Raw genomic sequence first — 72089 nt, 5'->3', positions numbered from 1 at the left:
ACATGTTGCATACATGTCAACTGGATCACCTCAGTTGCCATTTGCAGGAGGCACCCAGAGGATTGGCTGATGCATGTCACTCTCACCCTGAGGGTCACAGCAGTGGTGTCTGTCGATAGATTGCCAGCTGGCATAATACCACTGTACACACATCCCCTACACAACACGTCTCTCCAGGACAATAGCCAGGTGCACACATATGACCACCTGCAGTGATGCACCCCAGTAATGACACGTGTACATGTGCATTACTGAGCATAGCAGTGTTTGTGTGTTAGTACACCTGTAGTTGGGAATACCATGAGGGCCTTCACAACCACCGCAACACCCATTGCCATAGTCAGATATGTGTGCTGCTTTATTGGACATTACATGTATCCTGTTATGCTCCTCTCCCTAATGGCTACATGAGCCTTGCAGTACCAGCACAACAGTGTTAGACAAATGGGTTGATAGGGATGGGATACCCTTTGAATTCTGACAAGTGTGTGTATGTGCATGTCTCTATATCTGTAGGGTACAGCATTCCAAGGCCGCATACTCCTATTACAATACGCATTGCCACACAGTAGTATGGATAGTGTTGTTGCTGCCCATAGGTGATGCATGACAATACAACACCCTACTATCCCTGTGGTATGTGCATTAGATGCATATCTCTGTAGTACCACTGTTGGGATATACAATGGGTTGTATCACAGTCATGGGCAATGTGTGATGGTGGGTATGTCAGAGTGTCATCCTGGGTTCCATTGAGTACAATATACACTGTGGGATGTGGGTGCTATGTACACTGTTGCTACACCATGGTACACCCGGTTTATGCCCCATGTACCACTTTATGGTGACCACTGTCATCATCAACCATACAGGTAACTGATACCACAATCCAGCCCAGTTATGCATGTGCTGTGTGCAGCCTACCTGTAACATATTGGTCACACGGACAAGTTAGGTACCACCAGTAGGCCCAGGTCTCTCAGATGTGTGTCTGCCTGTTATGTGTCTGTTAATGTGTATATGATGGTATGTCACACTATGTATTGTCCATATACAACCATTACATCCCCCATTATCATACTGTACATGTCTGGGGATGTTCTGCATGTAACATGTAACCTGAAACACACCTCACCCTTAGGGTTGCCACCTTTTCAGTGGGCCAAAATGGGACATGGGGGTGTGGCCAATATGACACTGGCCACACCCTCTACCATGATGTCACCACAGGAGCGGTGAAGGAGATGCTGTTATGGGTATGACGGATGGCTGCTGGAGTGGCGAACTAGCTGGCTAGCTGGCTGCTGGAGTGGCTGGTTGGCTGGCTGCTGGAGTGGCCAGCTGGCCAGCTGCTGAAGTGGCTAGCTGACTGGCTGGCTGGTTGCTGGAGTGGCTAGCTGGTTGGTGGGAGTAACAGCTGGATGGATGAATGACTGGATGGATGGCTGGCTGCATGAATGGATGGATGGCTGGCTGGATGAATGGATAGATGGCTGGATGGATGGATGGATGGATGGATGGATGGATGGATGGATGGATGGATGGATGGATGGATGGATGGATGGATGGATGGATGGATGGATGGATGGCTGCATGAATGGATGGCTGGCTGAATGGATGGATGGCTGGCTGGCTGAATAGATGGATGGCTGGCTGGCTGCATGAATGGATGGCTGGCTGGTTGAATGAATGGATGGCTGGCTGGCTTGAAGAATGGCTGGCTGGCTGCATGAAGGGATGCATGGCTGACTGGCTGGCTGGCTGCATGAATGGCTGGCTGGTTGAATGAATGGATGGCTGTCTGGTTAAATGAATGGATGGATGGCTGGCTGGATGAATGGATGGATGGCTGGTTGGAAGAATGGCTGGCTGGATGAATGGATGAATGGCTGACTGGCTGGCTGGCGAATGGCTGGGCTGTGATGAATGGATGATGGCTGTCTTAAAAAATGAATGGATGGATGGCTGGCTGGATGAATGGATGGATGGCTGACTGGTTGGCTCATTAGGAAAAAAATCTTTTTTTTTTTTTTAGCGGCTGTAGAAGCACTTAAAACAAAGCGCTCCTACAGCCACGATCTTTGCAGGGCTCTTCCTGCCCCAATCCCCACCCCTTTCATGAATTGCAGCCAATTGCTGCATGAATTACAGCACCCGGTCCTAACAGGTGGCAGCTTTGCCTGCAGGTCTGGGTTTGTGACGTAACTGAATTGCCGTGGAAAAGCCAGAAGTAATTGTGGCTTTTCCATGGCAATTCAATGCAATTGAAAAGTGGGACTTTTCAAGTCCCACTACTTTCCACAGCAGGCAATGGGATGAGGCAGCTCAACCCATGCGTGTCCCGCTGACAACGGGATGGGTGGCAACCTTACTCACCCTAAACACTGTGTGATGTGTGCAGTGAAAGCCACACAGTTCAGTAGCACTGCATAGCTAGGTAGGGGTCTAGTCCCAGTGTTTCCAAGTAAGAGTGGGCATGTATGTGGATGGGTCTACATCAGGTTGCTGATTATACATGTCCCAGTGGGTCACTTGTCCATGTGGCACAGGCAATAACTGTTATACAAACCTGTGACATGTGTTCAACTGTACCCAGGATATGTCACAGCCATGGTATCACCACAGTGCCATACCCCTTGTGGAATATAACTGCAGGCCATCCTCCTGCTGACACATGTACACCTACGACACAGATAGATAACATTATGGAGACCACAATCACCCAGTGTTGCTAACAGCTATAATGCATCATTGCTGGGCAGCTACACTACCTGACATGTATGCATTAAACATTACTCCAGACAACATGTTACACTGCAATACCTTGGTACACTGTAGTAACGTCACCGTGTGCATCAGAACCATATTAGCCTGTCTCTGCATCGATGTTATGGATGACAGGGATGTGGCACAGGTATCATTGTATGCACAAGGTTTGTTGTTGGTTTGCCAGAGACTGAGGGTGGGCCATACATTTGACAGCATGTGTGAGGGTGAGGGGTGGAATTAGTTGAACTTGGTGTGGTGATGTGGTGTGTGTAGGTATAGGGTTGCCCTAGGTGTGATTGTATAGTGGGTGGGTATGCATGCACACAGTTCTGCCATGTGGCGACACTATACAGGTGTTTTTTGGACACCTGCAGACCATACATGGCAGGGTGTGCCATTCACCCACTCCAGCCACAGACACATGGACTGTGCCTGCCAGGGGTTCCATGGGCATGTCCAGGTACAGGCCTCGATGTGCTACTCTCCCCTGATGATGACAGATGTTTGCTGGAACCAGGTCCCTCCTGGGACTGGCCAGGGCCATGTACACATGACCTGCTGCGGTGTGTTGTGGACAGCACCCCCCTGCAGTGCTGGGGCTGATACTGCCACTACAGGAGCATCTTGGTTTCCTAGCACGTCCACATTGACTGCCAGTTGATGGTGTTGCTGGCCTACGTCCATGCAGCCATCACCACACTCCCACCACATGTTTAAGCACAGACAAACCATGGTCGATGAGGCCCAACATCTCACCAAAACCATCTATCCATGACCTCGGTACAAGCACAGAGGGCACCTGACAGTTCATGGAAGTTGTCGCTTGCAGATGTGAAAGCAGCCATCTGCAGCATCAGGCTCTGTCTGGTGTACAATTCCATACATGCCTGCATCCCCATGGCAGTCTGAGACATACACCTGGTGGTACCAGTTGTGGCGCTTCTGCCTGGGACATGATGACCAGCGGGCCCACCACAAGCACTCTGGTACATCTGCCTATGTGAAGCCCTCCTGGACATCTGGCTATGCCTGCTGTGACCAGACACAGTAGACATGGATACCACACTCTCCTGTGCACTGCCACCAACCGCCAACTGTCCCTCTGCTTTGAACACTGGTGATGGGGTATGTATAGGCACTGAAACTGTGTGTGGGGTTGGGGTGGCTAAGAGGGGGATGTCAAATGATGGCACAGTTTTTGCCCCTGACAACCTCACCTGTGCCTCAACAGTACTATCATCATCTTCAGTGTCTGTATGGGCACCAACATCAGATTGCATGCAGGAAGAACCCTGACCCACCTCGCCACCTGTGGGGGGAAACAAGAAATGCACTTTAAGACCTGTACAGCATTGCATAAAGCACACACACACACACACACACACACACACACACACACACACACACACACACACACACACACACACACACACACACACATATACACACACACACTCCATCTTAATACCTACCTGTCCCTGATTTTACAGACATTCCCACATTTATTCACATCCAGCATCACACTTGGTACCATACACTCATTAATACCACTCATTAATGTATCATTCCTCTAAATGCCTAGACAAATGATCACAACACAACACCTGTTACTCCATTACCTTCTTGACCTGAGTGGAGTAGGTTTTACATGGCCTCACTGCTGTCATTCAGTGTTCAACCTGTGTATGTCTGGACATCATGAGCATGGTCCCTATATGTTAGGGGCTACTATGCTCACTCCATAATGTCATGCACTGCCATGTCAATCAACCTATCATGTGACAACTGTAATATATAGATATACTCCCTGGTGTTGTCTAGTAATTCCCCAATGCATCTGTAGTGCTGCATATGTAGGCTGTTGTTCACCTCTCTGCTGATTGCAATATTAAGGGTATATCTGGTGTCTACTTTCCCTCCTAATGCATGTTCTATGCTACAGACCTTATTGTACTATCAGCTGTCCTGTGATTACATATCAGACAAGTATTCCTGGTGTCTCATGTGTCAGTCCATGTCCATGTACTGCATGACCCCAAAGGGAAGTACTGCCATATGAACAACCCCACAATCACACATGTGCATACATGGACACCCACACAAACACACACATACACACACACACACACACACACACGCACACACACGCACACACACAAACACACACACACACACGCACACACACGCACACACATGCACACACACATGCACACACACATCCTACATGCATCAACCCCCTCCACTCCACCAGATTGCACACACACACACACACACACACACACACACACACACACACACACACACACACACACACACACACACTGCATGACCCCAAAGGGAAGTACTGCCGTATGAACAACCCCACAATCACACATGTGCATACATGGACACCCACACAAACACACACATGCACACACACACACACACACACACACACACACACACACACACACACACACACACACACACACACACACACACACACACACACACACACACACACACACACACACACACACACACACACACACACACACACACACACATATACAGGTAAGGTTGCACAAAGATAGTACACAGTCTTCCCATTACCCATCTGTCAACATGCATAACATATGGTACTCAACAGCATGCTGTGCAGCTATAGTCAATCCATGCTAGCAACAGTATACATGTGTGTAATGCATGGGCTGTGTTAGTAGGTGATGTCCTATCCCCTGGAAAGCACTGCACCCATGTACACAGTATTGATGTGCACTTGTTCTGCACCCTGCCATGTACTGTGCACCAAACCTCACAGGTGTACTACCCATTGCTGAATGTGTAATACTGTGTCAGTTATGTTTGCTCTAATGCTCACAACCCCTATGTTTTTCAGCAACACATACCTGGCATGATATGTGGACAGATATCATTTGTGAATGCCTGATGTCTGGTTTACCGATCTCAACATCAGCAGTGCATGTATGACCAATTCAATACTATTACACTGACAACTGACAGACCATACCATGGCTATGGGGAGTGTACACACCCTTACTGATATGACACACTCTTCCTTGACTTGTCATGGGACCACATCACTGCATATATTAACAGTACATGACCCTGATATGTGACAAATGTCCTGTACATCCACATACAGTGTTGAAGAAATGTGTTAGGTGTACAGATGCTGACCACAATGCAGTAGGTGCATATGTGTGCACACCCTTATCATGATGGTTTGTTGAATCTATTATGTGTACTATAGCAATCACTGTTCCTGGCAGGGGTCCACTAGCATGAGCTATCTGCATTTGCCAGTGTAAAGTCAGTCTGCCCTACACATGTCTCCCAACTCTGCATGATTGCAAGGTCTACTCATGTGCACATCCCTTGGTGCTCACACACTGCCATCACTATTGCTGTGGGGGTAGGGTACATCTGCCACAGTTCCTGAACCTGACTGTGTGCAGATATAGCCATTCTTAGCATCCTTAGGATCCCTGCTGCAATGCACTGATGTGTCATGCCGGCACACCCTCCCCACCTTCAGCCTTTTTGTAGATGCTTGACAAGTATGGCCTACACAAGTGTGTCAGTTTGCAGTGTCCCATACACTGAACACCACGTGTTGCAGCCTAGTCCCAGCTAATAATGTGGACCACAGTAATATGTTATGCCATAGTGTAGATCTGTAACAGTTGCCATTGTAGTACTGGTATATACACTGTTGTTGCACTGCATAAGGGTGATGTTTCACACATGTCCCTACTGTAGGCCATGTGTCCCACCATTATGTTCATCCCTGTGGACACATTTTGCAATGACAGGATGCTAGTTTTAGGTTCATAGGTTTATAGGTTCATAGGTTTGTACTAAGCTAACTGCTCTTGTGGGCCATTTTAAGCCTAGCCAATTACCCCATACAAGAATCAAACCCTGCAACTTGTGTTTGCAAGGTAAACACATTAACCATTATGTCAACCTCCCACCCTTTTTGCAGGTGTCTGACATACCTTTCCTATACCCCATCATGGTCACCACTATGATACAGTGCATTTAACAGCAACAATATGTGAACATGTGTGGCATGCATTATGGGTAGGTGTGTTAGATGTGTGCATGGAATATACCATAGCCATTACATGCCTGGTGTATTGGCAGGCATCAACATAAACCATACTCACAAGCTACAGGCTGCTGCCTTGGTGGTATACCATAGGGACCTACATAAGAGTGTGAGAGATGTAATGTCAGTGGCCACAGCTGTGGCATTGCTACAGGGTGGGTGCAGCATTACAGTACATCAACAGTACAAGTCCACAATACTACCACTTATGCACATCTGTTTACTGCTAATATGCAGCACCAAACTATATATATGACATGTCACATATGCATAATCTACCTGTACAGATGAGGATGCATATGCAAAAGTGGTCTACTGATGTGCCCTGTGGACTTACTTGTACACTTCTCAGCCGGTGTGTTGGTAGCACCCACCTCCACAATGGTCTCTGACAGTTGTTGAGTGTGTGGGTGGGCTGGTGACACAAGGCTGGACTGCAGCAGCACACCGATGGGCATTCTGAAGCAGGTCAGATCAATGATGCCGGACCTGCTCGTAACTGCAGATATGCAGACCGACATTATTGACCCTGTGGACTACATCGTTCCACAGGGAGGTCCATTCCTGCTACTTATGGGCTGCCCAGCTGAACAGAACATGATAGTGCTGTATTAGGTGGTTCAACACAACCTCATTTTCTACCGCTGAATGTGCAGGTAGATGTCCATGGGACATGCTTGCTATGTGATTGCTGCACATCTGTCATTCTGTGTTATTGGGGATATCTATGCATGCTGTTGGACATGTTCCAGGATTGTGTAGACAATTACTACCCACATATGCTCTATAACAGTGACACAATAGCATGTATAGGGAATAGTTGCCAGCAAAACTACCTCTCCAACCTCATCTGGCCATGTTACCAGGCCACATCACATGTGTTACTCACCCTGGGGCCTCCTCATCTACTGGTCCAGCACTACCTTTGGGGGAACCACCTCACGGGATGTTGTTCCCCCCTGGGGGCACACACAGACATAATCCTGCCACCTGAGGTCAGGTCCAGGGTCTGTTCCATCAGGGGCTCCACAGAAATTTGTGGGATGTGCTACAGCACCTTGAGGCACCCAGCACACATTCACAGGGTCCACATGCTCCTCCTGCTCAGCCTCCAGACAGGAACCTTTAGGGCCATGGACTGCTGTTGTGAGTAGCAATGGGTGGGAGCCTTATTCCCATTGTTTCCATATGGGAGCCAATGGGGCTTCCACATCGCAGACCACACACACCATCCAGGGTGCTTACCCACCACTTGTCATATACCACCCCTGTATGCTGTCCTCTATATCTACCAACCCAAACCACCTTCACAAATATACCTGCTATCCTTCCCCATATTCCCATTCCCTACTTCACAGACAAGGGCAATGTGGTCCCAACAAGGGGTTCATGTGTGACATACCCATCCATGTTGCACACACTTACAGCTGTATATATCTGTGTGTATTGCTATGTGTGCTGTTCCCTCACACATAGCATGCAGCACTGTGGTGGTAATATAGAGGACATGTATTTACATACATATATGTGTGTTTGTATATATGTAGACATACCATATCTTCCAACCATACTGAATTACTCGGTTTTTACTAAGTTTTGGGGTCCAAATGAAGGGGTGTCATGATTCCTGAGTGGCACCCCTTTATTTCTGATGTGTTTGAAAATGTCCCCATGTAATACACCTGGTGGCTAGAGGTATTCAGGCTCAAACCCTGTACCTTTGGTACAGCGTAAAAAGAGCCTAAAGTCCCTAGCCACCACTATTTCTGAGCTTTGTCCAGATTTTTTGTGCTAAGTTTTGATAGCTATGGTGAGTCTCCATATAAGATACAGCTTCTCTCTTTTACTAACCAATATTACATGTATTAATCTCAATACTTCTTGTTATGATAATACAATTTGTGTATACATTTAAAGGTCATGTTCAAAGTGGCAAAATGAAATATTGCATCTGTATTCTGTTTCTGCCTAATGGCAACAGTTGTTGATGTGCAGTATTTATTTGTGTCTTATTTTCACATAAAATAGTGATTTTATGTGAACATAAAACTTAAAAAAGTTTGGAGGCTAAAATGATGTTTCTACCCTCCCACACCTTCAACTGAGAAGGAAGGGCATTAAATAATGACATCAATCTGTGTGCAGTTCTCTAGTCTCAATGCATGATTTATGATAATGGAGTGTTAGTCACTCTGCCTTGCCATGCAATGCAAGTAAAAGCATAAATGGAAATGATAACATGGTCACAGAAAGAGCACTCTAACAACAATATTTGATGAATAATAACCCATCCATAACCCCTTTTTCCCATTTTTGCACATGTGGTCGGGGTGTTACTTCAACAGTGGATAGCACTGCTGCTAAGTGAACAGAATTTGTATTCCCCCATTATTGGCTTTGTTGTTTGTCCAGGTTTTTTGTGCTAAGAGTTGAGAGCTATGGTGAGTGAGAAGTGATAACTGAATTTGTATTCCCCCATTATTGGCTTCGTCCAGGTTTTATGTGCTAAGAGGTTGAGAGCTATGGTGAGAAGTGAGAACAGAATTCACTAAATGATAGCCATTAAGATTCAGTCTTCCTATGTTGTAGGGAACTGCTGACTTGGCATAGTGGTATGTTGCTTTGACCGTAGTGCATAGGGTCCTGAGTATCAAGACATGCCAGTGAAATGCATGGTGGTAACACAACATTTCATTCTAGCAACTTTCCAAAATTATACAAGCAATATTTAAAATGTGTCCCTGGTTTTTGACCTTTTGACACCCCCCAAAAAAAACTGAAGTTGAAAATAAGTGTGAGAAGCTGTGCAAGATGCCTATGGCTTACACTACTGTCATTCTATTTATAGTGTGGGTGTGGAAGTAGACTTTCATGATGGAAATGTTCTGAATTGGGCAGTTTTGTCATTATTGGTTCATGCATTTTGTTTCATTGCCTACAGTACAGCCTACTGGAAAAATGTTCAAACAATAAATTTAAAATGCACTCTGTCTAACAAGTGTGCTGTATTGTGCAAGGAATATAACTTAAAGTCAGGAAGGTGTATCAAAGAAAAGAACACATGCATGTTTCTTGTTTTGTGTGCAAGGGGCCAATGATTTGAAAACAGCCCAATGGTAATCTTTATCCACCACTGGCCAGATGCATTTTCATTAGATGTGGTGTGTGGGTTTCAATGCTGTTTTAATGAATGTGAGTTTCAAGGGCAGAGAAGTTTTAATGCCAAAGCTATTTTCATTGTGAGACAGTATTGTTTTATTTAGCAGATGTTTGTTAGTGTTTATGCATTGTTGTACTGCGAAATGTAAATAAAATCCAAATAATTATTGTAGAAGTAAAGCAGTATGCACACATTAGTGTTTATGGTAAAAGGGGTGAAATCGCCAGGTAATGGGACATTGGAATGACTGCAGAGGGACTCTGGTGCCATATTTTGGTTGTCTGCTCTTCAGTTTGTGTTTGAAAGTTAGTATCCCACAATTCTATTGGAGTGGGTAGGGTTACGTAATTATGCATGCAAATTAGATGTTAATCAGCATAAAGATTTGTACCTATTTTTCATGGGCCTTGTCCAGATTTTTGATGTTTCTAGGTTGAGAGGCATGAGACATACGCATGTATATATATATATACATATATATATATATATATATATATATATATATATATATATATATATATACATGTGTAGATATATATTATGTTGTATATATATATATATATATATATATATATATATATATGTGTCTACATATGGGTATCTGTATATCTGTAGACATACATGCTGATATATATATATATATATATATATATATATATATATATATATATATATATACATATACATGCCTGTATATATGTGTTTTTATATATATATATATATATATATATATATATATATATATATATATATATATATATATATATATATATATATATATATATATATATATATATATGTCTACATGTGGGTATCTGGATATCTGTAGACATCCATGCTGATATATATATATATATATATATATATATATATATATATATATATATATATATATAGATAGATAGATATACACATATACATACCTATATATAGGGTGCATTCAGACATCAGGTTCACAATCTCTAACTCTCCTTCCTGCACAGCTGCACTGTTCTGCCTTGCTACAACACAGACAGGTGCCACATATGGACACAGCCTAACATTAGGGGGGTATATATAGGGCCAGATTGCAGATAAGCCTATTACACACCTATGGCAATTCAGCATGCTACAATACATGTTAACCTGAGTGTCCTGCAAGTGGTGGGGTCTGGAACCCATGTGTCCATCATTATGGCATTACTTCCACCACCAGCTATTGGCCACAGTAATATACATCCTTTCCATTACACAACACACACTATATTGGCTTACATCTTGTCAGTCAGTGCTGCTCTGCACAGTTGACGGGTATGGCCCACTACCCACAGGGACAGACTCTAATTCCATAGCAGTTGTTCAGCTGAAGATCATTACAACAACAACACCTGATGGCACATATATATATATATATATATCATTCCACATCATCTACCCCAGTATTATGGACCAAGTACTACAGTCAATTACATGCATATATACTTCACATACCTGCTGTGGGAATGAGGTCTATTGTGGATGGTGTGCTTGAGAAGGTTTTTTTTCACTCCTCAGGTATGGCCTTAGCCTGCTTCCTTTGTTTCTGTTTTGGTTTGGTTGTGGTTCTGGTTTTGGTTCTGGATCTGTTTTCTGTTTTCTCTGTCTCTCTCTCTCTCTCTCTCTCTCTCTTTCCATCTCTCTCTCTCTGTCTCTGTCTCTCTCCAGTAAATGGATTGAGCTACTTGGAATAGATTGCAGCATGGCTTTTGTAGGTGATGCACATGATCAGGTGATGGCCTGTGCACCAGTCAGTGTCCTCCACTTGCTACCTGCATGCAGCATGCTGTGTAGTACCTCCAATCACCACCGTCATGGCAACCCACCACTATAAATCCCTACATCGTGTGGGCATGGTCCCTTTACCTTTCCTGTATGGTGGACATCCTTCCTGTGTGTGGGCAGCAGTTTTACAGGCAGCAGGTAGCAATACCTCTTACAAGAGAACTTGTACACTCAGGCCAGCTACATATTTGTATGAGGTTCCAGAACTACAATCAGAGTGTGAGTAGTGTTGTTGTATGCATTGTATAGCACCAGTGTTACAGGGTTTGTGTGTACATACTAGTTTAACACGGACTGCAGTCTGTCTGCATAGCTCTCAACTGTGTGTCTATCCCCTTGATGACCAGAGGTGTGCGTGTGATGTTTTGCCTGTCCACCACACAGTTCTTGTGTCAGATATAACACTGGCTGTGTGTGTGTTGAGTGCTATCAGTACATGGCTACATCCATTTGTGTTTCTGACTTCATATTCATGACGAAGGGTATGTTGCAGACTATCCTGTAACACCGGTGACTTGGTTAGTTTATGACAACACTATTTCACATATGGGCCTGTGTTCCAGTGTATGTCTTCCACCTACATACCAGTGGTTGCTATGTAGTGGCCTGTGAGTATGTCATGCTGCCATTCCTGACATCATTCCACTGCTGTTGTGGCCCCCACATATATTGTGGGGTTATGTCCATATATGTGTGAGCTTCATCTGCACAATACATGTGTTATCTTATGCAGTCCAGAGGTCAGTGTATGTAACAGTGGTATATGCCCCTGTATGTCAGTCTATGGGGGGATGCACCATTACTAACCTAGGCTGTTACAACATGGGAGGGGTATCAGGGGTAAGCTGTCTTTAGGTATCTGTATGTACATTACCAAACAATTCACCTTGGGTAAATGCAGGCCAACTGCCTCCTACCATACAGACTGTTTTGTTTGTCAGTGTGATTGTGATGGTTTCAGTTATGCCTTGTTATGTAACAGATGCATTCCACTGTGTCAACTGAAGTCTTTACCTCCTATGTATTGTGTACAGAGTGTAGATAGAGGCTGCTGGACTATATACCTGCATTACTTACTGTTGATTGTTATCCTGTGGTCTAGTCTGTCTTTACTGTTGTACTACTTGAAGGCCTTGGCCTGGACAGCAACATATGTTATGCTTTCCAGAATACTGTATTAATTGATCTGTTTGAGAGTCACATTAGTCTGTTTGTATGTATTTCAGAGTCTAAACAGCTATATGACATGGCATATACAACTGTAATAATGCACAAATAAAGCTTTCTCATGTATGCAAACCTGTGTGTGGTGTTATATCCTTTGACCTTTCTCTGGGTATATGTTTCAGGCAACAATTGTCTTTTGTACTGGTGATTCATACAGTGCCCAGTTAGTAAGGTGGCAACTGTAGGCATACTGGCTGTTCTGTATGGTGTGCACCCTCTAAATATGTATCTTCCTATACATATCTCTGTGTGTGTATGTGTAGTTACATATATAGCTCTATATATGTAGCTATATATATCTATATATATATATATATATATATATATATATATATATATATATATATATATATATATATATATATATATATACATATGTGTATCTGCATATATATGTGTGTGTGTGTATATGTATCTTAGGAATGTTTATTGCATCCACATTGTACATTCCCTATTGTAGCCAGACTGAACTGCATGATATGTTATTGATACCAGCCTGACATCATACAGGTGGGATGGGTTACTGTTAACATCTTGTGCCCATGTTGTGTTCGGTTCTGGTTATGGGACTTGCAACAGCTGGTATTGCATTGCAGGGCAGACCTGTTTGGCTGTGGGGGGAGAGGGCTAATATCAATATGTACAAGACATATGTAGCTTGGGCCCCCTCACCCCCATTAATGGTGCCTGTGGTCATATATGTATTTCTTATGTTCTTTTTTATATCTATAGATATCTATCTGTATACACACACACACACACACACACACACACACACACACACACACACACACACACACACACACACACACACACACAAACACACACACACATGTGCCCACTACACTATTGCTGTACTGTTTCATTTGCATATATCTTGCTTTTTATCCTCTTCTGCCATTTAAGCTCCATTAACCATAGCTAAGCGATGGGCAAACCCGCGCACCTACTGTTAGATGTCATCTGTTTTATATTAAAAAAAAAAATCTTTATGTTTAATGTTTTAACTATTGCTCTTGTAAACTTGGGGGGATGTTGCTGGGGTATGCAAACACCTATGAGGGTCTCACTCATTCATACACTGCTGTTCTTCATTGCAAGGCCGTGTATATTCTGAGAGCTGTGCTCTCAGACATGCCCCCTGCACTCGTACATGCTCCATGTCAGTTTACGAGCTCAGGCAGCACGCCTTGATTAATATGCATGGCGCACTGCCATCCTACTTCTAAACACCCACTTCTGTGCAGGACAAGCTAGTCCCGCATGGAAGGATAGTAAATCCGGGGGAATATGGAGGAGAAATTAAGAGACAGAGTACATGCAGGAAGAAAGTTCAAGTGAAGGGATTAATATATATATATATATATATATATATATATATATATATATATATATATATATATATATATACACTTTTTAATTCTAACCAGTGAAAAATTCAGAGGATCAATGATTATTTGTACATATAACCAAGAAAATATATTTAGTTGGGAAAAGAGTAAAACTAAGGAAAAAAATTAAAATATTTACCCCAAACTCAAAAAGAAGGAAAAAAACAAAATTTCTGAGTACTTTCAGTAAATGTGGACAGTATTATTAACACTTTAAGAAGAAAAGGGATAATGAAGTGGTGTGCTGAATGTGATGTGGATGTTATTGTGTTAGAGGATGTAATATTCCTAACAAGTAACAAAAGATTGCAAACAGAAAAATTGTAGGATGGAAATATAATATGGACTTAGGAAGTGAGCATTGTTCTAGAGTGGATATGTTGTGTAAAAAAGTGAAAATACTAAATGCAATGTTGATAAGAATGGGAAGGCTAACTATTGAGGATATGAGGTAGAGACATGTTTATAGAACTATAGCAGTATATGCACGTATATATATATATATATATATATATATATATATATATATATATGTATGTATATATATATATATATATATATATATATATATATATATATATAGATATATATATATATATATATATATATATATATATATATATATATATATATTAACCCATTCAACCCGATGGCCTCTAAATACAACTCTACTTACACATACCTCCTACTCCTACCCAGCATTCTAGCTGCCCTTACTCTAGCATTCTCACTAACCTTCTTTAAACACTATTCTCTACTAAAACACCACCACCACTACCAACAAACCATTACATTCTCACATATAAATTCCCTAAAACACATTAACATAACCTCTATATCTAGCTATACCATTCCAAAGTACCACAGATCTACCCATATCACTTACCTCCTTGACAAGAAACCCCCATACAACTACTTCAAATTCATAAAACTAACACAAAAAAACCCTACAACATCATCTCTTAGATGGTGATATCCATCCTAACCCTGGTCCACATACAACACTCCCCAGTGACCCTCATAACCAAAAACCCTACACCACCTTCACCCTAACAAGGCCATCTAACTCCCTTCAGATAGCTCACCTTAACATCCGTAGCATCAACAATAAAATATCCCATCTTCATGCACTTCTAGATGTCCACAACTTTGATATCCTCTGCATTACTGAAACTTGGCTTAGACCTTCAACCAAAGAGCAGGAAATTACCCCCCCCCCAGGATATAACATCCTGAGAAAAGACCGGACTACCAAAAAAGGTGGGGGAGTAGCCATTTTTTATAAATCAGAACTCCAACTATCAACCTTCAATGTGCCACTTCCCACAAACCCCACAGCAGAAACCCTTTCAGCCAAACTTCAAATCAATAACCATAAATCCATCTACATAATCTGTTCCTACCTTCCCCCAGGGAACAATATCAGTACTCTGAAAAATATACTTAGTAGCCTATCTATACACCTACCTTAGGAAACCATTGTCTTAGGTGACTTTAATATAGACTGGTCTACTTGTAGGTCCCCAAATCCCATTAACCACATAAATCTTTTTGGTTTCTCACAAATGATAACCACCCCTAAGAGAATCCACAAACAAAGTGGTAAGGAAACCTTACTTGACTGGATTCTCATAAACAATCATCCTATTACTTATAAGCCAGAAACCCTTCCTGGTGACATCGGTGACCATGCTCTTACCTATATAATTAAACAAAAACTTCATAGGCCCAATCCTACTATTTTTAAAACCTCCCGCTCAAATAAAAACTTTCACCCTGAGAACTTCCAAACAGAACTGAAGGCTTGTGACTGGTCACCACTGCTTCATCTTCCACTTGATGAAGCAGTTACCTACTTCAATATTAAATTCCTTCAAATCCTAGACTTCCATGCCCCCCATTGCTCATCCAGAATAAAGACCAAAACTGCCCCTTGGTTCACAAAACAAACAAGGCAAAAAATCCTCCTAAGAAATAAAATCTGGGCCAAGTGGAGAGCCTCTAAAAGCCCTTCTGACCACCTTTACTTTAAACAGTTAAGAAATGCTACAAAAAAGACATCCTACTAGATAAAAGAAACTTTTACATTCACCTCCAACAAGCCCACAAACAAAAACCACAAAATTTCTGGTCAGCTATGAACAAACTACTTCATCCAGGTCATACCAAGTCTCCCACCCCATCAGGGATCACCCAAAATAACCCTAAACTAATAGCTGATTCCTTTAATAACTACTTTATTGAAGCCATACAAACTCTAGCTAATTCTATATCACCCACCAGCTCCCTCCCACCTAATACCACATCAAACTCTATTCCTTCTTTTCACATACAACCAATTCCTACATCCCTCATTTGTAACCTCCTTCTAAAACTGAAGCCATATACCCCCTCTGCTGACTGTATACCAGCAGAATACCTGCAAATTGCAGCTAAAGTTATAGCCTACCCTATTTCTATCCTTATTAATAGAACTGTTTCAGAAAGTAAAATCCCCCTTATATGGAAGGTATCTCACATCATTCCTTTACACAAAGGTGGGATATCAACTGACATTTCCAACTTTAGACCTATTGCCTTACTCTCTCCTATAGCTAAAATAATGGAAAAATGTATCCAACAACTACTTGACCATCTTCTCCACAACAATTTGCTTGCCAACTGCCAACATGGTTTCAGACCATTCCATAGTACCTCAACTGCCCTGCTATCCTTTTCTGACTGTATAAACAAAAATCGTAACAATAACACTCTTTCCTCCGCTTTATTTATCGATCTTTCAAAAGCCTTCGATATGGTCAACCATAATCTGCTTTTAGAGGTATTAAAAGCCCATTCACTGGACGCACAGGCGTTACTCTGGTTTAAATCCTACTTAGACAACCGTCATCAAGCAGTCCTTTGGGATAATATGCTGTCAACTCCCATCCCCATAAACCTTGGAGTACCTCAAGGTTCCATCCTAGGCCCTCTTCTCTTTTCAATGTTTATTAATGACCTAAATACTAAAATTCCTCAAGCCACCTGCATTCAGTATGCCAACGATTCTACTTTAATCTGCTCTGCTAGGTCCCCAACCACACTCCAGACCCTCACCCAGTCTGTATTTCATACTGTTGAAAATTGGTTCATGCAACACTGCCTCCTCCTGAATGCAAAAAAAAAAACAAAATTATTACTCTTTACTCCCACTCTAAAATCACCACAATTTCACTTCACTATAACCTCTAACAATTGAACCACAATATCCCCTGATACCACAACCCGTGTCCTAGGCATAACCATTGACAACAAACTTAGCTATGACAATCATATCAACACTACCATAAAATCTGTCAACAAAAAACTGGGTTCCCTGTATAGAATCAAACCCTTCTTTACACCTACAGCCAGAACCACTATAGCCCAAACTCATCTGATCTCTACCCTGCTTTATGCTTTTGCCATTTATACTAATCTTTCCAAAAGCAACCTTAACAAACTTGCCACTAGCTATAATAACATAGCCAGATTTGCTACTGGCAACCCTTTTAGAACACAGCACTGTCCCAACCTCAAACAATTGGGATGGTTAGAACTGCAGCACCAACTGCTCTATCATCAACTTGCTATAACCCAAAAGATACTTTTCCACCCTAATAATATCCCAATCCTCAATAATCTGACTACCCCTTACAAAAACCTTACTACTCTTCGCTCAGCCAATAAGCTTCTAGTTTCCACTATTACATCTAAAAACATAGCTGGAGACTCTCTTTTTGCTAACACAGTTGGCAAGGCCTGGAACCAGCTTCCAAGTGAACTTTCTACTCTCTCTTCCACACATCTTTTTAAAAAACATCTCAAAGAACATTTTAAAACTCACTGGCTCTGCCCCTGCACTAACCCTGACTGATCTCTCCACCTTTACACATTCCTGCTATCCCTTTTATTTCTCTTCTCTAGGGACCTTTACTGCTAGTTATTCTATGGCCTTTTTGCTGAACTATGTTGTCCTACAAAAAAAAAAAAAAAAAAAAAAATCACACTTTTTCATTTATTGTAAATTTGTTCTTGATCATCCTCTTTTGTAAATATCACAAATAATGGTATTATCTGTATATGTTGATAGCTTTTCTATATTATTATTGTATAATAGTCTTTACCTGTCTGCTTGGAGCTTTTCTCCCCAGGCCTCTACTGAAAATGGACATGTATCCAGTTAGACTAGCCCGGTCAAGAAATGTAACTAACTAAATAAATATATATATATATATATATATATAAAACTAGCAATGAAAGAGCAAATCTCTTTCATCAAATATTAGACTGTGGTGATTCACATGAAACTTATAATTGCAAGGGACCTTAATACAGGAAGTGATAAAAAGTGGTTAATTAGGTAAACATTTCAAATGTCAACAAACAGATCGGACTTGTATGTGATGCTATTTCTCAGAATATTTCCTTTTCTCTGAAGTATGTCAGTGTCAGAGTCAATATATATATGTTTGAGGGTGTGATAGGCTTGCCACCTACATGCTCCCCCCTGCAAAAATAAGTTTTTAGGAGAATAGCAATTTTTGAGATTCAGTCTTTTCCTGTAGTATTGGTCTTTGTTCTGTTTTCAGCACTTGAAATGCCAAGATTTTAATAGGGAGTTGGTAAATTAGCTGTGTGGGACAAATGTAAATGGACTTTTAAAAGGGGGAGGGCATGTGGATCTGAAACTGATTATTTTATATTATCAGAAGGCTAGAGAGTAGCAGATGATGATACAATTGTGACAGGTTTTTCAAACCAATTAGCAATATGGATGGAAGTGATGGAAGAAGAGGAGCATATGAAAATAGGAAACTGAATATAAAGAATGAAAGAGAAATTATGGAATGAAATTAGAGCATGGGAAGTATTGCAGTTTCATATAGCCATGAAAGACTTGTATAAAACTGTTCTGAATGGTGGATTTAATTAAAAAATAAGTATGAAACGTGTTTTTTCAATGGCAGAATAATGCAAGAAAAGAAGAGAAAGGTAAGAATGGGAAACGTTTAGAAGTGTATTACAGTATTTAGAGAATAATACAAGAGAGTATTATGATATAGAAAAAGACGTAAAAGAAATCAAGAATAAATTAAGGCATTACTGTTTAGACAGAAATATTATTTACAAGGGAGAAGGAGGAGGTATGTGCATATTTGGGTAAAATAGTAAAGGAGGATATTAGTATAACAAAGGAAATGATCTAAAAGGATATGTAAAAAACACAAGAGGAAGTTGTGAGTATTGTAGTACAGCATATGGAAAATGTGTATAGGAGTAAAAAGAAGGAAAATTAGAGAGACAGAATAGAAAATAAAAAAAAATCAGGAAGGAGTTAAGGAAGAATCTTAAAAATAAATCATTATTAGTGAATTGGATAAGGTACTTAGTAAAGTAAATGTTGATTCACTGTCAAGTAATTGGCAAAGAGAGTATTTTGTAACTCTACTGAATGGATGGTTGAATCAAGGGTTTGTTTATGAAGAACTATGAAGTGACAAATTAAAATTTATATAAAAGAAACATGAGAAAAATGAAATAAAAAATGGAGACCCTTCATACTAAATAACACATATTACAACTGTTTTTATGAGAATAATGCAGAGGGGAATGAAAGGAATGATGAGGGATATTATGGAAGAAAGTATGTATGATACAGAAAGTAAGGAGGGTCAATAATTGTTATTGGTGGTGAGAGAAATGGTGGATGATGTTATAAGTAAAAACTAGGATGTGAAACTTATGGTAGGTGATATTAGCATGACATTTGATACTGTAGGACATGATGCTTTATAGAATGTTATGGAGAAGTATAGAATAGGTAACAGAATTATGAGAGTGTGATGTCAGCATATTAAAATAATAGAGTGAGAGAGTTAGTGAATGGCGGGGCCAAGTAAAGAAATATGTATGAAATGTTTTATGAGACAAGGATGTCCTATGAGTGGAATATTGCTTGTATTAATAATGAATGTGATGGTGACATAGTTTATAAAATGAAATATGCTACATATGTGATGTAAAAGGAGGTGCTGATTCCAGTAGTTTTGAATTATGCAGATATGTAGTTTTAGTTTCGAAGAACAAAATATGGATGAGGAAAATGCTGGTTTGTCTGAAATTATATTTAAAGGAAACGGGAATGACCTTGAATAAGGACAAAAGTATAGTTTTAGGTGATGTGGTAAAAACTGGGGATGTGTATTATTCAATGAATGAAGTGTCTTGCTAGGAATAACATTTGGGAAAAATGATGTAGTTATGATGCAATTGGAGGGTTTGGTAAAATAAATAAAATAAATATGTCTTCTGTTCCAGAGGTATAGATTAGCATTCAGAAAAAAGGTTTATCTGGTGAATTCGGTATTAATGGGAAAAACAGTATATATGTTAAATGTGTATGTGAGTCTAGGAAAACATTGCATGGAAATTGTGCAGTTGGTACTTTTCTTTCAAAAGAAGAAAAAAATTGTGTATATTAATGACATCAACAATATTGGTATGAATGTGATTATATATGCATATTAAATGAATAAGAAGAAAGAATATATGAGAAGGTGAGGGTAGATAAGAAATTATTGTATGTAATATGAGTTACTTGGAATTAAGAATTGAACTAAATTTTGCTTAATAGGAACTGGATATTAGTAAATATATTATGAAAGTCAGATTATGGTTGTGTAAGGAGTGGGCTGTCAGTTTTGGAAGAATGATAATAAGGATGTTATAAAAGTAATAAAGCACCAAAATAGCATTTCAGTGTCCAACTCAGAAAACCAAAAGTAACAAAAGCACCAAAAACACTGCTTCAAGCACAGAATGAACAATAAATCCCAAACAGGTGATCGGAAACTAAGAATCACACTCCTTTAATGAAACATTACATGTATTTAGCGCTTTCATCCACATTAAGTGGACTTCATTAGAATACATAAAATCAACTGCTGACAGTTTATATAACATTTTACTTTGGCGCCAGTGAATTACTGAACCAATAAAAATATAAGAACTCTTAAAGAAATATCACAGTTTAAGTTCTAAGAATCAAGGATCCTCATTACTTATATATCCACTTGTGAATGTTAACCTTTACTATATAACGTACATTATGAATAGTACATGCATAAACATATAAGTAAATTCTTATTTAATAATATAAACTTATTTAAAAAAAACATGAAGCTATGTTGATTGGACCATGAAAAATTTAACATTATTAAAAAAATTGTTATGAAAAGAATTATTTAGAAAAATAATCCATAACAATTGTATTTTTTACCATTAAAATACATATTAAAATGCATGTTTCTGGCCTACAAGTCATATGCATGCATGGAGAATAGGCTTGATGGGGATGTTATCATTCAACCCTGGGGGTGTGGAGGCATCCAATAATAGCTGCCACTTTATTACTTTCTCCCCCAGTATAGCTTTAATATTTCCTCCCCTGGGGTTCGTATACACCAATTTTAATATGCCAAATTTAAAGTCATGATTTTCCCCTTTTGCCTATATATGTCTGTACAAAGCGTTATTATGATCCTTTTTTCTGATGTTGTAAATGTGATCATAAATTCTATTTTTTTAAAAATCTGTCTGTTTTTCCTACATAAAACCCCGAACACTCCATGTACTTAACTAAATATATCACGTTTAGAATTACAGTTACCGTGCTTAAATATGACTGTAGACCTATTTACATTATCTAATATAATTTTATTCTCTTCGTATATGTAACTACATTGATTGCAGTGTCCATACTTGACAGTGTGTCCTGCTTTATTCTGTTTCCCCCTGATGTCATCGTACCTCTCAAAGTTACTATTTAAATTCTTATCCATTTTGTACACAAATGCAGGTGTGTCATCTGTAATTTGAATAATTTCCTCATCTGCTTTTATTATATTCCAATTATTACTAATTAAGTCTTTGACCTTATTAGCATAGGGGCCATATTTCACTATACATGCCCGGTTGTATTGGGAGCAATTACTATCCCCTTGTTTAGAATTTACTTGCACATTATCACTTCCTAATATGGGCTTGTATTTTTTGCCCTATTCACTGATGACATATGTAGTTATGTCATCAATTAAACCTTTAGGATATCCTCTCTCAGAAAATAAAGTACCAACATAATAAACGTTTTCAACCATATCTCTATAGCAAGATGTCATCCTGGCAGCCCTTATACATTGACCTTTCAATATGTTTCGCATCAATTTTCTGGGATGTTTACTATTAAATTCTAAATAGCTGTTACTAAATGTATCTTTTCTATAAATATGTGACTTAAATCCAAGCTGAGTATTTTCTATGTATGTGTCCAAATAAGCTATAGCTTCTTTGTTGATACTGTATGTAAATTTAAGAAAACAACTGCTTCCATTTAAATCATTTATAAAAGTTTCTATAATCTCTTCCAAGCCATCCCATACAATAAAATATCATCCAGAAAACTTGTATATAGTCTAATGTAGTCATAATATGTACTATTAAATACATGTTCTTCTTCCCAGTCCAACATAACAAGGTTGGCAAAAATGGGGACACATGCTGCCCCCATGGCCACCCCTTTAATCTGCCTATAATATTCACCTTCATAATAGATGAAATTGTTCTTCAAAACTAGTGGCATACAATCAACTATAAGGCATGTCCAGTCCCAGTCAAAACCTGTATACATTCTGATGCAGTTACTAAAACCTTCCAAACCCTCAAGCTTAGGTATACATTAAAATAGATCTATTACATCTACAGTAATAAAAATCAAATCCTTATTCCATACTTTGGTGTTCAATCTACTTAAGAAGTCCCTCAAATCCTTTAGAATATGAGGGGCTATTTTGTATATATGCTTTAGCAAATCTATTGCCACCTCTATGGGAAAAGTTTTTGATTGACTTCCTGATATAATAGGTCTGAAAGGGGGACTCTGCATGTCCTTATGTACTTTTGGTATACCTACAATGGTAGCAAGCTTTGGATATTCAACCTTCATGTAGTTATAAACATCAGATACATACAGGTAATGATGTTTCATTAAAGGAGCATGATTCTTAGTTTCCGCTCGCCTATTTGGGATTTATTGTTCATTCTGTGCTTGAAGCAGCATTTTTGGTGATGTTATAAAAGTGATAAATTGTAAAAATAGAATGTGTATATAAGTGCCTGTAAATGTATACATTTTGCAAATTTTTAAATACAGCTTTTATGTTGTGTTAAGTAAAAGGCTCCTACTCTTTTTGATAGGTGCTGAGGGATCCTTTGTATACACCTGAACTATACCCAACTCAGGGTTTTAACATCTCTTCTGAAGGAGGACGTACTCTGGAGTGTAGCAGCTCCCTCATGCAAAACTGCTGTATCACTAATCCATCTACCTGATATGTTAATAGAAACCACAGCCTTCTGCACCAAAGCCAAGTGTGTCACCTGTTGCACCACTGACATTACTGTTTTTTAGTGGTACAGGTGCACAAGAAGACAAGGACATTTATGTGGTAAACTAGCAATTGCATAATACATTGAAAACTATTTTTATGGCTTAATTTTGCAAGTAAAGCCTTTTTAATTCAATGCATAAGTTTTGGGTTATTTAATGGGAAGCAGAAAAATCCCAGAAGGACTTATAGATAAAGCTGGACAATAAACCTAAAAACTGTCAATAAGAAGCAAACGTAGTTAAGAACCAGTTCAAGGGAGCCTTACTACAAAAAATAGTCCCCTGGATTCACTATCCTTCCATGCAGGACTAGCTTACTCCTGCACGGAAGCAGCCATTTAGGAAGAGGATGGCAGCGCACCATGCATGGTAATGAAGGCGCGCTGCCTGAGCGCCTAAACAGACACGGAGTATGTATAAGTGCAGAGGGCGTGTCTCAGAGCAGAGCTCTCAGAATATAAATATCCCTGCGATCAAGAACAGTGGTGTAGGAGTAAGAATGAGCGAGACCTCTCATAGGTGTTCACATACCCCCAGCAACATTCCCCCAAGTATATGAGCACAATAATTACAACATTTAAATATAAAGAATTTTTTTTTATGAAACAGATCAAATTTAACCATAGGTGCGTGGGTTTGCCCATCGCTTAGCTACAGTTAATGCAGCTTAAATGGCACAAGAGGATAAAAAGCAAGATATATGCAAATGAAGCAGTCTAGCAATACTGAAGTGGGCAGAGCATTCGCTTTACGAGCAGTCATTCCCGCTTCGAATCCCCCTCCAGTACAATCCATTTTCCATGTCAAATCACTTTATGATCAATTTATTTTGCTGCATAGCCTACAACATAACATATATTTGTGAAGTGGAGTACTGCATTAAATGCAGATGTGAGGTGTCATTGTCATAACGTTGTAAAGTCCACAGATAATCACAAGTGCCCCATACAGTATATGTACACAGGAATCAGGGATACAAATGGAAGGTAAAATGGGTAATGAATGATAAATCAAGACAGTTGCCAAATCCACCACCTGACCAAGAACCATTAGATATCACTGCCTAAATTAGTGCAGTGGTAAGCGGGTGTATGCACTAGTAAGTAAGAGTAAGCATAATTACACAGTAGTAAATGGGAGTAAGCATATTTAAGCAGTAGTAAGTGGGTTTAAGCCTGTTTACATGGGGTAAGCAATGCACAAACAGGTTAAGCAATATTTAAGCTAACTCACTGTAAGCACACTTAACCAGGTGTTAGCGATGCTTACCTTCGTGCAAACCCACGCAAACCCGCTTACAATTGCTTAAAAGTGCCTTAATCTCTTTGTATGCATCAGCATTCTGGCCAGAAACATAATAAACAACCTTTGCAGGTCTTGGTCACAGTAGTTAACCACTAAGCCATCACAGCAGTACATAAGATTGTGATATCACCAAACAGATCCTCACCATAGGAAATACAAACTGAACATGTGAAAGGAATCTGTATACAGTATTATACTGTATAACCAACTACAAGACATAAATATGTGAACTGGAGTAGGTGTCATTGTAATAAAGTGTTGAAATCCCCTAATAAACACAAGGACCCCATACAGTGTACGTACACATGAATCATGGATACCAAACACATATATAACATGTAATTAATAAATCAATGCCACAGTACAAATATAATGCAACTTAAATATTAAGCAAAGCTAAACATTGCACAGCCCAGCTTAGAAGGTGTAAGCAATGTGTAGGTCAGCTAAGTCAGTCTGCCCACTGGTATATGCCTTTAAGCAATGCCAACCTTAGGTAAGCATGTTTGCCCATAGTGTAGCCTTTAAAAAAACATCCAATCATGGCAAAGTGTGGGAAATCAGCCCTATTTAACCCCAACAGGTAGGAATACATCTCATAACTGGTTGTAGCTTCCCCTAGTAGGCACTATGTCTGGAATGGGAGAGGGTGTGCACTTTCGGGTGCAGTGCTAGGGCATCCAGGAGTCCAGAGTCATGACAGGACTCCTTGTGAAAGACCATGACATAAGACTGCTGCAGGGCCAGTACCAGGGTTCCCAATACAAAGCAAAAGCCTGGGACTGACTCACCCATGACCTCACCAGTGCCACTGGCATACCCCAATCTGGTGAGCAGGTCAGGCATCACTATGCCGACCTGAAGCGGCGAAAGGGGGATCTCTTGGATCAGTGGATCCAAGAGGCTTGGAGGACAGGGGAAGTCCCAGCCATGTGTAAGTATCAGTACACTACCTGTTTAATAATTGCCAGCTCATGTACATGGACAGGTATGGTTAAATATTCCTCTTATGTCTTTCACAGCGGCAAGTGAGCAGGCTATGAACCAGGAGGCCCATGGCTGTAGATTGGAGAGGTTGTGAAGCTAGGCAGGGTAGTAATAGTCTTGCATGTATTGTCATAGAAAATAAAGCTAAAAGTAGTAGTAAGTTAATTGCTGTATAAAACCCAGGCATTTACTACACCAGAGAATAGGGTAGGAAGAGTCTCATATAGGTTGTATGTAAATAAAAGCATAATAGCCTGACAATTAAGATCTAACTGCTGGACTGCATGTGTTCACTCTGGCATCATATGGTAATGTAGAGTTGCAATCACTTAATAGTACTGTTGTATTAAGCACTGTTACCCACACTGTGCTACATAAGTAAATTGTGTAGGGATGTCTGTATATGACTGTTGTAATCCCAAGAGGTCAAATATTACAACTGAGAGAGACATAGATAGAAAACACTGGAAAGATAAACAACAAAATCCAAATAGCACACTCAACTGCGATGTGAACTGTTGTATTTTTCACACACACAGCCATGGTCCAAATTCTGAGAGTGGTAGTAGGCTGTATGCGGAATCATACCCCACAAGTGTACATCAATGTTCAGAATGCCCAGTAAATCAGCCGATAGCTGTTGCCTGTCACCCTGTTCCCCTGGCAAACCAGTGGGATGATCCAAAACATTTAGGCAGCAAACAAGACATACAACTGATTGTCAGACATCTATAACAATGAACCTTTCACTAGCAACCCCCCAAAATGTTATGAGAGTAAGTAGCCAAGTATGTCTCATCTCCACCCCCATGTTGTCAAGCTGTGACCAGAGTGTGTACAGTAACAGAGTGAGACATATGTGCATAATACTAATGTGGAAACTGGTAATTTGTGTGGCAACATGCAGGTAGTGCTAACAAACATTGCTCCCACAGGTATGTCAGATACGAACACTATGCCTATAAATAAAAGATTGATATCCTGTACTGGTACTGATTACTCTGGCATTGTATGGCATTGTTAGTGTTGCAGTTGTTCAGAATAATAAGGTATTACTCATCACTGTCACCCACCTGTACTACATAATACAACTGTCGAGGAAATCCTGTATAAGAGTGTTGTAATTACAAGGTAAGAATGTAAAACCACAGGATAATTATACACAGAAATCAGACAAGAGATACACAGCAATAACTATATAGCACATTCAACTGTGGTGGACAGTGTCTTAATTCTAGGAGAACTAGCCATTGTTCTAATCCTGGGAGTGGTAGTAAGCTGTAGGCAGAATCATACCCCACAAGTGTACAGAAATGTCCAGAATGTCCAGTTATTTGGTCCATATCTGCTGGCTGGTACCCTGCCCCCTGCCATATCAGTGTGTGAATTTCTGACATGTAGGCAGCATGTCATGTCATATAACTGACTGTCAAACCTGTACATATTTGGAAAATGTCAAATAAAACAAACCTGTCATTGTACAAGTCACTAAATGTTTAATAGGGGAATAGTAGAAATATGTCCTGGTTCACCTGCATGTGGTGAAGACATGCCCAGAGTGTGTGCAAAAAGAGATGGACAGGTATGTGGATAACATCAACCTGGAATCTGTGAGTATGAGTCGAAACAGTTAGGTAGTGTTAACAAACAATACCTTCACAGGTATACCAGGTAAGATGTGTATACTGTAGGTAAAAACAGTTCATGTGTATAGTTATCGACAGCCATACCACTGTCCAAACTAAGGCAATACGGTAGTGTACTAATACCTGTAAGGTATAGATGACAGCACTGACTAGGAAAGTAATGCGAACTACAGGAATATACTAGTTGTTAATTGACATCTCCCCCCCACCACCACCATATCTGCAACAATTAACTAAATACACATCTCAATTGGTATGTGCTGACTTAACTCTAATGTTGGGACATATTTCCTATTGTTTGATAATTATTTAAATCTGTTTCTATGCATGTGCTATGTTGAAATACTCCCACATTGGTGGCATGCTGCCATCAATGTACCTGCATGCTGTTGTAATGACCCCTGTCATCCCATATATGCATGTGTTCTGTTTGCTATGCAACTGTTCCATATCTGGTGTTTGGCTTAATGGGAATATCTATGCATGCTGTTATACCTAATCCTGGAATGTGTTGACTATTACTAACCCACATATGTTGATACAACTTAAACACCATAGCATGTATGGGAATGCGGGTCTCGGCGGACCCACCTGTCCCACCTCAGCTGGCCGTGGCACTGGGCACCAGCACATTTGGGGCCCAACCCAGGACCTCCTCATCCATTCTTCCTGCACCACTTTCGGGTGGAACTGCCTCAGGAGATGGGGCTCTCCCCACCCCTGGGAGAGAGTGCAGACAGGAACCTGTCACCCATCGCCAGGGTCATGGTGAGTAGCGAGCTCTGTATGGAGGTCGGAGATCTGCTACACCAGCTTGAGGGCCATGTGTCATGACTAGAGGGTCGGCCTGGCTCTCCTACTCAGCCCCCAGTACAGCCACCTTTGGGGCTGTGAAGGTGCAATGGTGACTGCCCATGGGTGGGAACCTCAGTCCCACTGTTTCAACTAGGAGGATCACGGGCTTCTGATTTCCCAACACCCCTCGCCATCAAGGTGTTTACTCCCCCACATGTGTCATATACCACCCCTGTATGCTTCTTGTTTGTCTTGTCTGTTAATCTACCCAACCTACCTCCCCAAATATACCTACTATCCCTCCCCAACATCCCACTCTCACCTGAAAAAAATAAAGACAATCTTTTCCCCAAAAAAAATCTCGCCCCATACATAGCTGTCCATTTCACACATGTGTCCACTGGACACATGTAATCTGGTCTAACTGGCTTAACAACATATTGCTGTTGTCCTCATCCATATCTCAGGGGTATGAGTGTCCAAATCTATCTCCAAATTCAGTGTATATGCGCAGTTGTTGCTGTAGAAGAAATATGCAGCTATGGACCTTCCCTACACCCTTACTGCACATCCCTAGCTATTTTCCCTACTGTCATTCCATCTTTGTGCCCCTTTTTCACCACTTTCCTATCGACCCTTTTTAATTTCTTTTAAAGAAATTAGCACAGGGGTAAGAAGGAATAATCACTTTTAAGCAGCAGTAAGTGAGTTTAAGCCTGTTTACACAGGGGTAAGCAAGGCCTACACAGGTTAAGCAATTTCAAAGCTAACTGAGTATAAAAAACTGTAACCAGAAGTTAGCACTGCTTACCTTCATGCAATCCCGCTCAAACCTGCTTGCAACTGCTTAAAAGTACCCTAATCACTCGGTATCCAATGGCACTTGCTCGGCCCAGCAATAAAATAAACAGCCTTGAAACCAGAACTCTGCACACCATAGCCAAAGCGATTTACCACTAAGCCATGACAGATACACAGAACACTGATGTTTGTACAAACATATCATCCAGCACAGGCATTCTACAGTTCAGAAAATGTATTTAAACATGTAGATGAATGTGTGTGTGTGTATATATATTTATATATATATATATATATATATATATATATATATATATATATATATATATATATATATATATATATATATATCTAAATAAAAAAAATATATATATATATATATATATATATATATATATATATATATATATGTACATAGCTATAATTTTGTTGTGTCTTTCAGCTTTTCCCGGTTAGGGGTTGTCACAGCGGAACTCCGGTCCGCTAATGATTGGCAGTTGATTTTTACGTGCCAAGTTGCCAGCCCTGATGCACAACCTTCAACGAAGGTACGCCCATTCACGCATGTCTCCACACAGAAGACGCTCTAACTGAGAATTGAACCTACTGTGAGGCGATAACACTACCACAGCAATATATATACATATATATATATATATATATATATATATATATATATATATATATATATATATATATATATGGGTTCACTTTAATTAATCGAATGTTCAGAACTTCGACGTTCTGATCACCGAGAACATCGAAGGCTTAAAGTGAAGGTGCCAGGTGAGTGAGATTGTGGAATGTTGGGTGTGTAAGCAGGGCAGCAAGATGCCCTGCATGTTGTGTGTGTGTGTGCCATCTGAGTGTTGGCATTGCAGGTAGGGTACAGGAAATCTCCCATTTAGTATAACGGTAAATGGAAGATTTCCCTTACCCCACTGCAGTGCGATCTCGGAGTTGGAATATTAAAGTAGGGGGGGTGTGGGGGGCACCGCTCCCCATGTGGGGGGTGCAGGGGGGGCGAAGCCCCTCTGCATAATGTAGTGTTTGTGATCTTTTTGTTTATTTTTCTGGTTCATTTTGAAACTTCAATGTTCTGAACATCAATGTTATGGTCTCGATGATCAGAACTTCGATGTTCTGCACATTCGATGATTCAAAGTGAATCTATATATATATATATATATATATATATATATATATATATTTATATATATATGCATATGTCTACATATATGCAAATACACACACACATACATGCATGTAAATACATGTCCCCTATATTACCACTACAGTGCTGCATGCTATGTGTGAGGGAACAGCACACATAGCAATACACACAGATATATACAGCTATAAGTATGTGCACCACGGACAGATATGTCACATGTGAACCCCTTGTTGGGACCACATTGTCCTTGTCTGTGAAGTAGGGAATGGGAATATGGGGAAGGATAGCAGGTATATTTGTGGAGGTGGTTAGGGTTGGTAGATATAGAAGACAGCCTACAGGGGTGGAATATGACACCTGTGGTGGGTAAACACCCTGGATGGTGTGTGTGGTCTGTGATGTGGAAGCCCCATGAGCCCCCATATGGAAACAATGGGAACAAGGCCCCCACCCATTGCTGCTCACAACAGCAGTCCATGGGCCTGAATGTGCCTGGCCTGGAGACTGAGCAGGAGGAGCATGTAGACTCTGTGAATGTGTACTGGGTGCCTCAAGGTGCTGCAGCACATCCCACAAGTCTCTGTGGAGCCCCTTATAGAACAGACACTGGACCTGACCTCGAGTGATAGGATCATGTCTGTGTGTGTCCCCGGGGAGGCAACATCCCCTGAGGTGGTTCCACCTGAAGGTAGTGGTGCACCAGTAGATGAGGAGGCCCCAGAGTTGGTCCCATATGTGATGTGGCCTGGAAACATGGCCAGATGAGGTGGGAGAGGTGGTTCTGCTGGCAACTATTCCCTAAACATGCTATTGTGTCACTTTTATAGAACATATGTGGGTAGCAATAGTCCACACATTCCTGGAACATGTCCAACAGCATGCATAGATATCCCCAATAACACAGAATGATAGATGTGCAGCAATCACATAGCAAGCATACCACATGCATATATGGAACCACAATGGCCCTGGCAATGGCATACAGGTGAAATAGTCCGTAAAAGGCCAGCACTGATAATGTCCACACAGGGAACATGGCTACAAACACATAGCACAAAGTGTGGTACAATACAATATATGTCCCAATGGTAGGTAATCTGCAGCCATACTTATTGAGTTGTGTGAACAGTTTGATGTTGCTGATATGATGGGGTGGGTGACAGAGATGTATATTAAGAACTATGGTAACCTTGCTGTATGAGTTGCTCAGACCTGTTTCCATCTTTATGTCTTTCAGGAAAGATGTCCCACGGCTGTCTACCCACGTATTCAGCAGCGGAAAATGAGGTTGTGTTGAACCACCTAATACATCACTATCCAGTTCTGTTTGGCAGGGCCACCCATGAGCAGCAGGAGTGGACCGCCCTGTGGAACAATCTAGTCCACAGTGTCAATGATGTCAGTCTGCATAACCGCAGTTATGAGCAGGTCTGGCATCATTGTTCTGACCTGCTTTTCAATGCCCGTCAGCGTGCTGCTGCAGTCTGGGGGGATCACCTAGCAACAGAGGGGGTTATGCCATCCATCCCCCGACACATGTTGAGGAGCTCCTCACCAACCACGTGGCACCTGCCTGCCTGCACACCCAACAACTGGCAGAGACCATTGTGGAGGTGGGTCCTACCCTCACACCAGCTGAGGAGTGTGCAGGTAAGGCCACAAAGCACATCAGTAGACCACTGTTGTATATGCATCCACATCTGTACAGGTAGATCATGCATATGTGAAATGTCATATATATAGTCTGCTGCTGCGTAGTAGTAATAAACAGATGTGCATAAGTGGTAGTATTGTGGACTTGTACTGTTGATGTACTGTAATGCTGCACCCACCCTGTAGCAAGGCCACAGCTGTGGCATTGCTACAGGGTGAGTGTAGCAATGCCACAGCTGTGGTCACTGACATTGCATCTTATGTAGGTCCATCTGGTATACCACCAAGGCAACAGCCTGTAGCTGGTAATTATGGTTTATGTTGCTGCTTGCCAATACCCTGGGCATGTAATGGTTACGGTATATTCCATGCACACATCTACCACACCTACCCATAATGCATGCCATACATGTTCACGGATTGCTGCTGTTAAATGCACTGCATCACAGCGGTGAACATGATGGGGTATCTGAAGGGTATCTCAGACACCTGCAAGATAACTAACATCCTGTCATTGTGAAATGTGTCCACAGGGATTAACATAATGGTGGGACACATGGCCTACAGTAGGGAGATGTGTGAAACATCACCCTTATACAGTGCAACAACAATGTATATACCAGTATTACAACGGCAACTGTTACAGATCTACACTAAGGCATAACATAATATTGTGGTCTGAAAAAATCTTTATTGTGTTAGTGCTTTCATGCACATAACTGTGTGCACTTCTTCAGACACATATTCTATTGAAAAACCATGTGTTATAAACTAACCAATTAAGGCAAATTGATATCACATAATTGCAATTAGGCCATAAAAACCATTTAAAAGGACAGCTACTATGTTAAAACATACTTGGAATACAAAATGCTAAAATAACAAACCTAGAGAATCATGTATTATGGTATTACAATTCCAATGTTAAACCTATTATTGAACTATACCTGAATATATTATACTGACATATTTTAAAAAAGATTATACTATATGTGCATAAATATATGCATAAATATATATAGATACACAAATAAATAAATAAATATATTTAAATACATATATAAATCCATACATCTAACGCTCCAGTGCTTTGAGTTTTAGTAAACATTTGATAGAACAAGCGTCGTTAATGCCTGGATAAATATGGGCATTAGTTTTTAACTGCCACATTAATTCCTGCTCCTCTAATTTTAAGTGCCAAGGACCACCTCTAGGGTCTCTTGGTACTGACTGAGCAACTACAAATTTGAAATAATGTGTGTTATACTCCAAAATGTGTTTTGCTAAGGCATTGGTGTTTACGTTCTTAGAAATGGCATAAATATGCTCGTAAATCCATTGCTTTAACTGACGCTCGGTTTTACCAAAATAAAATGCAGGGCATTTTTGGCACATTTCAATATGATGAAGACAATATCCACTTTTTGGATATTCACTTGTACAAAGATGTGTTAAATTCCAGGTTTAGATCCCTGATCTATAGGAAACCTTTTTATATTAATTCATTTTTGCATTTCTCTAGTAACCATCCTTTTTTTCAGAAGAGAGGCATTATTAAAGGTCAATTGGTCAGGGCATCTAGGATGTGTTCGGATGAAGGTGATTTTGAACAGGAATGTAATAATTTAAAAATCATGTTTTTAAATCGTGGATATCCATCAAAGTTGTTTCAAAGTATAAGGAGGGAAGTTACGACCAAGCGGTGTAGTGGTACCTTAGGCCCTTTATTAATTAATCATGAGAGGTCCCATTCTAGTAATAATGTACAGCCCATTTTGGTTAATACTAGTGACAATAGGTATGTTACTAGTTTTATAACTCAATTTAACGACATGTCGGCATGTTTTAGAGATATTTTAAATTACAATTGGAACATTATCTCGCAACAGCAGTCTCTCAGCAAGGCTTTGGGTGATAGACCTATAATTGTTTTTCAAAGAGGTACTAATTTAAAATCATTATTTGAAGCACCACTAAAACAGTTTAGACACCACAAAGGCATGTATAAATGTGGTAGATGCCATTATTGTCGGTATATTCTTACTGGGAATTTCTTTGTTGTCAATGGCATTAAATATGCCATTCACAACAAATATAATTGTGAGAGTCAAGGGTGGTTTATGTAGCTTTGTGCCAAAAATGCCCTGCATTTTATTTTGGTAAAACCGAGCGTCAGTTAAAACAACAGATTTACGAGCATATTTATGCCATTTCTAAGAACGTAAACACCAATGCCTTAGCAAAACACATTTTGGAGTATAACACACATTATTTCAAATTTGTAGTTGCTCAGTCAGTACCAAGAAACCCTAGAGGTGGTCCTTGGCACTTAAAATTAGAGGAGCAGGAATTAATGTGGCAGTTAAAAACTAATGCCCATATTTATCCAGGCATTAACGACGCTTGTTCTATCAAATGTTTACTAAAACTCAAAGCACTGGAGCGTTAGATGTATGGATTTATATATGTATTTAAATATATTTATTTATTTATTTGTGTATCTATATATATTTATGCATATATGTATGCACATATAGTATAATCTTTTTTAAAATATGTCAGAATAGTATATTCAGGTATAGTTCAATAATAGGTTTAACATTGGAATTGTAATACCATAATACATGATTCTCTAGATTTGTTATTTTAGCATTTTGTATTCCAAGTATGTTTTAACATAGTAGCTGTCCTTTTAAATGGTTTTTATGGCCTAATTGCAATTATGTGATATCAATTTGCCTTAATTGGTTAGTTTATAAAACATGGTTTTTCAATAGAATATGTGTCTGAAGAAGTGCACACAGTTATGTGCATGAAAGCGCTAACACAATAAAGATTTTTTCAGTAGACAGACTCCTAGTATTGCCATTGGTATTGTTCGTTTTTGATCCAGTTTGTTTGTGGTTCGTGGTTTTATTATAATATTGTGGTCCACATTATTAGCTGGGACTAGGCTGTAACATGTGGTGTTCAGTGTATGGGACACTGCAAACTGACACATGTGTAGGCCGTACTTGTCAAGCATCTGCGAAAGGCTGAAGTTGGGGAGGGTGTGTCAGCATGACACACCAGTGTACTGCAGCAAGGATCCTAAGGATGCTAAGAATGGCCATATCTGCACACAGTCAGGTTGAGGAACTGTGGCAAAATTAACCCTATTCCCACAGCAATAGTGATGGCAGTGTGTGAACATCAAGGGGTGTGCACATGAGTAGACCCTGCAATCATGCAAAGTTGGGGGACATGTGTAAGGCAGACTGATAATATACTGGCAAATGCAGATGGCCCATGTTAGTATACCCCTGCCAGGAATAGTGACTGCTGTAGTACACATAACAATAGGTGCAACAAACCATTAAGATAAGGGCGTGCACACATATGCACCCACAGAGTGTATGCATTGTGGTCAGCATCTGCACAAGTAACACATTTCATAGACACTGCATGTGAATGTACAGGACATATGTCATATATCAGCCTCATGTACTGTTAATATAGGCGGTGATGTGGTCCCATGGCAGATCAAGGAAGAGTGCGTCATATCAATAAGGATGTGTACACTCCCCATAGCCACTGTATGGTCTGATGGTTGTCAGTGTAATAGTATTGGTTTGGTCATACATGCACCACTGATTTTGAGATCTGTAAACCAGACATCAGGCATTCACAAATGACATCTGTCCACATATCATCCTAGGTATGTGTCGCTGAAAAGCATGGGGCTGTGAGAATTAGAGCAGACATAACTGACACAGTAATACACATTCAGCAATGGTTTGTACACCTGTGAGGGTTTGTGCACAGTACACGGCAGGGTGCAGAACAGGTGCACAGCAATACTATGTACATGGGCCAGTGCTTTCCAGGGGTAGGTGCATCACCTACTAACATAGCCCATGCATCACATACATGTATACTGTTGCTAGAATGGATTGACTATAGCTGCACTACATGCTGTTGAGTACCATATGTTATGCATGTTGACAGATGGGTAGCGGGAGGACTGTGTGTAGTATCTTTGTGCAACCTCACCTGTATGTGTGTGTGTGTGTGTGTGTGTGTGTGTGTGTGTGTGTGTGTGTGTGTGTGTGTGTGTGTGTTTGTGTAGGTGTCCATGTATGCACATGTGTGATTGTGGAATTGTTCATATGGCAGTACTTCCCTTTGGGATTGTGCAGTGCATGGACATGGACTGACACATGAGACACCAGGAATACTTGTCTGATATGTAATCACAGGACAGCTGATAGGATAATAAGGTCTGTAGCATGGAGCATGCATTGTGAGGGAAAGTAGACACCAGGTATACCCTTAAAATTGCAATCAGCAGAGAGGTGAATGACTACCCATGTATGCAGCACTGCAGATGCATTAGGAAATTACTAGACAAAACCAGGGGGTGTATCCATATATTACTGTTGTCCACATGATAGGTCGATTGAGCAGCAGATCTGGCATGTACTGAGTGATAGTTACACATGACACTCCATTGTGTGAAATTATGGTGTGAACGTAGTAGCCCCTAACATATAGGGGCCATTCTCATGTCATGACATACACAGGGTGAACATTGGATGACAGCAGTAAGGCCATGTAAAACCTACTCCGCTCAGGTCAAGGAGGTAATGGAGTAACAGGTCTTGTGTTGTGATCTAGGCATTTAGAGGAATGATATGTTAATGAGGGGTATTGATGTGTGTATGTCACCAAGTGTGATGCAGGATGTGGAACTTATATGAATAAAATTGAGACTGTCTGTAAAAGCAGGGACAGATAGGTATTAAGGTGGAGTGTGTGTGTGTGTGTGTGTGTGTGTGTGTGTGTGTGTGTGTGTGTGTGTGTGTGTGTGTGTGTGTGTGTGTGTGTGTGTGTGTGCTGTTATGCAATGCTGTACAGGTCTTAAAGTGTGTTTCTTGTTTTCCCCCACAAATGGCGAGGTGGGTCCAGGTCCCTCCTGCACACAATCTGATGTTGGTGTCCATACAGACATGGAAGATGATGATAGTACTTTTGAGGCACAGGTGCAGTTGTCAGGGCCCAAAACTGCGCCATAGTTTGACATGATCCTTGTAGCCACCCCAAACTCGCACACAGTTACAGTGCCTATACATACCCCATCACCAGTGGCCATAGCAGAGGGACAGTTGGCGGTTGGTGGCAGTGCACAGGAGAGTGTGGTATCTATGCCTACTGTGTCTGGTCACAGTAGGCATAGCCAGATGTTGGGCAGGGTACCACATAGGCAGATATAACAGGGTGCTCGTGGTGGGCCACTAGTCATCATTCCCAAGGCAGAAGCACCACAAATGCTACCACCAGGTGCATGTTTCAAACTGTCATGGGGGTGCATGCACATATGGAATTGTACACCAGACAGTGCCTGAGGCTGCAGAGGGCTGCTCTCACATTTGCAAGTGACAACTTCCATAAACTGTCTAGTGCCCTCCGTGCTCATACCGAGGTCATGGCTAGATGGTGTGGTGGACTTCATTGGCCGTGGTTTATCCATGCTTGAGCATGTGTTGGGAGTGCAGCAATAGCCGCATGGACGTAGGCCAGCAACACCAACAGCTGGCAGACAACGTGGACATGCTAGGACACCAAGGTGCTCCCATAGTGGCAGTACAAGCCCCAGTACTGCAGGGGGGCGCTGTCCACACCACACCATAGCAGGCCACATGCACATGGCCCTGGCCCATCCCATGAGGGACCTGGTTCAGCGGATATTTCTCATCATCAGGGGAGAGTAGCACATCAAGGCCTGTACCTGGATGTGCCCATGGAACCCCTGGCAGGCACAGTCTGCGTGTCCATGGCTGTAGGCAGTGAACTGCAAACCCTGCCAGGTATAGTCTGCAGCTGTCCAAAAAGCACCTGTATAGGGCAGCTACATGGTAGAACTGTGTGCATGCATACCCACACGCTATATGAACATACCTTGGGCAACCCCATACCTACACACACCACATCACCATGCTCATTTCAACTAATTACACCCCTCAACCAAACGCATGGTGTCAAACATATGGCCCACCCTCAGTCTCTGGCAAAACAACAACACACCCTGTGCATATGATGATACCTGTGCCACATCCCTGTCATACATAACATTGATGCAGGGACAGGCTAATATGGTTCTGATGCACACGGTGACTGTACTACAGTATACCAATGTACTGCAGTGTAACATGTTGTCAGGAGTAATGTTTAATGCACACATGTCTGGTAGTATAGCTGTCCAGCAATGATGCATTATAGCTGTTAGTAACACTGTGTGTTGTGGTCTCCATATTGTTATCCATTTGTGTCATAGGTGTACATGTGTCAGCAGGAGGATGGTCTGCAATCATATTCCACAAGGGGTATGGCACTGTGGTGACACCATAGCTGTGACATATCTGTGGTACAGTTGAACACATGCCACATGGACAGGTGACCCGCTGGGACATGTATAATCGGCAACCTGATGTAGACCCATCCTCATATATACCCACTCTTACTTGGCAACACTGGGACTAGACCCCTACCTAGCTATGTAGTGCTACTGAACTGTGTGGCTTTCATTGCACACACCACACAGTGTTTATGGTGAGGTGTGTTCCAGGTTACAAGTTACATGCAGAACATCCCCAGACATGTACAGTATGGTACTGGGGGATGTAATGGTTGCATATGGACAATACATAGTGTGACATACCATCATATACACACATTAACAGACACATAACAGGCAGACACACGTCTGAGAGACCAGGGCCTATCGGTACTAATTAACTTGTCCGTATGTCCAATGTGTTACAGGGAGGCTGCACACAGCAAATGCATAACTGGGCTGGATTGTGGTATCAGTTACCTGTGTGGTTGATGGTGACAGTCGTCAACATACAGTGGTACATATACCGGGTGCACCATGGTGTAATGACAGTGTACACAGCACCCACATCCCAGAGTGAATATTGTACTCACTGAAGCCCAAGATGAAACTCTGACATACCCACCATCACACATTGCCCATGACTGCGATACAACCCATTGTATCTCCCAACAGTGGTACTACAGGGATATGCATCTAATGCACATGCCAGAGGCATAGTAGGGTGTTGCATTGTCATGCCTCACCTATGGGCAGCAACAACACTATCCATACTACTATGTGGGAATGTGTATTGTAATAAGAGTATGTGGCCTCGGAATGCTGTACCCTACAGATATACAGACATGCACACATACACACACTTGCCAGAACACAATGGGTATCCCATGCCTATCGACCCATTTGTACAAGACTTTTGTGCTGGTACTGCAAGGCTCATGTAGCCATTAGGGAGAGTAGCGTAACAGGGTACATGTAATGTCTAATACAGCAGCAGCCACACCTGAGTATGGCAATGGGTGTTGCGGTGGTTGTGAAGGCCCTCATGGTATTCCCAACTACAGGTGTACTAACACACAGACACTGCTATCCTCAGTAATGCACACATACATATATGACTGTACTGGGGTGCATTGCTGCAGGTGGTCATAGGTGTGTACCTGGCTATTGTCCATGGAGTGATGGGTTGTGTAGGGTTGTATGTATAGTGGTATCATGCCACCTGCCATGTGCCAGCAGGCAATCTATCAACAGACACCACTGTGATGACCCTTAGTGTGAGAGTGACATGCATCAGCCAGTCCTCTGTGTGCCTCCTGCAAATGGCCACTGAGGTGATCCAGTTGAAATGCATGCAACATGTATTACAACACATGGTTAGTGTAACATGTATTACAACACATGGTTAGTGTCTGTGATGGAGACCTGTACCCAAGCATGTTCTGTTGACTGTGGTACTATACTGGTGGCATGAGGTGCATACAGGGTGTTACCTCCTATATGTACCAGTTATAACACAGCTGGGCAGATATGTCAGTGTCAGTTAAGCACAAGTTGCCCATATGTATCCAAGCTGGATACCTGCCATCTTCACATCTCTACAGGGATTGAAAGACATCAACTTGGCAAGTAGCCATGTAGTAGGATGAATGTGTCAACAAATAGATGTTTGACAACAATATGTATGCCATTACTACATGTTGGAAGCCCTCAGTGACATGTGCTGTATAGATGGCAATCTACAGTTACATTTCACATGTCAGATCATTATCCAGTAGGGGTTATATAATGTGACACAGCTCACACACCAGGAACATGACAGTGAGGCCTCAGAGTCCAGCTATGCCTGCAGGTGTGCGTGTTGTCAGTACTACATTTAGCACTCTATTCTTGCCAGGGAAAGAACTGTCAACAGTAGTACCGCCATGATACACTACATGCCAGTGTGACAGCATGTAACCTGGGTTACTAGCCTTGTATGTAACACATTCAGATGGATAACAGTGCTGTACTGGTCTTTTATACTTGTGTGTCCCAGACATGACACTCACACCCCTTGCTACTATAATGACAGCACATAGATGCATCTGTTGTACATGGCAATACATACACTTAATACAGATGTCATTAAACTGCTATGTTATCAGGCTTGGATGTGAGCACTGGTTACCAGGGCTGAGCCATGCTTAGCAGGTGTCAGCATTGCTGCAATTTAACAGCTAAGCAGATTTGTGCACTGGTAAATGAAGCCTACACAGTGTAAGCATCTGTATGTTTAACCATCTCCTTAGCACCGCTTAGCTTCATGCAAACCTGTGCAAACACACTTAAAGCAGTTCAAAACTGCCTTTACTACTCTGTAGCCAACAGCCGTTGTCTGCCCAGCAACAACATAAACAGCCCTTGCAGGTATTGAACCCAGGACCCTGTACACTATAGTCACAACAGTTAACAATTACACTATGACAGCTGTGAACACAGTTGTAGTTTTTCCAATATATCTGTCACTACACATATTGAATAGTATTGTATAATTGCTTTGTCTTACGCAATTGTGTAGTACTCGTTACTGATATTACTGTTGCATCACATATGTTGTTATATCTATATATACACATATCAGATACATACGGTGAGATATATCTGGGAAGGTATACGCAGTGATGTTTACACATGACAGGAATATGGATATATACTTATGCATATGTTGATATATGTCTACATGTACATACACATATATATTCATACATATGTATGTCTACAAATCTGTATAGTGCATCATATATATGGCCATTTGTAGATCTCTTTGCATATACATATGTATATATATATATATATATATATATATATATATATATATATATATATATATATATATATCTACACACACACACACACACACACACACACACACATATATATATATATATATATATATATATATATATATATATATATATATGTATGTAGATATGTATATGTGTATATATATACACACACACACATATATATATATATATATATATATATATATATATATATATATATATATACACACACACACACACACACACACACATATATATATATATATATATATATATATATATATATATATATATATATATATATATATATATATATATATATACATATATTTATATTTACCATATGTCCAGAATATGGAGTGGAGTCCTACCTCAGCACCAATAGTCCCAACATCTTAGTGCAAGGTGATGTCATGTATGTATTGCAGGTATATACATAGACTGTTGCTACTGTAACAGGGGATGCCTTAACTGACCTGTTGTGTGTGGGCGGTCACATCTGCTTTTGGCGTGCGCCATTAGCTACTGACAGACATCCTAAAGTCATCATAGTACAGTACCTCTGCTAGCACAGTAATTATCCTGTGGACTACAGCAGAGATATGACCAATATATGTGGAAAGTCTGGCACTCTGTTGTCATTCCAGAGGTGTACATAAATCCCATTCATGCAAGACATGTGGACCACGCCTCACAATGTCGATGTTAATAGCCATGTACATGGGTATATCACATAAATATGGATTACATATGCCCACACAGTTTATACATTCACACATGCCAGTCTGTCCTGACACATAATATCTCGTGGTGCAGAGGTCACATGGCAACATACTACCCAGTAGTTAGTGACATAAATCTGTACAGAATCCCATTGCTTTATCAGAAAAGCAGAACAGTTATTGTGGCCTAGCAGCAGTATGTCTTGCAAATAATTGAACATAACAGCACACTGGGTGATTACACTAGGCTGCTAGGCATGTCACAATGCACTGTGCAAACTAGAGGCAGACTGTCACAACACTGGACTACATTTTATATGGGGGAGTACACTTGTACCTGCAATTATAGCAGGCTCTACATGCATGTCACAGCACAGAGTAACAGACATCTGTGAGAAAGTGCATACCCACACCAATGTAAACACAGCCACATATGGTACGCAAGCTTAATATAACTTTATATGGGCTGTCTGAAAAACACCATCCTCATATGTGCCACTCACACACTAACCCTACATACACTGGCATGACACAGTGTGCTTCGATGCCTGTCTTTTGTATGGGACAAGTGTGTGTCTGGCCCTACAGACATGTGAGCCAATAGGGCACCATCCACTGGAGCAGCATGTAACATCAGATAGAACAGGACCAAGAACAATGGCATCTACCACAGTCTGTGCACAGCCCAAGGTACGTATGTGCAATATACATATTGTCAACAATCACCATAAGTACACAGACCCTCAGTACTGTACACACAACTGCAGAATGCCCAAGTTATGTCCTCAGAATCAACCCCTACTATACATAACATGTCTAGCACTCCGATATCTGACTGGCTTGTTATCAGGTATGATGTAAATAAATAATGGTGTACAGAACATATGCACCTCTTACTGCATAAAATATGTACAGAGATTGACAGACTTATTGCTGGAGCTACAAACACTGGCTCAGTACTGGCATGTTGCTGTGATAACCTCATACATTTACTGTCATACCAGGGTTTGTTGTGACATATGCTCTATGAGGGATATTAAGTCAGTAATTCTCATGGCTGTCACCATATACTGACTGCAATCCTCACACTATGCTTCTGCAGTTCTCAGATAGGTGTTTTGCGAGTAACACAAGAAATAAAAGGTTCCACACACTACTCAGTCTGCAGATAACCCTATAGGTGGGAGTTTCCTCAAACACATAAAACTGTCATGACAGGTATTAAATCATGTACACCAGCCATATCCACACACACCCTGTTAAACCAACATTACTTCAAATGCAGAAGAGCAACACTTACATTCTGTAGTCATGTCTGGCACATCCCCCTCCTGTATGTTGTCCTGTTTCCACAGTGTATGTTGTTAGAGGTAAATCCCAATACCATCTGTCATGCTGTTTGCCAAACACCAAATTTAGGTCCTGCTCACAGTGAATGAAAAGGCCCAACACTAACATGATGCTCCTAGATACTGTAGTGTGTTTCCATGCAATTGGCTATGGGAATGTTACCACAGCTGTTCCACATCAATCAGTTAGAGGGAGACTGCAATTCATGCAGAGGCCATCAACTGATCATGAGCACCACTTACAAAACACAAGCTGATGCCTAAGCAAAGCAGGTGTACGTCTCCACATCCACCAGAGAGGGAGTAAGAGAGACAGAGACAAAGTAAGTCAGGGAGGGGGTGTGTGAGTAAAACCTAAGCATGTTTGTGTCACACACCTACCAGTATGGGGTTTTAAACCCTTGACTGACTAGGTACTGCTATCACATCTCTATGCAGTTATTGCATGCAGCACATAACTTACATGTGGGTGAAAGCTGTCCAAAGGTATACCTGACAGTGAGTGACATCTACAACAGTGAAATAGTAGTGATAAGGTAGGTGTAGTACACATGCCTGTCCACATGAACAGGTGTCAATGTCAACACAGCCACAATCTCTCAGGGACTCACACACATTGACACAGTTGGCAGGGTCAGGAATAGACTTCCTAACTAGCTAGTTTGCCTCAATACAGTAATGCGTGGGTATCACATGCACCACAGGGGTACTCCGGATGTTTTATGAGCAAAGGGTATGTGAACATCTGACATCAGACAGCATGCTTCAGTAGGCCAATGAGAATTGTAGTGAGTGACAATGTTGTTGAATGCATCATACTCCACACACACATACACAGGGTGCCCGTAATGAAATACAGGGGTGCATTGCTTCATGAGTGTATAGTGGTTGACTGTGCCAGAAGGCTGTACAAGGCTAGGTGAAGGGTATAACTTGGCATCAGGCCACATGACAATGTTCTGCAGTATGGCTCAGGGGTGTAGTGTCTGGATTGGCCCACACAGGTGGGTATTGTATTCACCATCCAGTCACCTGGATTACTATTGTGTGTGGTCAGTGCTGTGCAATGCTTGCCATGTATGTGTTCTCTAGTCCATGACATGGACAGTGTCTGGGGTGTGCACACATCCCACATGCATGTTCAGTGACATGTGGGAATGTACCTGTGGTGTCTGACCCATGTTGTGTACACAGATTGTTATCATCAGATGTGCCAGTACTGGTGTCATGTGGTAGGAACTGGTAATGGACACCAGGTTGACCCTGCACCTACATTGATAGCATGATACAGGTATTCCCTGTTGTCAGTGGCATCTGTCCATACAGGGCACGTGTTTAAGGTATGGTATGTCCTTTGTGGGTCACATTTAATGGCACCACAGTTGTTGCAGGCATCCAGTGGGGAACACAATGAAGGTGAACTGTCTGCAATTATGTGTCTATTGTAGTGGTGGGACAGGGTGCCATGCCCTCTGAAGTCCACTGCAATCACACCATGGTTACTATCTGTGGGCAATATGCAGGGTACTACCAACAAAGCGGTAATTGCATAGGCAAGTATGTTTGTGTATGAGACATGGGTTGAGAGTGTTCTCTGGGTAATACAAGGGTTGCTTACTTTGTTCGCCAGGCCTTGATGTCACATGTAGGGGTATGGATTGGCACCCCAGCATCTCAGCTATTTGACATGTGTTATCCTTATTAGGTGGACATTGTGACATATAATAGGCCCACCGTATAAGAAATTTGCAACATCCACTCCACAATGAGTCCAGTTGTTACACACTCACAGCCACCTCTCCACAAGATATGAATACCAAACACAGACACTCACAGTTGCCATTTCTGGGATTATAACTCCTACATAATTAGTTTATCACACAGTTATGGGACACACCATGAAGATTACTGGATTGCTTTTTCCCAAAGGTATATTTCACTAGGAATGACATCAGCAGGCTTGCCAAAGAAGGCCAATGGAGGTTGTAGTGGTTGTGAATAGCCTCAAAAGCATTGCTCTCTACACAGTCAAACAAACACACATACTTCCCATGTCTTGGAATAGAACCCCTACCAAACTACTATATTACACTACAGCATTACACTGTTATAGGACACGCCATGGAGATTGCTTGCCTACTCCTTCCTCAAAGGTATATTTCACTGGGAATGACATCATCAGGCTTGCCAAAGAAGGCCAATGGAGGTTGTAGTGACTGTGAATGTCCTCAAAAGCATTGCTCCCTACACAGACAGACAAACACACACACAAATATCCACACTTGGCATGTCCGAGAATAGAACCTCTACCAAACTATTACATAACACTACAGCATTACACTGTTATATAGCACATCATGGAGATTACTGGACTACTCCTTCCCCAAAGGTGTATTTCACTGGGAATGACATCAGCATGCTTGCCAAAGAAGGCCAATGGAAACTGTAGTGGCTGTGAATGGCCTCAAAAGCATTACTCCCTACACAGGCAAACAAACACATGCACAAACATCAATACTTGTCATGCCTGGGAATAGAACCCCTATCAAACTAGTATATCACACTACAGTATTATGCTGTTATAGGATGCACTATGGAGATTACTGGATTATTCTTTCCACAAAGATGTATTTCACTGGGAGTGACATTGGCAGGCTTGCCAAAGAAGGCCAATGGAGGTTGTAGTGACTGTGAATGGCCTCAAAAGCATTGTTCCCTATACAGAAAAACAAATGCACCCACACAAACTTGCAGTGTCTGGGAATACAACCCCTACCAAACTGCTATGTCACACTACAGCATTATACTGTTACAGGACACACCACAGAGATTACTGGGCTACTCTTTCCCCAAAGGTGTATTTCACTGTCAATGACATCAGCAGGTGTGCCAAAGAAGGCCAATGGAGGTTGTAGTGGTTGTGAATGGCCTGAAAAGCATTGCTCCTTACACAGACAAACAAACACACACACTTCCCATGTCTGGGAATAGAACCCCTACTAAACTACTATACTACACTACAGCATTACACTGTTATAGGACACACTATGGAGATTACTGTCCTACTTCTGCTCCAAAGGTATATTTCACTGGGAATTACATCAGCAGGCTTGCCAAAGAAGGCCAATGGAAGTTGTAGTGACTGTCAATGGCCTCAAAAGCATTGCTCCCTACACAGACAGACAAACACACACACAAATATCCACACTTGGCATGTCTGAGAATAGAACCTCTACCAAACTATTGCATCACACTACATCATTATACTGTTATAGAACACATCATGGAGATTACTGGACTACTCCTTCCCCAAAGGTGTATTTCACTGGGAATGACATCAGCATGCTTGCCAAAGAAGGCCAATGGAGATTGTAGTGGCTGTGAATGGCCTCAAAAGTATTGCTCCCTACACAGTCAAACACACATATGCAAAATCATCAATTCTTGTCATGCCTGGGAATAGAACCCCTATCAAACTAGTATATCACACTATAGTATTATGCTGTTATAGGATGCACCATGGAGATTATTGTATGATTCTTTCCACAAAGGTGCATTTCAGTGGGAATGACATTGGCAGGCTTGCCAAAAAAGGCCAATGGAGGTTGTAGTGACTGTGAATGAAGGCCAATGGAGGTTGTAGTGACTGTGAATGGCCTCAAAAGCATTGTTCCCTATACAGACAAACAAATGCACACACACAAATATACCATGTCTGGGAATACAACCCCTACCAAACTGTTATGTCACACTACAGCATTATACTGTTACAGGACACGCCACAAAGATTACTGGATTACTCTTTCCCCAAAAGTGTATTTCACTGTCAGTGACATCAGTAGGGTTGTCAAAGAAGGCCAATGGAGGTTGTAGTGACTGTGAATGGTCTCAAAAGCATTTCTCCCTACACAGACAAACACCCACCCTTGCCATGTCTTGGAATAGTGCCCCTACCAAACTACTACATCACACTGCAGCATTATGCTGTTATGAGATGCTCCACAGAGATTACTGGACTATTCCTTTCCCAAAGGTAAATTTCACTGGGAATGACATCAGCAGTCTTGCCAAAGAAGTGCCATGGAGGTTGTAGTCAGTGTGAATTGCCTCAAAACCATTGTTTCCTACACAGACAAACAAACATCCACACATGCCATGTCTGGGAATAGAACTCCTACCTAACTAGTTTATCACACGACAGCATTACACAGTTATGAGATGCACCTCAGAGATTACTGGGCTGCTCTTTTTCCCAAAGGTGTATTTCAAAGTGAATAGCATCAGCAGGCTTGCCAAAGTAGGGCATTTGAATTGTAGTAAGTGTGACTAGCATAAAAAGCATTGCTCCCTCCACAGACAGACACATGCACAGTTGCCATGTCTGGGATTAGAACTTCTATTTAACTAGTTTATCACACTACAGTGTTGCACAGTTATAGGATGCACCACAGAGATTACTGGGTTACTTCTTCTCCAAAGGTGTATTTCAAAGTGAATGACATCAGCAGGCTTGCCAAAGTAGGGCATTTGAATTGTAGTGGGTGTGACTAGCCTAAAAAAGCATTGCTCCTTACACAGACAGACACACACACTGTTGCCATGTCCAGGATTAGAGCTCCTACCTAGCTAGTTTTTCACACTACATCATTATGCTGTTATAGGACACACCACAGATGTCATGGGGCTACTCCTTCCCCAAAGGTGTATTTCAAAGTGAATGACATCAGCAGGCTTGCCTAAGGGCATTTGAATTGTAGTGAGTGTGACTAGCCTAAATAGCATTGACCCCTACACATACACACACAGTTGTCACATCTGGGATTAGGACTCCTACATAACTAGTATATCACATTACAGCATTACGCAGTTATAGGACATGCCACATAGATTACTGGGCTGTTTTTTCCCCAAAGGTATATTTCACAGTGACTGACATCAGCAGGCTTGCCATAGTAGGGCTATGGGAAGGGCAGTGTGTATGCATGGGCCATAACCCATTCATCTAGAGGTAGACACACCATACTCAGGCACACACAGATTTATATTCTGCAAGTACATGTATACAACTGCTGGATGACTACTGCCTTGTACAGTCATTTTACACAGTTAGCACTAGCACCACAGAGTCTATAATGCTGAGGGATACCAGTGGCTAATTTCTACGGTGAGTGACATTTACACATCATGTGGTTGTAGCCATTTGGCTCTGTACAGGGTGGGACAGGCCTCATGATGGAAGGCTCTTTGTCACTGTCACTCTCTTTCACACATCTATGTATGTGTACTTTTGGCATATTATATTGTGTTGTCCTTGGATATATGTGTGTATTCCTATCCAATGTGTGTGCAAGGCATGACTGGTGAATACTGAAGAGTGTATGCACTAACATCTGCAACTGTCAGATATGCATGGCCCATTGTTGTTGCCAGACATGTGCTTCAGTTCTTAAAGTGTGTGAGCATGCCCAGTATGACCTTTCAGTATTTTGTTGCCTGACATTGCCTTCATTTCTCCAAGTGTGGGAGCATGCCCAGTATGCCCTTCTGTATTGAATGTGTGCATCCATTCCAGGAAGATTGTACTCCCTTGCAGACTTTTGTGTTCTACACCGACAGCTAGCAAACTGTTTCTGTGGGATATCTGTAGATCATTTGGAAATATGGGGTCAAACTGGGCAAGGGATAGTGGGTACTGTAGATAATTGTGTCTGTGCTACTTCTGCTACATTGTTCTGGTGTTATCAGAGATATTTGGACATGTGTAGTGTTTTACACTGCGATGTTTTATGTCCTCAAGTACTATCAGGTAGACATTTTTGCTCACAGTGATGTCCTGGGGAACACAGGGTGAATGCATCTGTGTCCAGTATTATAGTCAAATGTCTACATTTTCCTGCAATCTATTGCCATTCTGGAGGGGGAGCTGCAGAAACTTGCTTCTGGGTCTGTGTATTCGGTTCAGCACCTTGGTACTGTGGTGGCAGAGGATCCCATACTTGTACATCCATCGATGTGACATTATGGCCTTATCTTGCTGTGGCAATACCTCACAGCTGTACAGATTCACACAGGTTATCCAGAGGCAGGGGTCATAAGTCAGGACATTACCCCTATTGTGGTGTATGGGCAGATTTGTAGCCACCCATTTTTGTGTTTGCAGCTAGGGATAGTATGTGCACACTGCTGTGTTTCGGATTTCGCACATTCCATAATGCCCATGCTCTCACCCCCCCCCATTATTCTATCCTTTTCCATACATTATGCAAACATTCTCTGATACTTCCCCTACAGTTATCACCTCATCACAGCAGTGTATTGGTGTTGGACTACAGTTCATGTAGTGGGACATGGTGGACATGTTACTGTGGTTTGTCCACATGGCCTTGCATATGCATTCTGTGGACTGTGTTATGTTGTTACTTGGGAGTCCATGACATAACATACATTGGCAGTATGTGTGAGAGGCCGGCCTTTGGCAGAGGACTGCAGGCCATTTGTTAGTGATGCAGGCCAGCTGTAGCAGGCCATTGCATTCTGTCAATCTACAGTACCAGGCTGCCATGCAGTATATTCTCCTGGGGTGAAAGGGTAGGTGTGCTAGGTGTTCATGCCAATACTTTCTATCAGTATTGATCAGGTGGTGTGGATGCTGGCAGGGTGCTGCTTACAGCTAGGGACACACCTGCATGGGACACCAGCACTGCATGCTGCATTCTTTCGGTATTGCCATACACAGGTGGGGGTCATATTGTACCCATTTCCAACAGCAAGGATAAGACCAAAGAGGTACCTCTGGGTGGTGAGTGGGTGATCTAGGTGCATGTGTGCTATGGACACTACTTGAATCTAACTCACAGATATGCATGGGGCATTCCACTTATGCTGGCTTGTACAGGGACATCAGCTGTTTCTCAATACATCATTCCTATGACCTTTGTGATCTGTGAGTGTTTGGCCGGACGATATGGGTATTCCCTACTACAAGCCCAGATAATGTGATGCAAACCTGAATGTACAATTCCAAGGGTGTGCCCATTTTATGGTTGCACATTATACACTGTCTGTCTGAGGTACTTTCCCCTGTGTACTGCTTGCATGTCTGGCCCAACAGTCATGCCATGGCCATCTTTCAGATGGTGACACATATTACCTCAATACATTTACAATGACTTACTGCTAGAATGTGTTATACTGGGGAGCATTGTGTTTGGCACTGCAGTTTTGAGAACTTGGCCTGTCATCGGCAGTACTGGGCAATGGCCACCAGGTCAAACCTCACCATGCATACATATTGACCACCCTCACACAATATGAAACACACACCAAACTAACACACGCATACCTGCATATTGTACAAATGCTATAATCTATCCTGCTACGTTGACCACCTCAGGTCATCTGTGCTCCAGTGGTATTATACCTACACATACATTACTACATTTCTACATCGGATTGGGGGGGTACACCTGACTATTACTACATTTCTACATAGGATTGGTGGGGGACACACCTGACTGTTACAACTTGTCTACATCAGATGGGGTGGTGTATACCAGACTGTTAATACATTTCTACGTACGACTGGGGGGGCACACCTGATTGTTTCTACATTTCTACATAGGATTGGGGGAGCACACCTGACTGTTTCTACATTTCTACATAGGATTGGCGGGCACACCTGACTGTTTCTACATTGCTACATAGGACTGGGGGGGACACCAGGCTGTTACTACATTTCTACATAGGATTGGAGGGGGCGCACCAAGCTGTTACTACATTTCTTCATAGGATTTGGGGGGCACACCTGACTGTTTCTACATTTCTACATAGGATTGGGGGGCACACCTGACTGTTTCTACATTTCTACGTAGGATTGGGTGGGACCAGAATGTTACTACATTTCTACATAGGATTGGGGGCACACCTGACTGTTACAATGTGTCTACATTGGATTTGGGGGGGTCACACCAGGCTGTTACTACATTTCTACATAGGATTGGGGGGCACACCTGACTGTTTCTACATTTCTACATAGGACTGGGGGGCACACCTGACTCTTTCTACATTTCTACATAGGATTGGGGGGGCACACCTGATTGTTTCTTCATTTCTACATAGGATTGAGGGGGCACACCTGACTGCTTCTACATTTCTACATAGGATTGGGGGGGCACACCTGACAGTTTTTACAATTCTACATAGGATGGGGAGGCACACCTGACTTTTTCTACATTTCTACATAGGATTGGGGGGCACACCAGACTGTTACTACATTTCTACATAGGATTGAGGGGGCACTCCTAACTGTTACAACAAATCTACATCAGATGGGGGGCACACCAGACTGTTTCTACATTTCTACATAGGATTGGGGGGCACACCTGACACTTGTACACATTTGCTATGACTGTACTGGTATGTCAGGTACTCCATTTAATTCTTTATTCTAACCTATCATGCTGACCAGAGGCATATCATTGTACTGTATGTCTTAGGTTTGATTGACCTACATATCAGTTTCTGACTTCTTACCCTTCTGAACTAATATCCCACTGCCTGACCTGATGTAGTCTGTCTTTGTAGGCCTGGAGTGGAGGTTACCCATAGCCATCATTCAGAGGCCTTAGCACAGTCTTTGTTTGTGTTTGCTACACCTGTCTTGCTGGCTGAGACTGTTGTTGGGTATGTGAACGTCCCTGACTGGCATGTGTGTGTCATATGGACACACATGTGGCCCAGCACATTTCCTGCAGTGGGTTTTGTCACTATGTGTAGTACTGGCTACTATGGTGACACCAGTATTTGTTACAGATCTCATGCTGCCACTATAGGTGTATACTATCTGCTGGCATCCCATTCAGCCACCTGATTCCCTTGCATGCTCACATCCATACCATGGATACAAGTAACAACATATACTACTCCATTCGACAATTGGTAAGAAGAGTGACTTTCCTTGTAAGTGTGCCAGTATTGAGGATGGTGCTGGAGGGCTGACTATGTTGGGTGCACATAGTACACGCTCTATACATGGTTGAGCACTGGTAGTGTCATGTTTGGCATCCCTTTTACTGTATGTGCGTGTCAGAGAGAGGTGTCATTCCCTGGGTCCCTACTGTGTTAGTGTATGTGCTATACATTGCCTCCTTGCTAAGGCCAGGGCATACTGGGCATGCCTACTTCTGCCTACTGAGGCAGGCTCAGGTTGTTCCTCTTCTGACTCACTCTGTGCCTGTGCAGGCCTTGGCAATGGTGGGGGGGCTGTATGTCCCTGCCCTGTGCTGTTCCTGCTGCAGCTGTTTCCACAGGATCATATTGTGTAGTATGGCACATACAATGACAATTTGAGTACATGTAACTGGTGAGTACTGCAAGGCTCCACCGGATGTGTCCAGGCACCGGAACCGTGACTTGAGCATCCCAAGCACACACTGTATTATGATTCTGGTCTGTGCGTATGCCTCATTATGGAGTTCTTGTTCAGATGTTTGTGCATTTCTGATGGGTGTCATTAGCCACGGCTCCAGTGCATAACCAGTATTCCCCTCTAGGTGACTGTAAGGGATGACCCAGTAGCAAATCTCTGGTACAGCTGCATCAAATGCCAGATGTGGGAACTGTGATAACTTCCAGGGCAGCCAGCACACAAATGAATTATAATGCCTTGGGTCTCACACACAACCTGGCAATTGATAAAAGGGAAGCACTTGTGGTTGATGTAGACCCTACCCCATTCACTGGGTGGTACTTTGATGTATATGTGCATGCAGTCTATAGCACCCACTACGTCAGGGTATTCTGCTATTTGGTGGAAGAAATGCATATTGCTGTCCAATGACTCACGGGTGCTGGGGAAATATACATGCTCACCGGCATGAGCTGACATGGCATCCAGGAACTGGTGGAGTACCCTGGATGCTGATGCCTGTGAGATCCTCATGATATCCCCAGCTGGCCTTTGGAAGGTACCTGTGGCTAGTATTCTTAAGCCTACACATACCTTGGTATCCACTAGGATGGGTTCCCCTCTGTTAGTTCTGTGTGTCAGGTGAGGCCGGCACAGCTCAACAATTTGCTGTAGGAGGTTCCTGTCCACCCTATAGTGCTCCAGTATCTCCAGCTCATGTAGCCCCTGGTAGGTTACCCTGGGTCTGTACACTCTTCCCCGTCTCCTCCCTGTGGGTTGGTCAACAGCATTCTCATCCTCATCACTCTCAGCCTCTTCCACATGTTGATGTATGGCAGCTACTACAGCCCCTATCATTTTGTTGTTTTTGTTTGTTAAAATTTCCCCGCTTGTATACACCGATGGTGTACAGTATGTGGGAAAAACCAGAGGGAAAGGTGTTTGCATAGTTTATAGTAGTGTGCTGGGCTGGGCTGATCTGCTGTCTGTGTAATTGGCTGTTTCTGATACATTTCACCTGCCAGCTATGCTAGTTCTCCTTGATTACCTTCCTACTGCTGTTTTCCCTTCCCATTGCCTTCCTGTTTAAGCCCAGGGGCATGCCACACAAACACAGTGCTCAAATGTGCACAGAGCTGCTATTTCCTAGTTTACTTTTTATTTCCCCTTTAATACCCGGTGTGCGGCGCACACACCTGCTTAGGCAATGTAAAGAGTTTTAGGCAGCCTCAGACACACCCTCTTGCTTAGCTCTGCTAAGCTAAGGGCAAACCTGAGCCACAGGGCTCCAATCTGCTTACAGCATGCCTGACACCCCCCCCCATGATGTCAGCTAACTCCTAGGCTTGTACCAAGCTATTTCTGCACTTACGCTTTTGGGTGCTGACTAGCATTGAGGGGAAATCTGGGATTCAGCATAATTCCCCTCATTTGCATAGGATTGTCTGCTAATGCATACTTACAGGTCCCACACTGAGCATCTCCCCTTAGCAATCACTATTCACTGGCCATGTTGTCTTTTGCCTGCCATTGAGTATAATGGTAAAATAGTGATTTTGGTTAGAATGCTTATTTCAGGTGATTTTTATTTTATTCTTTGCCCAAACCCATTTGTGCACTGCTGCCCTCCACTTAAACAGCTGAAATCGGCTAAAAAAATAAAAGTTATTTTTTTTCTTTTTTTTAACTATTTTCCATGACAATGGCCATATTTTTGGCCATTGGCATGCTTTACATGTTATATACATCCTTTATTTGGAGCTGTCATGGCTACATTTTGTAGTTTGCAGAAATGTACTCGGTTACTAACCGAGTACATTTCTGCAGATTACACTAGTCCTGCACAGCTGGCTGCCAGCTTCCTGGATTGCAAATTCACCTCATTTGCATGGTTTTCACCTGCAAATGGAGTAATTTGCATACAGGAGCTGCGTCTGTGCAGGAATAGTGCAGAAGTGGTCGTGCACGTCACTGCAGCTTATTACTGGATTGCATGGCAGACATATTGGCTCCTGGAGCTCCTGCACTGTTCCTGCACACTGTGCAGGACTTCCTGAATCTGGGGGAGTATCTAAATACAGACACTATTACATGAAACAACTGAAGTGTGATTTATGCAAAACATGTTGTTTTTGTTGAGGCTATTGTTTTGATAAGTCTCCCATTCTGTTCCAATTAATACATAATCGATATGATGCTTGGTCAGGTACCCAAGGAAAATAAAAGTTGAACAGTGAACCTGTACTTTTAATTCAGAGAACAAGTAATGACCCAGTGATGAAAATGCAGGGAAGAGGAATGCAACAACCTGAGATAACTATTTGACAGTCTTAGTCAATATCTGAAACTACAGATGCAACCACATAGGCTGTTTTCCCTTTTAGTTATTAACTCTATATATTGAAGTCTGGGGATTTTTTAAATTATTCCTACTTTGTTGACAGAAGAAAGATTTCTTCCCTACTCACTCTTAATGAAAGGCAATCAACTCTGATAGAAAAACTTATCCTAAGGATAATTGAGGCAAGTATTATTTAGTTCAGCACAAAATTCCAATATTTTAACATATCTAGACATTTTGATATTTTACATGAGGATAGGTGAGACAAATGAATGCTATCCTACCAAGGATTCTGGTATTGTTAACATACGCTGACAATTTTTGCTGATCAATACTCCTGATAGATTCCTTTTGTTTGTTAAACTTTCCAGGTTGAGCTGTACATTATTTCGTTTGGAAGTGATAAAAGGTAGTGTGTGAATAGAGGATGACATAGTAGTGCCTAATCTAAGTCCAGTTTTGTCAAGCAACTCTGTCTAGGCTATTATATGGTCATTTATTATTTTTTAATGTTTGATTGTTACAACCTGCTAACCTTGAATTTCTGTAATGCCATGATGAGATTATATTTGACGGAAGTTAATAACCTCTTAAGACTGTAAACAGAGGTTGATCTCTGAGGGTGATGTGTAACGTAGTTGTGATTCTTTTTAGTTATTATTTTTTATAATAAGGCTCCTTGTTATGATGCTAGCTTTTACAACAGTCTGTTCCAGGGTCCTTCATGTAAAAGCATCTAAAACATTTATGCCAAGGGAATCAAAAAGGCTGGATCAAACCTCAAGAAAAACACAACAGCACAGGAGGGTGTTGTAGCTTATGACATCAGCCACTGCTAAACACCATTTCAATTACATTCATGTTATGCTTTCCTTCTTTACATACACCAATATATTTGCTCACAAATACATTATAAGGATCCTAATATCAAGGCCACAGCTACATTAGACAGGCATTTCAACTCTGGGCAGTGACAGAGGGAAAGGTCTTGTATCCAAATGTCACATTTCTGTAACTGCAGAACTAAGTTATTCCACCCTAATGGTATTCAGCACAACTCCTCAGTGAGTTATTCTAATGATTGATTTTCTTGGCCTGACATATTGCAGGGAAACCTCTAACAACTCACCATAATTGCAAACTGTCTGGGCAGTACCACCTGATCACATTTTTAAATCAATAATGCCTTGAAAATGAATCTCCTGGCATACATTTTAAACTCTTCAAGCTCCATATGCCATCAAGAAACTGAGAAAAGACTCCATTTACATGAGAACAGCAATACCCAAAGAAGCATATTGCAGATATGAAATATACATGAAGCTTCCCCCATGAAAGTGCAATTGACTCTTATGGACACTGCCATTCCAATTTCTGCATCTGTTGCTCTGTTTCAATTCAATGCAACTTTGCTATTATCCAGCCTTTCCAGTTAGACAATCATTTTCTAGAAATCTACAGATGCTGATTATAAGACTTGCTGAACTGTTGCTAAATCATATTAACTTTATTTAAATTCATTTTTGTATGGCATTCATAATTTTTTAAAAGACTGCACTAACAAAGGCATTTATTAAACAAAAAGATTAAATAAAGCAAAGAATGAAACTGCCTTACAGCCAGGGTGCAGCATCCTGGATTTGAGAGCCTATTTAAATTTAATCAGCAGGAACAGTGTGCTGATTTTCTGTATAATCATCTTATTATGAAGCTTGCTTAGTGTTGTAGCATTTCCTTGCTCTGTATTGAAGTGTGTGTGGTTTCAATTTTTATGGGCTTATAATTAAAATCACTATTGTGGGCAACCATCTGGCACTACAGAAGTCAATTCAGTTGTAAGCAATTATGTAACAAAAATTCAGAAGGAAGTTTAAATGTTGCTTTGCCCTTATAAAATTATACTCAACATTTATTCACACAAGATCATTTTAGTTATCCAGATAGGCTTTATTGTTCCGTCACAGTGGATTTTATTTCTGTTTCTAGAACTTCTTTTGTAAGTATGCTGCTTTAGTGCAGACAATGTCCCTTTGTCCTCACGTCCAGACCACAGTGTCACAGGCTTTGAGCACTAGATTATAGGCTTTCTGTATACTAAGCTTAAGATGTGACCTATTAACTGAATGTTAATTAAACTACAAGGAACAGTGTATTTAGCATTATATTTCATTAACAGCACACATCCATGAAAGCACAAACTCACATATAGCTTGGATTTGCTTTTATTTCTGGATGAAGGAACTTTATCATAGTTCTGCACACTGATTGTTGCCATTATGTCCTACAAGACATCCTTTGAAATATTACTTTTAAGTTGCTACCAGCACTGCTGATTTATTCATCAAAGTGTTCCTAAAACATTTCTGATCTGAAACATGTACACTTTATTCCTGCATGGCATATGAGTTTCATTGTCATTTTTAGCAGTCAATAAATACATTAGCATTAGTAAATGAAGATCACGATTGGTCTTCCAGCAGCATGTTAGGACTGCCTGTTGGTGAAACCTACATTCATATTCTGTCCATGAAAATTTTAAACAGAAAGAGGACAAGACACATCCTTCACATCCTTAGTGGTTTAATATGCCTGCCTTAAATCTGTTTGACGTAATGCTGAAAATACAGACCCAACTATCACTCCTACAATATAAGGACTGAATGGCTTCTAATACTGTTGCAAGACTTCTCTCAGGATATTCTAGGGTAGACATTGATATACCTTCTGTAAGTACACAAAATAAATGTTGCCAGGACAGGAAAATCCCATGATGCTTCCAAGGACAAACACCTGATCTACTTTTCTACAGAGAAGATGGACTATACAGTCATCCTGCTGAGTCCAAAGCATTGCTATTGAATGAAGTTTCATTTCCACTACACTAGCATATCTTTCTTTCTGGGAAGGCTGAGTAATATGGTACCTATTTATCTGAAACACACACAGTTCCTTTTGCCCTTCTTTTGAAAAACAAGAACTGTGACCCCAGTTTGATAGTCTAGAGGTATTATCCTGCCTTCTTTGCAAAACTGCAAAGACATGCTAGTCACACTGTCCAGTAATTCCCAGTGCCAATCCAGATCAAATCCACTCCCTCAGCCTTACAAAGTGGAAATGTTTAATCAGCAGAGCTGTGTGCCACTGACGTCATATTTTAAACATATTATATATTATTAGAGTAAATGAGTTTATGCCACTTTCACTTGTCCAGTATACTTCAAATAATCTCATTACTGACATGCTTTAAAGCAATCCAGAGTTATACTACATATACTATACTTATACTGTATAATTTACATGTACTTACTGTATCTCTACATTCTTCACAGGGGAGATTAACTGTTATTATGTGTTATGTATAAATCTAATTACTGTATTATATTGCTAATGGAACTTTTTTCATGAGCCTCTGCTGACAAGGGATTGCATGCACAATCAGACTTTTCAGGTAAACAAATGCAAACAAATAAACAATCTATGAACATGGATCTAATTCCATCATCATCTTCTGGTTCTGCCTAAACAGATGCTGTTGTGTCCACCAAGTTCTGAAGTTGTTCAAAGTGTTTTTCCCACCACTTAACAATGTTCCTGGTCAAGGTCAATATTTTGCCCACCTCTGCTGACAACAGCTTGAGCAATAGCCCACCTATTCTTCCTGAGGGAATTGACATCTTATCATATCCTTTTTGAGGGCATGTAAATGCCATTCTCCATGGTTTCACAAAACTCATTCCAAATCTGGGCTTTCACCTTGGTTGCTGTTGCAGATGCTGCTTTCTGGGCATATCAGGACCTGTTTGCCACATCCAGAGACCACCATGCTAGCACTGCATTCAGGGCCTCATTATTTAACCTGACATCTATAATGTCCACGTCTTGCATGTAGATGACTGTCATCTTTTGACCACACCTCTTGTCTGTAGTTTAAATTATCTAGAGTTTGAAAAGATGGTATTCATTCTACAAATCCATGATCTCTGCAAGTATGTGGGAGAGGATCCTGTTGAGATAACAGCTGAACTTATCAGACATAAAAGAGGCCTGTAGGTATTCACAGGAATCCTTCAAGATATACTTTGGCTTCCTAAGTCTGTTCTGTAGTAGCACCTGCTGTATGACCAAAGAAACTGTCAGATGATAATCAGTTGCCAGCTTTGCAACTCTGTTGACCAGTGTCCAGAAGACTACAAAGTCAGTCTTTGACCTTTGGCACTAGTTGTTCTGGACAAAGCACAGCTATAAGAATCATTATGGTCAAACCAAGAGTTTCTTATTTACAATTCATGACTAGCACAGAAGTTCAAATGGAATTCATCACTCTGGTTCAGAATAAGAAAGCCTCTTCTCACACAGTTACTTCCATCTAGGTATCTACACCATGTTGAATGTTGGTAGTGTTTTACTAGAATTACAGGGCCCTTACATGCTACTCAGTCAGGAATGCACCAACAGTCTCTATGAAGGTGGAAGAGTCTGAATTATTAAGTACATACGCATGAACAATATCCGTTTTTCCATTCTCCAATTTGAAAGTGCATTGGGACAATGATATTGTTTATTGGTAAAAGCACTCCTGCCAATCACCTAGCCAGAGGCTTGCAACTATCCCCACAACTGCTTTTGTTCCCTCCTAAGGCTGAACTTCAGAATCAGAGGGAGACCACCACCTTTTGAGAAGTTTGGTTCTAAATTGAATGCTGTGACCACCTAAACATGGCCAATACTTTTCATTCTTCACATAAGCTCTGCGTCCTTCCCCAGAAGAAAGATAGCATTTCACAGCCTAAGATTCCATTTCCATGGTGAAGAATAAGTCCATCTTAATCCATCCTCTTCCAGCTTGTCACTTGATTTTCATTGTACCAGATCTCTACACTAAGCCTTGTGACTGCTAATTCTTATTTGGGCTGAGTTTGACCATCCTGTGTTTGTCACCTGGCCCTAGCTACTTACCTGTGAAATTAGCCAGCTAGCTGAGTACTTACCTATGAACCAAATAAATTATAAAATTCATAACCTGGTAGAATATCTACACGTGCTGGATAGCATTTTATTGAAAGGAGTAGTTTTCCCCAAATTTGCACTTCATCAACAGGAGTTTTTGACACCTTCACGCTATGTGATGAATCCTCTGAGCTAGTTGTAAGACCATAACCTTGGAGCTAGTAAAGGTCTTTAAGCTGGTTACATCAATTAAGGGAGTGTGTGTGTGTGTGTGTGTGTGTGTGTGTGTGTGTGTGTGTGTGTGTGTGTGTGTGTGTGTGTTTATGTGTGTGTTGAGGGTGGGGGTGTAATCTTCCACAAATAGATTTTAAGGGGATTTACCCAAAGAAGCAGGGTGTACTTCCTACAAAGTGTAATTCTGGAAACTGCACATCAAGGAAATAACATTCTGTTAAATAGAGTAGATCCCTTTCTGGCCTACATCCATGGGTGAGCACAGATGTCCCTCTTCTGTGTAAGGTTCTTAGGTTATTTATTATTATGAGGACAGTGTATATTGTTGTTAGTCTGACTCCCCCCTCTCAGACCAGTTTGAAAAGGGTGTCCTTGCCAGGACCATAGTTATCAGACAACATAGCTCTAAGGATTACATGAGTTTACAAACCCTCCATCATAGAAAGATTATGATCCCAGGAAGCACACCTGCAAAGAAAAGCATTAATAGTGACTACAACGTTTGCTGAAGTGAAATATTTCTTAACATATGTCACTGTATCCATTTTGAGACTCTGGATTCTGTAAAATGTGAATATGTCATCTGTTGATTTGTAGACAGCTTTCTCCAGAAATATCAAAATTACCACCAGAATGCAGAAAGACTTTGTGTAACAGTCCATCGAGATTTCCCCATACCTTTTTCATCAATATTCTTAAACATGGAAAGAGATAATTTTTCATCTTTCATAAAATGTGATTTAACAATCACAGAGTTGCAAGTAACTTCAGAAATATTATAGCTGAGGTATTTTCTCCAAGAATGCATGCATGCTTGCTAGTGTTGTAAAAATGATTCCCGTTTAAGCACTTGTAAGACATAGAGCTGATATGGCTAGTACTATATAAGATGTTTGAGAATGATCCATGTGAAAAATAAAATGAAACTGGTTAATATTTTTTAGTTCACAGAGATGCCAAAGTATACTTGTAAACATTGTATCCCAGATGGGTCCCCTTCAGAATTTCGAATTCCCAAAACCTCAAATTCCATATGGTCGAGACCATATGATCGAAGTTTTAGAAGTTCAAAATTCTGAAAGGAGATCTGCATACAGTGCGGAACGGGAAATTCTCTCTTTTCCTTGCTGTATTGCAATTTCAGAGTTGGTGTATTTAAATAGCAGGGGGTGTGGTGGGCACAGCCTCCCATGTGGGGGTGCAGGGGAAACATTGAGGAACATGGTTTTGTGTTCCTTTTAGATTTATTTCAGAGTTTCGAAGTTCTAAAATTTTGATCATATGGTCTCGACCATATGAAATTTGAAGTTTTGGGAATTCGAAATTCTGAAGTGAATCCATCCCAGATACATCTTATCTCATCATAATCTATGTGACGAATTATAACTTAACCCTGTAACCAAATGCAATGTCTACCTGACCACTAATCTGTCAAATACATCCAGTTCCACTCTCTCTTTTTAGCTATTCTGAAAGGCCTTATTTATGTACTGTAGATCTGAAAAATGGAAGACATAATAAAGTGAGCTGCTATGTGCAGAATATCTCATCACTAGTGAAAGGTACTGAGCAGGCTATAGTACCACAGTTATGTCTATGTACTATGGACACTGTGTAACACGATTCTTCATTTTTACATTCCTTTCTGCACAAATAAATCTCCTTTAGTTGACAAGCACTTAACTTGCTCTCCCAATGCTGTTCTGTTTGGTTGGCTACCACAGTTCCTGTCACCACCATCTTTCAGACAGCATACGTTCTCTCACAATGTTTTCCCCCCACCAAGCAAATCCATTGGAAGTTAGTCTGACTTGTACTGATACTGCAGCCAATGGAAGAACATGCTTTCTGTTGTGATTAGTACTCACTGCAATACTAAGTTGCATGTTCAAATGCAACCTGATTAATTATTTCAGTTTTTTTCTGTTTGCTCAGATAAGCATGCTCTGGTCATATACTTTCAATATGTACATGGCACTAGTGGCCATCCACCCCATCTTCTATGGTACAATCTTTTAATAATGGAATTATAATGTGCAACAGGTAAAGAAGCTATATATTTTTTGCTTTACTGTAGAATTTGTTAAAATTATTAAAGTTGAATTTAGATCTCAGATTTTATTCACCATCTGGTTGTACCTTGTTTTTCATATATTAATAGTATTAAGTTTAGTACTAATCACACTTTTCTTGTACCTCTGAGGGTGTTATATATGCATTACAATGTCCATGTAAGAAGTTTTATATAAAGTAAGGCTCTTGGAACATGTTAGGGACATTGAAAGAATGTGCATAATGGTGACAATACAATAATGTAGATATTAAGTCACTTTACTGTATAAAGAAGCTGTATATATGTTGAAAAAAAATGTCTCCTTTGGGCTTGAATGAAGATTTTAATTGGTTTAATTAATTGCCAATTTTTATTAATTAACCATGTAATTGGTATTTTACTCTAGTATATATTGTGCTGTGTTTTTTTATCTCTGGTCATATACTGTCCATTAGCCCCTTCCGCAGATGTGAGTACATTCTTATCAGGTAAATACTCTTTTGATTAAAAGGGGGTTACTTCAAAGACCATGAAAGAATTTTTATTTATTTATTTTTCCTGCTTAACCAGGAATTGAACCCAGGCTGTGGTAGTAAGAGTGCAAAAACCTAACAACTATGAAAACCTCTTAACGACTCAAGGATTGCAGATGTGAGACAAGGTTGTATTTACCTCACAGTGGCATCATCAGTCTGGAGTCTATCTAAAATTAGGTACTCAAAGAGAGTCCACCATCACATGAACAAAGAGAAACATCACAGATGTAGCAGCCTGAACCAATATATGTAGAGGTGTTGGTTGGCAAAGCAGTAGATTAAAAAAAAAAGAGTATAAATAGTTATGCTTGAATTGACAAAAATCCAACAAACCATGACTGGAACCATGCAGAGGTAAACCTTTTAATGTGAAAGGTTTAAATTAAAAGTTTATCTCTACATGGTTACACTCACCGATTTGCTCACTTCTACTGTTCTTTATCTACTTGATTTATGCTTGAATTGGCTTTGGGAAGAACTCTGCTTCACATGGATGGGAAGCTTGATCCAGAAAAGTGGTGGTCTCCAAGGCATATACTTGTCCCTCCAACATGTTCTGTTTATGTTAGAAGCAATAGGTTCATATGTGTTTACTAGACTAATGACCACAAGGGCCTTTTTAAGCCTAGCCATGCATTCCAATTCTCTGATAAATTCTGATACCCTTGATAAGTGTAAGCATGTTCCTGGGAGATGAACCATTTACAGGTAACCTCTGTCCATCAAAGTCATAGGTGCCAACCAGGGATGAATTATGTGTTTCCCATCCAACAGTTTAAGTCCATAGATTTGGTAATTTTGATGCTATTTTTTTTACAGATATGAAGAGGATGGGCGAAGGTACATTAGTGTGGGATCGAGGGCAGGGGATAGATCTCCCAGCGTAAGTCCATAGGAGACAGAGAATATGGTTGGGCTTTGCAGTGACATATACAATGGGAGGAAAAAAGTTTACAAATATTTATAGACTAAATTTGATTTGCATAAGTGACTGATTGGACTACCAGCAGTCGACATTTACATAAATGAGAAGCTGTTTCCACTTACAGACTTGTTAGTGGAAGAATTTTTTTGGAAAAAAGTGTTTAAAATTTTTATCAGGAAAAAGAATATACAAAAGTGTCTGCAAGGTAAAGAGATCTTGTATGGTATTCTGCAGGAATCATACTGGCAATGATTTCAATTAAAACCATCTGACTCTGTTCCTTTTTTACCAGCCACTTTATTTCAATTTATGAAGCATCTGGGTTACAAGATTCTATTTCTTTTCGGTATCTGTTTCCTTAGTCAGCTCAGCTAATGTTTAATGGTTCAGCAGCTCAGAGGAGAAGTGTAGATTGTGACCGGATCTAACTACACAAGTAACATTAGTGCATTATTTTTTTGTGGTCTAACTACACAAGTGCTGGCCCCATTTGAGAATTCTCAGTCTTGGACCTCTGGCTGTTTTTTATAGCAGGAGTTTTGGCGAGTTCCTTATGAATAATGTAGCTCTCTCTTGGTGTAGAGGGAAGTTAGAGATTGCACTTTATTAAAAACATTGACTTATCAGGCTTTACATGAGTGACATTGGTCACAGACAGGCATTAGCCTGGGCTGAATACTTGAAAATGAAGACATGACCTCTCTCTCTCTTTTTTTTACTTGCAGGGCTATGGGAAACATGCATACTTCCTTTTATTCAGATTTATGTTCTTTCTTAATACCTGGATGAACAGCATATTTTCTTAAACCACATAGTGTTGTTGTCTGTTGAAAAAAAAAAAAAGACTGGGTTACCCACAGTCTTTCAAGCTGCACTCAGCATCATGGCTTTTCTGAAGATCTGTCTGTTCATAAAATTTGGCAAACAATTATAAAATGTATGATGGACGCTGGTTTGTTCTCAAATTTTAATTATGTTGGATCATTCCATCTCATTAAATATTAACTGGTTAAGCAGCTGTTTCAGTTCCTGTTTAATTAATTCCACTGTCTTTTAATCTTGCAGACCTTCTAGCATTCTAATTAAGCATCAATTGTTCCTGTAGGATCAGTTTTCCAGGTCATATATCTTCAATTCCAATTTTGTATTCCAAAAATAGAGTTCCTCCATCTGATCAGTGTGAGAAGTGATCAGTTATTTCTGCTCCTTCAAAGCTCTATGCTACTGTTAAAACTTGCAGTTGGTAATTTACAGCTGCTTGTTATCATCATTTTTATAATCCATGACTGATTTAGTGTCTTTTAAAGCTTTCTGTGGCAAAGATAACAGGGGCTTAGAGGACGATCATGGGCAAATCAGTTTTTTTTTTTCTTGGATCCTCTCCAGTAATTTTCTGCTTTGACTTGGTTTTTGCACCATGTGACCAAAGTTAAAATCCTGCTAAAATCAAGACAAGAACCACAGTAAAGAAGTTAAAAAAGATCCGTAACACTAGTGCAGTGTTGTTGTGTCTTTCGGCTTTTCCCGGTTAGGGGTCACCACAGCGGAACTCCGGTCTGCTAATGATTGGCAGTAGATTTTTACGTGCCGAGTTCCCAGCCCTGATGCACAACCTTCAATGAAGGTATGCCAATTCACGTATGTCTCCACACAGAAGATGCTGTAGCTGAAAATCGAACAGGACAACTTCTTACTGTGAGGTGACAACGCTACCACAGCACCACCACCGCAGTACTAGTGCAGTGTAAATCTCATTAAACAAAGTCTGAAATAATCCTGGTCAGGAGCACTGGTTGTAAATCAGTGCATCCACTCTCCAGCACAGCTCTAAGTGTAGGCTCCGACCTCCAAGCCAAACTTGCTGGAATAAGGTCTCACCAAAGTATCTTGCAGTATGTCTCTTAAACTGGGATTTGGAAGCAAATTGAGGCTAAAGTAATTATGAATTATGATTACAATTTGAACCATTAACGACATTTGTAGGAATACACATCTTCATGAAATTAAACCAGCAGACAAAAGCAAATTGATGCATTATAGCTTTCATGTAGAATGTTCTTTATTATCTAACACTTGTAGCCCAGTCTCTTTTAATGGCAGAGAAAATAAGGGCACCATTTAACTTTTAGTGCTGACTTATATAATTGCTTTAGTGAGCAAGTGTCAAAGTTAAGTAGTGCAATGTGTTACAGGTAATTTAAATGCAAAATGGCAAACAGTAACTTTCTTTCATGAAGTGAAAAATAAGTATGGTATAATGGTGATATCACTAGTGATCCTAGATCCACAGAAGGCCGAGAATGTGTATTAGGTGGGTGAAATGCCCCCCAGAAATAACAAGCAAACAAACAACAAGCATATAAACAAAGCTAGATTCAGCAGTTTTGTGCTGTCAGACTCATTCTTCTGACAGAATATATACCATTTTCTGTATATTCCTTTTATTGAAATGTGTGTTCCATGATGTAATGTATAAGTCACTCTTTTATGAAGATGATTATATTTTGTATTGTTTGTCCCTGCGGTCTGTCAACAATTGGCCCTATTGGTGAATTGACCTATTTGTTCCTTTATCATAGGGGGAGAGAGTCATCCTAGAGGGCCATCATTTAAACAACTATCAAGGGAAGTTCAAGAATTTTCATCATACAGCCCTGTATCCTCCGGGAATGCTCTGTGTTCAGTGAAAGGAACAAGAAATAAGCTGCCCATGCTGGACATCCATCTCTTCCACAAAAGGTACATTGCCAGCAACTATCCCTGTGTACTATCCTTTAAATACATCAGATAGTTTCCCCAGTTTTCAGGAGAGAGAAATTGCACTACTCTTTGTACTCCTGAGTACCCACATTCTTCCCTTTACCCCAGGAGTGACAAATAGGCCAAACCCCTTTTTCATCTCCTCTGCTTGGCTTCTGGAGGGCTGTGGCTACTAACTAAATTCTGTTCACCTGCTTTGCAGCCAGGGCTCCATCTACATTTTCTAAAGCACCAGGATTGCTAAAATGATCCTATGATGGCCCAAATTATTTTTTTTTTTAATTTTTACAACGTTTATCTATCAGGTTGATTTTATATTTAAGGTTTTATCTTTATCTCCATAATTTCTGAATTATACTCTTGTTCTGTAGTCATATTTACATACATTTTCTTTTACATTTTACCAGAATGTGGTCTCTCTCAAATCCTTTATATGACACTGGATTTAAATGAGAGAACAGCTATATAATTGAGAAAGAAATGCCTTATTTTCCTTTCCATTTTAATATTTTGGTAGCCATATGCACAAAATCATTATGTGCCATTAAGATTTTTTGTAACTCTTATGTGTTGATCCCGAGCTTCCCTAAGAAATATAGTACTCAGCTGTGCATGACACTCACACACTTACACACACACACACACACACACACACACACACACACACACACACACACACACACACACACGCACGCGCACACACACATACACACACACGCAAACATGCACACATACATGCACAATGACACACAAACACACACTCACACAAACACACACACACACACACACAGACAAACATGCACATGCACACACACACACACACACAAACACACACACACATACACACACGTGTACACAGACACACTCACACACACACATGCACACATATACACACACACACACACACATCCACACGCACACAAACACACACACATACACACACACACACACAAGGACACACACACACACACACACAGACAAACATGCACACATACACAAATACACACACACACACACACACACACACACACACACACACACACACACACATGTGCGCGCGCACACACACACACACCCAAACTCACACACATATACACATGCACACATGCTCATATGCACACACACACACACACACACACACACACACACACACACACACACACACACAGACAGACACACAAGCACAATCTTTCTGCAGTTTGCATGTTTACAGAAGGTCTGCGAGGACTATAACGGTACAGCACAATGGCATTAAATATACAGACCCAACTGATATTGCCAACATCCTGGCAGATAGGTTCAGTGCTAACTTTACCCACTTCTCACCCCCTAAAGAGCCCATCTCTATACCAGAACAATGCAAAATTCCTGTAATCATGGCTGCACAGGAAAAAAACACACTATCCAAAGCCAAGAACATGGCAACCATGGGACAAGACAACATCCCAGGCTGCATTCTGCACGAACTACAGAATGAACTGGCACCCCAGCTAAGTACCATGTTCAATCATAGCCTTACCTCAGGCTTTGTGCCCGCTGAATGGCACACAGCAACGATTATCCCACTCCACAAGGGAGGTGCCACCACGGACCCCAGGAACTACCACCCCATTAGCCTGTCGAGCCTGGTCTGCAATGAAGAACTATCATCATGGAACTTATAAACAAAGACATTGGTAATCTCCAAACTCTGGTCCCCACCCAGTTCAGGTTTGTAAAAGGCAGATCATGTCTCCTAAACCTGATAGACTTCTTTGAAGCAGTCACCAAAGCCATAGACGAGGGTAAGGTGGTTCACTCAGCCTATCTAGATCTTGCCAAGGCTTTCGACACCATCCTCCACTTTGGAATTATAGATAAACTCACTAAACTAGGTATAAATCCCTATGTCACAAGATGGGTTGCCAATTGGCTCACTGACAGAACCCACACAGTGAAAGTAGCAGACTCCAAATCTGACTTTAGACCAGTGACAAGTGGAGTACCACAGGGTTCAGTCCTGGGTCCTCTCCTGTTTGGTATTTACTTCTCTGAAGTACAGGCTAACACAGAAGGTCTTTAGCTAATGAAGTTTGCAGATGACTGCAAACTAGGAGCTATAATCGAAACTCCTAACGATGTGGACATCCTATAAAAGGGCCTCACTGAGACAGATGCCTGGTGTCAAAGCCATGGCCTCAAGCTCAATGCCAAAAAGTGCATTGTCATCCCCTTTGGTAAAAACTCTGTACCCATGAACTACAACATAGGCGGTAGTATACTTAACACCGAAAGTGTGATAAGAGACCTTGGGATACAGGTAGACAGTAGTCTCTCCTTTGATAATCACATCACCACAGTAGTCAGGAAATCCTTCTATGTGGCACACCTCATCACAAAAGGTTTCTCATCCAGAAAAAAAGAGATAATTGTCCCACTCTACTCATCACTCATTAGACCCATTATAGAGTACAACACCCCTTTTGGTATGTACCTCACAAGACATCTACAACAACTGGAATGGCCACAGAAATACCTCACAAAGATGATTACCGGCATCAAACAGATGCCCTACACAGACCGTCTCAAAAAACTCTAGCTTTACTCCGTCACATTTCGCCTACTCAGAGGTGATCTCTGCCTAACATACAAAGCTATGTCAAACCCAGAGCTGTTGGACATGCTCCACTTAAAGAAGTCCCAATCCCTCCAAGCTGCACATTCCAGGGACCTAAACCTTGTCACCACAATAAACAGTACATGTTGGAGGGATAGATTCCTGTCCCAGAGACTTCCCATACTCTGGAATAAACTACCTAGCTATATCAAACAAAGCTCCTCATTAGTACTCTTCAAGAAAAATCTTGATGATTGGATGATAAATAGGAAATTCACCCCGGGGATCACTTCTGTGGCTCTGCTCGACAGTGGCACAGGAAAATAATTTTCTTGGGTGGCAAAAGCCAGGGTACCTTTTTGGCAGGGTTTGTATAGGCCCTAGGGCCGATAGCCTAGTACATACCTATGAACCTATGATAACAGCATGTGCCTTTATTAAGACAGCTGTAAATTGAAGTTTTCATGATCAAGGATTCACCTTATGGCCAAATGAGTAGTATGCTTAAGTAGTTACCATGCACAAAAGCGGTCTGGCTGGGAAAGATGTAAAAAGTAAAACACTAATCTTTCTGAAAAAAAAATCATTACAATCATCACCATCATTCCAGTTGTATCTGTTTTTACCTGTGGTTGGGGTGTTGTGCCATTTGTCATCCTTTCTCCCTTTTCAGACACATTCTTCTATATTATTTGACAATAATGATCTCCTGTTTTACGTCTTCTCTCATGCAATCCATCCATATATTGGTTAGATATCCTTGTCTCCTCTTCTCTTTGCCATATCTCTGGCAACTATTTTATCAAATCATTTTCTGCCTTCCTGCACATGAGACTGAACCAATGTAATCTGTTCTTCTTTACTTTTGTAAATGGGGATATTTTTACTTCTCCATTGATGTTCTAATTGTTCTGTTTATCATATAATGTGCATCATCCTACTAGCAATCTCAAACACTTCCTCTCCATCAATTCAAGCTTCCTCAACTGCTTTGCTTTCATTGTCTGGTTTCTGTGCATAGAGAAATGCTGGTCATACCATTGTTTTGTGCAGAATTATAATTCAACTTCTTTGGGATTCTTCTGTCAAACACTACCCCAAATGCCTGTTGACAACCACATGTCAGATTCTAGCTTTAACTAACTCATTCATACACTTCCTTTCTCTTCAGTTACACCACTCAAATACTTGAAACTGTTAACCTATTCCACTATGGATCCTTCCATCTCAGATTTTCACTCTTTCTGATTTACCCATTTGCTTCTGTGACTTTCATCATGTTTCTGCCTTGTCTGTACTCATTTTCTTCCCTCGTGCCTTCAGTTTGCATTCATGTGACTTATAAGTTCTTGCTCAGTCTTCTTGCAATGTCACATTAACTGCATTCAGCTTTGTTTACTTGGTCCCTATGACTTGTTGCCTATGTAGTCCTCCATCAGTAAGAAAAAGGGTAATGTCAAAGCTAAGTCCTGATGCACACGAACTCCCAGTGGGAGCCCCTCAGTGAGTCCAAACACTGTACTTTTGATATTATATCCCTGCACAAACATATCAGCTTTGGTTGACTACACATAAAAGTGAACATCAAATTACCAAACTAAATAGAGTAAACAAACTTTTCACTAAAGACAATATACACTGAACCGCAAATACCCAAATTCATAAAAAGAGTTTTCTGCCACTCAAATCAATAACCTCAAAAAAAAAACTTACTATATTTTTCAGGGTTGCAAACCATCCACACTTCCAATCCTGAATACCAGGAATGCACCAGATAGAAGAAGAGACAAATCTCCCTACATAAAATAATCATTGTTAATGCTGGATTCATTATTGGCTACACTGACCCCTAGATTCTGCATGCCTTGCATGGCATGCAGTATTAGAGCAGGAGCTCTAGCAGGCAATATGTCTGCTGCACGATCCAGGAACAGCCTGCAGGGGTGTGCATGAGCACTCCTGCACTAGTCCTGCATGGACTAAACCCCTGTATGCAAATCACCCCATTTGCAGGAGAAAGCCATGCAAATGAGGTGAATTTGTGATCCAGGAATCTTGAAACTGGACGTGCAGGACTAGTGCAATTTGTAGAAATGTACTCCGTTAGTAACCAAGTGCATTTCTGCAAAATCCAAAATGGAGCTGTGACAGCTCCAAATAAAGGCTGTATATCAGTCAGGAAGCATGCCAATGGCCAAGTATAAGGCCACTGGCATTGCAAACAGCCAAAAAAAATGTAAAAAACAACTTTTTTTTCTGATCTCGGCTGTTTAAGCATAGGGCAGCAACGCACAAACAGGATTGAGGAGAAAATAATAAAATAAACCTAAAACAAGCATTCTAACTAAAATCACTATTCTGCCAGGAAAGTCAATGTCAGGCAGAAGACAACATGGCTAATGAGTAGTGGTTGCTAAGGGGAGACTTAGTGTGAGACATGTAACTATGCATTAGCAGGCAATCCTATGTAAATAAGGGGAATGATAGTGAATCCCAGTTTTCCCCAGCATGCTAGTCAGGTCCCAACAGTGTAAGAGTATGAATAGCTTGGTGCAAGCCTAGGAGTTAGCTGACATCATAGGGGGTGTGTGTCAGGCATACTGTAAGCGGATTGGAGCCCTGTGGCACGGGTTTGTTCCTAGCTTAGCACAGCTAAGCAAGGGGGTGTGTCTGAATCTGCCTAGCACTCTTTACATTGCCTAAGTGAGTGTGCACACCGTGCACTGGGTTT

This window comes from Protopterus annectens, chromosome 2.part2, assembly GCF_019279795.1.
Source record: "Protopterus annectens isolate FY-2018-M chromosome 2.part2, PAN1.0, whole genome shotgun sequence".
Taxonomy (NCBI): domain Eukaryota; kingdom Metazoa; phylum Chordata; order Ceratodontiformes; family Protopteridae; genus Protopterus; species Protopterus annectens.
Note: the sequence above shows the minus strand (reverse complement) of the source record.